The sequence below is a fragment of the Talpa occidentalis genome, unplaced genomic scaffold, assembly GCF_014898055.3.
Source record: "Talpa occidentalis isolate TD23 unplaced genomic scaffold, MPIMG_talOcc4v2.1, whole genome shotgun sequence".
NCBI lineage: Eukaryota > Metazoa > Chordata > Mammalia > Eulipotyphla > Talpidae > Talpa > Talpa occidentalis.
The window spans coordinates 17,534,618-17,606,706 of record NW_026555331.1 but is presented as its reverse complement, the minus strand read 5'-3'; the positions used below and the strand labels follow the sequence as shown (position 1 = coordinate 17,606,706).

Here is a 72,089-nt window from a genome sequence, read left to right as displayed (position 1 = left end):
AAGGATGACACAATTGATTTAAATGGAGGATTTAGGAGCTGCTTGTAAATTTAGAGAAAGGGCATGTCATCAAGGGAGCCAACATGCTCCTGTTAAACTTTCTTATCTATGGGATATGGAAACAATCTTAATACTATTCTAACTAAAGAAACATCTGAATCAAATGCCAGAGGAGATAACATACAACCCACTTTTTCTATATAAACTGATATTTGAGCTTATTTTAGGAATGTATTTGAATCAATGGATGCTGGTGTCTAAATGGTGATATGAAACCCATGTGTCTCACTCATTTGGGAAACCTTGCCTTTTAGATCAATAATCTATGTTTTGTTCTTGAACCATTCTATCCATATAATCTACTAAGCATCCCTGGATGGGTAAAACAATCCCCCAGTCTTATCAGACCCTGCCTTGGCTGGTCCTGCTATCTCACCAGCCACACCAATGCCCCTCTCTCCCTCTCACACTCAACTTTAGTCAAATGAGTTCAGTCTTCTTGCAGTTTTTAACAACTTTACATGACCACCCCAATACTGTACGCATAAAATCACTCAGGGGCCACAGTTTGTGGTATGCGTAGCAGAGTCCCTCTGCTTCTGCTCATATCACAGTCTCATCTCCTCTCTCTCAAGCCTTCCCTCCAGCCATTCTGACCCTTCTTCTGGGTACAGTAAAACTTTCATTTTTTTGTTCTGAAACATGTTCTTGGCAGCCCAGAGACCAGGGTTTAAATGCTAGAACTGCTACTTGCTAGCCTTGCAGCCCTAAATCATCCTCTCTGAGCCTACTTCCTCATCTATAAAACGAATCTAGTCTATATCCTTTTACCTGCCTTCACAGAACAGCATGTGGACCAAATGTGCTAAATGGAAGTGTTGGTGTTTTTCAAAATGTGAGACTTAGTACAAACATTAAGAAGACAGTTGTTACCCACAGCATGCCCATGATAATAAGCTACCATTACTGTGGATCCAGGTTTGAATCTCAGATACCCTTGACTTGAACCCTAGCTCTGCTGCTTTTGATCATTTTGAGGATGTTAGTTGAGACTGTGTACATGAAATGCATTGCACATTATCAAGCTCATAAATCAATAAGTGCTTTGTATAAACTATTCTTTCTGTTACACCTTGCATAGAAGCATACACAAAAATATAAAAAATTTAAAAACACTACCTCTCAAATTTACAGCAAAGAACCATAACAGAAAAGAAAACACATGAATGAATACTTGCCTTTCTGGTCCCGCAAGATGAATTGAGGAAGGTTTGAATTATTAGCATTCAGCCAAGTAATATGGACAGATGAAACATCACCCAAATTGTGCCTGCAATATATGCAGAAAGTAGATAAGCCTTAGTGCATCTAATTTTAAAACGGGGGCTTATTAAACTAGATAAGGATCTAGAATCTATGATAAATTCTGTTTCTGTTTCTTATTCTACCACTTTTATGTTTTTATTAATTCACACCTCTAAAGTTACATGGACCATGAAATGTTCTTTTATCACCCAGTCTCTCCCTTCAGAGGACATGTATATAATTGCAAAGACTTGCTGACACCCAGAAACAATGTGGAGAGTCAGAGAATTTGCCTAAAAACTGAAGGTGAGTCAAATAGGAAAAGTCTCCGTAACCAAGAGCAACCAGACAGCATCTAATGTGACTTTGCCACATGAAAGACTGTGTTATACAAAAAACCCACCAGAGCTTAGGAGCTCTAGCATTTTGCCAAAAACACACATGAAAAATATTTCCTGTCTGTCACTGCACTACCAAGTTGCTGTAACATTATGTCACTGAGGGTGACTTTCACTGTAGATAACATTACAAACATTATACTTCATTGAAAATCTTTCTTAATAGTTGTTGAAACTTCATATTCTTTTCATAACTGACCTCTATGTGTATGGAAGTGTGTTGTGTACACACACACACACATACAGACACATGATAAATAGGCATTTGGAGGGCATAACAACCCTAGATCATTAGCGTTAAGAGAAAACTCATCGGAGGCAAATACTGAATCTATAGAAAGGCATGATTTGCTCTCATACTTGAAAGTAGGACTTGGACCACCAGATCTTTTTCTGTTTCCCTTTCATAATAAAATACTCCCTTTCATAACTAAAAAAAAAAAAATAAAACATAGAAAACCACTTGCTTTTTTTTTTAATAAAAAAAATAGAAACCAATATTTGGCTGAGCAAGATACCTTCTATCATGGGTATTGGAAACACTAAAGTTAAAATGATCACAAATTCCTAGCTTGCCAAGAATAGCTCAGATTTGCAACTGTTGCCCTGTTGTAAAAATTAATAGTGCTCACATTCACTCTTGATTATGTATGATTAAGAAAATAATGTATATGGTCACCTTAATTAAAGCATCCATTTCATGTTGAATATAAAGATACACATTTAAGGGCCTCCCCTGGAGGCACAGACGGTTGAGTGCCACGCTGTGAAGCTGTCTGCAGCCTCTGCAGCGCCCATTCAATCCGACCAGTGAGGGTCCCAAATGGCACAGCAGATCTCTCCTGTCGTCGCCCACTGCTCCCCTCAGCAGTGTATTTCGTCAGTCTGCCTGTTCTGTTCCCCACTCTATCTCTGGCGAATCCTCTCACCCTACTGCGCATCTGACCTGAACCCAGGTTCTTGTATAATAAATAAATAAATAAATCTTTTAAAAATAAATAAATAAAGATAAACATTTTAGGGCCTCCCCTGGTGGTGCAGGTGGTTGAGTGCAGCGCTGTGAAGCTGTCTGCAGCCTTTGCAGTGCCAGTTCAATCCCCACCGGCCTCAGAGCAACCCACATGGCGCGGCAGACCTCTCCTGGCGCGGCAGACCTCTCCTGTCATGCCCACTGCTCCCCTCAGCAGTGTGCTTCAGTTAATCTGCCTGTTCTGCTCCCTGCTCTGTCTCAGGTGAATCCTCTCACCCTCCTGCGCATCTGGCCTGTACCCAGCTCTTGTATTAAAAAAATCTTAAAAATAAAAAATACACATTTTACTATCCAAAGAATCTGAATGAGGTAGGAGAATTGGGCACTACAAGGAATTTCTCTTTCTGGAATTTGCCTTAGATGTAAGTACAATCTAACAACGTAAGATTGGAAAAATGAGCTTCCATCTCTCATCTCAGTGTTCTGGCTGGAAAAGATGTCCTAGGCTGTCTCACATTTTTATTTCATTAGGTCAGCGGTAAACTAAGACTGCCTAGATGTGTGGAAGGGATAAAATGTGGCATGACCAATCAGCTCGGCTCTGCTTTCTCCCCGGTTGGTTCTGACCGCGACCCAGCAACTCATGTTGACAATGGAGAAAGCTGGAACTATGGGATTAGATATGCTATAACCCTATTTGATGCCATGACTAGATCCAGTTTAATTTTTCCAGCCTCCATTGCGAGTTTTAATGAGAAGCCCAAAGGTCAATTACTTTTTGACCGACTGTATGAAGAGAAAACTGATAGCTAGGAAAAGTTGATTGTATTTTTCACTCCGCACACACAGCAAATTGGTTTTCTATTTATGGAGAATGCTTTTAATTAGTGCTTGAATTGTGCATTAAAACTGGGCATCTATAATTAGTTAACAGATGTGATATTTTATACCTTAAAATTCAAAACTATTTTTCTCATTTGATGAATTCTAACCCATAGCTCTCTGTTTACATGTTTGCTATTTTGGTTCTGTGTAATTCTAGAAATAACTAGTTTCAGACAGTTATGGTTTAGTGAATGCAGGGGAATTGCTTTAGCTAAAATTATTGTTGCTTGTTTCTAAAACTCCTACAGAATAAATCTACGGTCTTTGAAAAAGCACAAGTTATTTCCAATGACACATACTATTTGCTGAAAATTTACGGTAGGTTGACTCATACATCTTTGCATTGTACTTAGATTAAAATACTATAGCTTTGGTTGAGGGGTAGATGTGTGAGTGGCCTCGCTGCGGCTTACCAGTTTGTTTTGATAGGACAGAGAAAGTTTACCTAATTATAGGAGGCTCATTATTGGTTCTGAAGCAGGAAAAAAGTCATCTCAACATTGATTTCTTCTGGAAATGAATCATACAGTTGTATAACTTTTAACACCACTGTCTGCCTCCATTTATGACTTTTTTTTTCTCTTTTAGTTAATGTGAAGTTTGTCATTTCAAATAATGTCTGATGTCTGGCCCCAGGCTATTTGTAGCTTTATCCTACCCAATATGTGTCACTCATCTTTGTTTAGAATCTACAGCCTCCGTCCTACCAACTGCTTTTTATTTTATCCTTGCCTTTGCTCCACTGGTGAGTCTGTACAGATTATAACGGGTTCTCTCAGTAAGAGGATGATTAATGGTGAATATCCTAAGTCCATAGATGTACAGTAAATTGGAATTCTTGACATGAATTTATCATCCAGATAAATATTGGCTGCATCTTATTTTAACAGTTGCTTTGTCCATATTTTATAGTGGCTAACCCATCCTTTTAGTGTTGCCTCTTTTTTTTTTAAAGATTTATTTATTTTTATACAAGAACTGGGGTACAGGCCAGAAGCATGGGAGGGTGAGAGGATTCACCAGAGACAGAGTGGGGAGCAGAACAGGCAAATGACCAAAACACACTGCTCAGGGGAGTAGCGGGCATGACAGGAGAGGTCTGCTGTGCCATGTGGGAATCTCACTGGCTGGCCGGGAATTGAACACGTGCTGCAGAGGCTGCGGACAGCTTCAAGCGCTGCACTCAACCCACTGCACCACCGGGGAGGCCCTAGTGGTGCCTCTTAAAGAAACAATAGAAAGTTCAGATGATTCACTCCACATATCTAATCTCTACATTGAAGTTGGAGATGTTAGATTTTTTCCATATATGAAAAATAATGTTTTGATTCCAAACAATTTGCATTTTTTCTTAATTTTTAAAAGATTTATTTATTTATATACACAAGAAATAGGGTATAGGCCAGAGGTGCAGTGGGTGAGAGGATTCACCAGAGACAGAGTGGAGAACAAAACAGGCAGACTGACTGAAATACACTGCTGAGGGGAGCAGCTGGCACGTCAGGAGAGGTCTGCTGCACCATGTGAGTATCTCCCTGGCCGGAGATGGAACTTGTGTGGCGAGCTTCCTAGGTTGCGTCTTAACCCCTTGTGCTACCAGGGAGGCCCCTTTTTCTTAATTTTTCATGATTTTTATGTGATTTTGCTTTGTTTACCTTCTTGCAAACAAATAAAAAATGGATTCTAACATGTTGACAATTTAGGAAACGAATTTCTTTTCATTTAAACTGGATTTCTAGAGACATAGCTTATCTTCCTGTGGCATATGAGCTAGTCTGTGGCCCCAAGACATAGTGACCTGCAGTCTTTTTCTACCTCATCTTTAGTGTGAAGAAACCAATTTGAATGTCAAGAAGTCAACTAGAATGTGATGCATCTTTAGGATCAGCATTCCAAAATGATGATTTAACCCTCCCGATAATTAAGCATGTCTACCTTTTACTCTATTCAAAAGTATGTATTTTTTGGAATATATACCAGCAGATGCTGTTGGGTGCCCTCTCAAAAGCAATAATAGATCATATCACAAAGAAACAGCCACCTTAAAAGAAAAGAGTGTATCTATCTATGAGCAAGGTAAACATGTGGGGTACATCTGAGTTTGGTGGAACTGGTTTACCACTTTGGCTCTCTTGCCACATGGGCAATGGAGGAAGCAGCCAGAAAATCATGGACTCATTTCAACTGTGGAAGTTCAGGGCGTGACGCCAAGCCAGACGCGTGGCCATGGCCGGCTCCCTCAAGCCTCCCTGTGTGCTCAGTAACCAACAGTATGCTTCAGCCTAGGCTCTGTCCAATCCAGCCACTAGTCTTGTAGATCAAGTCAGGACAGTCTTTCTGGCATTTGATGCACCAATAAAGAACAGAATTATAGGAATCAGGGAGTAGAAAACTGGAGAGAGGCTAAAGATCAAAATACAAATTGAACTTTTCACTTTCAAGCTCTTAATAGTAGCCCATCCTTTTATGTCTTCTTATAGAACTAATTTATATTTGAAAAAGGTAGTTGCGGCTCTTTCAACTCTATCCTCTATCAGTTAGAATGGCAAAGAGTTTCCTTTCTGAAAAATGTTTATGTGCAAAAACAGAATATATTCACCCTTTTAAGCTCCAGCCCAAAGAGATATTGGTTCATTTCTGTACTAAAGCTCTCCAGTTTTCTACATTTTTTTCCTGTAGGAATATAATTGCCTACTAAGGCAAAACTAAAAATGAATAAGCTAAAACAAATGGTTTTGAATGTCCAATGTCAAGGGTTTTGTACCAATTACAGTAAAAAAAACCAATTAGTAAAAACACATCTCTCAGCAATAATGTAAATAAATTAAAAGTCTGAGTTGCTGTTTTATTGAAAAAGAGGAATGTCAGGAAAATGACCTTACCTCATATTATTAGAAAAATATATTTTTCAAAATAAATTTTAGTTTGAACAAATTTTACCACTATATATATATTAGTGATATATATATATATATATATATATATCCAACTACTGTAGGATAAGAGCCTTCACTCAGCATGATAAATACCAGTCCTCAGTACACATTCATCAAAGAAATTATCATTTAACATACTTATTTACAAAAAGAGAAGAATAGTATAATTCTATTTTTAAAAGTTTGGTTTTGGTTTCTTTTTAGTTGGCTTCTAACTGAGGCTCAGTTACCATATTTATATAAAGGCAGGTTGTTTTGATGATAATGGAGAGCTTACAGGTAATGACAATGGGATTAGTGTTAACCAAGCAGGAAGCCAAGGTCAAGTCTGGGTCTTGATCACCAAAAGGAGTACCTGGCATATAGACGGAGCCAATAAATGTTTCTTGAATGTTCTTTAATGCATAAAAGGAATAAATAAATGTACAGTAGATAAAAGATAAAGATCATGAAATTTATGCCCAGCACAAGGTCATAAAAAAGAAAATTTTGTCACTTTAAAAGAGGCAAAAGCATCAACCTCAATTTAGATGGTGATTACATTGTTTAAGTTGTTAGTTTCTCAAAGGTATAACATTCACCTTGCTTAATATGTTAATGTGACATGGCAAAGCACAAAAGTAAAGCTTCTAAATTTAGTCCCAGAGCGTGGAGTGGCTCATGCTCAGCCTAGCTCTAAGCGTGGGGACTTGAATACAGTTCTGTATCTCAGTTGCTGTGTGATGTTCCACAAGTCACTTAAATACTCTGAGCCTCTGTTATCTCACACATAAATGGGGACTATCCTTCACAGCAAAAGAGATAGTTGAAGTACTTAGTGCTCAACAAAGTAAATAACCTTTCTGGGTTAACTTCTCAGCCCCTGAAACACTGAGAGAAAATACCCCAAGATGGCAAACTTACTGTTTAGTATTCCCATCTATGAGTTTATCAAAATTATCGAAGTCTTTCTTTCTCAGGCAAAGTACATTTGGTTTGGTGGCCACAAAGTATTTTAGCCAATATGGTCCTAGCAATATCCCATAGTTTTAGCTAGAGTTTGTGAAACACGTCAATTTTTTCTAGAAGGCCAGATGCTAGCAAATACTGATCTGTTCTCCCACAAAAAAAGCACATCAAGCTGGGGGCAATCACTCTGAAAGCGGTACTTACAAGTCTTGTCTGCCAGCGGAGTATTTTAAGATTAGAAACAACTTAAATGATCTAAGTCAGCAACTCATTTAATTTTTAAAGCTTCCACAACTATCATCATTGACCTTCATTTCTAAGGTCTAAACACAAATTCTGGTTGTGGAACTTTTATAAGCAATTTATGCAGATTTCTTGTGTCCATTAGTATCCCTGAGTCTCTGTTTCCTCACAAAATCACTGAGATCCTCAGGTTAAAATTATGTCTGGGAATCAAATTATAAACAATAACACACATTATTGGTCTCTCCCAAGGCTAGTTGATTAGCTGAAGATGTTGTTTTCATGCCTATTCCATTTTTAGGGGATAGAAAAATAAATATACGTAATATATTATAATATGATAAATATAATAGAGTATTACATGTCATGTGTACAGCATATAATATGCATATATTATATATGACATATTATAATATATTAATATATACAAACTTGTTTTACATATACATTTTTTTTTAAAGATTTATTTATTTATACAAGCACTGGGTACAGTCAGAAGCGCGGGAGGGTGAGAGAATTCACCAGAGCCAGAGCAGGGAACAGAACAGGCAGACTGACGAAATACACTGCTGAGGGGAGCAGTGGGTGTGGCAGGAGAGGTCTGTCACGCCATGTGGGACCCTCGCCGGTGGCAGGGGATCGAACCGGCACTGCAGAGGCTGCAGGCAGCTTCACAGCCCAGCGCTCAACCACTGCGCCACCATGGGAGGCCCTACATATACATACTTTTTAGATTTTAATTTAATAGCAAGAAATGTTGTTGGTGGCAAAACGTATCTTTAGAAAAAAGAAGGTATTTTATTCTGGAAGTTATTGGGCAAATTTGGTGGGAGGCACAGAAATAAGAAAGCAAAAAATAATAAAAAAAAAAAATTTTGGAGCTCCTTTGGCAGTCCAAGAAAGTACAAGATTGAGAAGAAAGAGATTGAGAAGAACAAAAGGAGAGGCAAAATTCTAGAGAAACAAGTTGAGGAGAGGTTTGAGAGAAGGCAAAGAGGAATTTCCTTTTATGTTACTGGCTAGAGACCTGAGAAGCAGAGGGATGCATAATACACGAAATTGACTTACTGGGTGTGCTCTTGAGGCCCTGCTGTTACCCCTAGCACTTCAATGGGAAGAGGATCCATGTCACTGCGTTGTGTTGGTGACACTGATGGACATGTGGGTGAAACAGGACAGAGAGCCAAGTCGAGCTGCGGGAGACAAAGGCAAGAGACGTGGAGACACAGCAGCCAGGGGAATTGGAGCAAACAAAACAGGACTCTCTGAGGAACTGCCAGCCCTGTTGGTGAGGGCACCCGGCTGTTGAAATATGCATGATGGAGGCTCAAGACGATTTTATTTAGTATTAAACAGCACTGTGTCCCACAGAGCAGAATAACTTGAGGACCCCCGAGGTGGCCAACTTGTGGGTTACGTATTAAACCCACAGGAGGAAGATTTATGCTTGAGGCAGTGGGCACTTGTTCTCTGCAGGGGCATCGAGGTCACAGGTCAGGATTTGAGCCCTGACTGCCACTTGCCCTGAAGCCCCTTAGTGGTAACTCACTAAAGTTACCTAAACTCACTAAAGATAGTTCCCCACTTGCCATTTGTAGAGTGCAGGTATTATCTACCTCAAAATTGCAAACAATAAACAAAAAAACTAAAACAGAAATAAATGTCTCTTGTAGGATGACAGCTACATACTTCATCTTCCAAAAGGGACCTGTTCTTCCTTCCATCTGAAGTTAGTCAATTGACTTGAAAATAACTCATTTAAATAGGTAACTTGTGAATATGAAATTTCCTCAGAGAAAGTCTTCCATATCAACAAATTGCATGTTGAGAAACTTCATAGCAGGAGTCACCTAGCAGAGACCCTGGAGCTAGAATTGAAGAATGGAGCAGAAAATAAAAACTGAGTTGAACTCACTGGTATGACCCCGATAACCTAAAACATTAACCAAATGTCCTCATGGCACTAGAAACACACGCAGCATTTTTAATGCAGTCTTTAAATTCTGGCTCCCATTTTCTGCGATGTATTCTTGCCTCTGAAATTAACTTGTTTAAAAAATGATGTTAGCAAAAAAAAAAATGCTCATTTTTTAAACAAAATGTTCCTCGTGTTATAAACAATTTGACACATCCTTGTAAGCTTTGAGATTCTTTGAAAGAAAGAGTAATTATATGAATAAAAGACTTCAGGATCTATGCATGTTATAAAGTAGAAATTTTAGAGGCATTTATTGTAACTTTGAAATAAAAAATATTTGTTTGATTATTAAGTTTAAATCTTCCCAAAAATATTTCATGAAAATATGTTTTGAGAATTATATATGATGTAAGCAACCAGAATGTTATGTGGACTCTAAAACATAAACAGACCTTAGAAAAAAAAAAGAGCCTATCATTTATTAAGCACATGTTTCCCAGCAGAGCTGGAATAAATATTTATTTCCATAATACAAGAAATATTTTCCCAGGAATGTTTTTTTTTTTCTGCATTTCATCAGTTCAACAAATGCCTGATAGTCCCACTTAACTCTTCTGTTCAAGCAGAACAGGTCCAACATGTATCTGCTGTCTGTGTGAACACCCTGCTGGTCAGCTTTCTCAGCAGTAAGGGGTAAAGGAAGAGTGGGTGGTAGCAATTACCCCAAGAACACTCATTTCTTTTAAAAAAAATTTTTTAAGATTTATTTATTTATGCATACAAGAACTGGGGTACAGGCCAGAGGTGTGGGGAGGTGAGAGGATTCACCAGAGACAGAGTGGGGAGCAGAATAAGCAGATCTACTGAAATACACTGCTGAGGGGGGCAGCGGGTGAGTCAGGAGAGGTCTGCTGCACCATGTGGATAACTCCCTGGCCAGGGATCAAACTCACGTTGCAGTGGCAGAGGATAGGTTGCATCTTAACCCCTTGTGCCACCAGGGAGGACCCAAGAACATTCATTTCTGACCCATGTGTAGAAGAGGGAGAGACAGATGCCCATTAGCAATTCACCCTGTGTGTGTTTGGTGCCTATCTCCCCGAGTTCTCGTGCCAAGGGCATTTGCTTGACCCATCTTCACAAGCAGAACCTGGATCTTGGGCTCCATAATTGCAAAACCTAGTGTGAGGATGTAGAACAAATAAATAATGTTCCCAGAGGCAAAATCTGTGATGGAATTGAAAGTTGGGGCTCTTAAATGCCGAGTCACAACTACTCTTTAACATAGTTTCTATTAAACATATTCAATTTAATCATCTATTTGTCCTGGAGAGTGTAAAGCAATTTAAGGGAGATGGTATATTTGAGCTGACTACAAAGAATAAAAATGCTTTGTCAAAAAGAAAAAAAAAAGTGTGCTATAAAGTATTAATTTCCTTTTTGTGCTGCCAAAGGCATCAAAGAATCTCCCAGTTATATAATCTGAATTTTCTTTCTTTACACAGATGTGACAACTTACCAAACCCTATTGATTTTCCCTATAAAATATGTTGACTTTCCTCACTCTCTGTCCTTTCAGGATCTCATCTGTTCTGCGATGGTTTATGTTGTAATTTATATGAGGATGATCTTCTAATCTGTACCTCTGGTTCAGCTTTCTCGTAGACCATCAGCTATCTACCCTGGAATATTCTAGAAGGGTGTTAAACTAACATATCCCAAAATTAATTCATCTTGTTTTCCCAAAAATAAGTATTCCTCATCCCAATAAATGGCAGCACATTCAATTATTTAAGTCAAGAACCTGGGAGTCACCTTCTCCCTTAACCTCCATTTCTAGTCAACATCCTATTATTAGTTTCACCTTTAAAAAATTCATTTCCTTTTTTATATTCCCATTACCAATATTAAAGTTCAGGGCACTCATAGAGTCAGCCACTACTGGGTTTCTTTTTTTTTAAGATTTATTATTTATACAAGAACCGGGGTACAGGCCAGAGGTGTGGGAGGGTGAGAGGATTCACCAGAGACAGAGTGGGGAGCAGAACGGGCAGATTTACCGAAGTACACTGATGAGGGGAGCAGCAGGCGAGACAGGAGAGGTCTGCCGTGCCATGTGGGTATCTCCCTGACAGCCGGGAATTGAACTGGTGCTGCAGAGGCTGCAGACAGCTACACAGCGCTGCACTCAACCCACTGTGACACTGGGGAGGCCCACTAGGTTCCTATTTAATATCCATCATGCTTCCAAAACCCTGATTGAAAGACAAGAGAAACAAAAGCAAAAATAAACAAATGGGACTACATCAAATTAAGAAACTTCTGCAGAACAAAAGAAAGATACTATCATTAAAACAAAAAGATACCTTACCCAACAGGAGAAAATATTTGCACATCATACCTCCAACAAGAAACAAATATGCAAGATATACAGAGAATCACATAGCTCAAACAAAAAACAGCACAATTTAAAAATAGGCAGAAGAGCTAAGAGGCACTTCTCCAAAGAGGACATACAGATGGCCAACAGACACATGAAAAATGCTGACCATCACTTGTTATCAGGGAAACACAAACTAAAACCACAATGAGATACCACCTCACACCTATGAGAATGACCCATATCAGAAAGACCAGAATCAAGTGCTGCCAAGGGTATGGAGAAAAAGGAATCATCTTACACTGTGAGTAAGAATGTAGACTGGTCCAGTCCCTAGGAAAATAATTTGTAAAATTGTTTCCATGAAAAATATGGAGGTTTTTCAAAACATTAAAAGTAGACCCATCATATGAGTCAGTAATCCCACACTTACGAGTCTAACCAGTGAATACTAAAACACTAATGTCAAGGCATATATCATTCCTGTGTTCATGCAGCACTGTTTACAATAGTCAAGCTATAGAAACAACCTAAGTACTAGCAATAGATGTATGAATGAACAGATAAATAAAATATGGCATGTAAACAATGGACTACTACTGAGCTATAAAAAAAAAGATAAAACTTTGCCATTTACAACAACATGGATGGAACTGATGGGGATTATACTAAGTGAAGTAAGTCAGAAGGAGAAAGACAAATAGATGATTTCATTCATATGTGGAATATAAAGGAACAAAGCACAGGAACAGACAAACCAAAACAACCCTTGAAGTCTCATTGCAGACCTGAGGCTACCCAGAGAGAAGGTGGGATGCAGGTGCAAAGTGGTCAGGGAGCCAAAATGAACAATGGTGGAGGATTCTTGTGCTTTGGTGGCAGGAATGTGTGAAGAGGTGTGGAGCTATACCCCTAAATAACATACAGTGTTATAAAGTAATGTTACTACTAGAGAAATAAGTTAATTTTTTTCTCAAAAGAAAGCCCTCTTTTACCTAACTAAAATATTTGATTTCTCAGTCTCCATACCTGCTAGCATAGGACATAATCCTGGTCCATGAGATGTAAATGGGTTTCACTCCACACAATTAAAGGAGCTGTCTTACTTTCTTTGCCCCCCACTTTTCCCCAACCACCCCTTCATCCCACCTAGAATGTAGATGCAGTGTTTAAAACTGTAGCAGTCTTTTCATGATAATGAGGATAAAAATCACATGTAAAATATGGTGAAGCCAGAAGGTAGAATTCTTGGTCTGTGCTGGGACACTTACCATAATGTGAGGATTCTGTGTCTTCTGATTCCTTATTGTCTGAAACATAAAACAAAACAATACAAATATTATTTCATTAAGCCAGTAAGACACTGTTGCTGGGTTTCTATTATTGCAAGTTAATGAAGCTCTATCTTGTTACATCTTTCATATTTTGATTTTCAGTTCTAATAGTCACATCTCCTTTCTTAAAATCCTTCATACACTCCCATTGCCCTTAGGATACTTCTCAGTGTTCAAACTTATAAGCAACAAATAAAATCAGAATCTGGTCCTCGCCTTCAGCTTAAATTTCATCTACCCCACATTTCAAACTTTAACCTCAACTATTTTCAGTCCCTCCCCTTCCCCCATCATTCTGTCTCTCCACTAGGACTTTGCGTGTGCAATATCTTCCTTTTATTCATTTTCCAATTTATTTAACAAATTCTCCAAATAGGTTTTCCAAAATCCTACTTAGGAAAAGCCCCCTAAAGAAGTCCTTTCCTGAGCCATTAAGCCTAAATCAGTCCCTTCTCCTCTAAGTCCCCATCACAACTGGATATTTGGTATTTATCTCTATCAGAATGGGAGGAAAATAATTGGCAACTTTTTAAAATTCTGCCTTCTCAAAAAAAAAACAAAACAAAACAACACAATTCCTTAAGGAAAAAATGTCCTAAGGACTATTGTAACTCCAGATATTGTATCACAATATCTAATAAATAGTATATAGTTGTTGAATAAGTACGTGAATGCATTTTCATCACATTTTCTATTATTCAAACTCAAACTTTCATCTTTGTGTTTCTGTATAATTAGAATTATCCATTCTAATTCATCTAATATTATTCAAGAGATAACTATGTATAATTAATCACAGAATGAAAACCAAGAACTTGCCTCTAGCTCCATTAGGAACAGAAGAAGGTATTGATCTTTTAATAGGTAAAAATGGTTAGGGATACCTGCACTCTTTCATGTAATTAATTTTGTAATTAATTTATACTTAGATTTGTTTAAATGAATAAACTTATATATCTATTTTATTTTTTTCTTCATTCTCGTATTGATTCTTTTATATTGATTGACTTGAATGAAAAAGTCTCACATAAAGACACTCTGAGTGTACTAAGTCAGTACATACCCAACTGGAAGCAATCTTAAGATTGATGACTTGCTGAATATACCAGGACTGCTTTGCAAAGCAGAGGCAAGACCAAGTTTGTCTAATTGATGATTACCAGGCTTATAAACACAACTTGAGAATTATAAACATTCCAAGGCTCTTGGAATGCAATTTTAATGATAGACCTTTTTTTTTGTAGTTTTAAGGAGGAATAAATTATACACCATACAATTAGCCAATGGTAAGTTAAAAGTTGGATTTTTTAGCAATTCATGTAATTGTTCAACCATCACTGTAATTCAGTTTAATAACACAGCCATCACCTCCCCAAAGTTCTATTGTGCCCTTAGACAATCAATTCTAGCTTCTACTTCTAGTCCCAGGCAATTACTCATCTGCTTTCTATCTTGAGAGTATCATCTTTTCTAGAAATTACAAGTAAGAAGAATCACATCATATGTAGCTGTTTGTATCTGATTTCTTTCACTTCTCATAATTTGGAGAGGCAGCAGCATCTGTGTTGCCGCCGGTATCAGTAGATTGTTAGCTTGATTACTGAATCGTATTCCATTGCATGGGCACAAAACTGGATGGACAAAATCCATTCACTGATGTTGGACATTCCATTGTTTCCAATTTTTACTATCATGGATATACTGTTATAAACATTCATGTATAAGTATTCATGTGGACATATTTTTCATTTCTCTTGGGTAGATATCTAAAAGTTGAATTGCTGGATTGTACTTTAAGTTTATATTTCAGTTTTTAAGAAATTGCCCAAATGTTTCTAGGTGACTATACCATCTTACAGTCCTATCAACAATGGATGAGTATTGCAGTTGCCAAATTCTAGCCAACGTTTAGTAATGTATTATTTTTATTATTATGAAAAGTCTCATCTGTGTGCAGTGGTATCTCATTATACATATATTAGCTATATGTCTTCTTTGTTTAAGTATCTGTTCAAGTATTCAGCTTGTTTTTTTATTTAGTCACTTATATTTGTATTTATTCATATATCTAGGCATTTATTCATTTGGATACAAGTCCTCTATTGGACATGTGATTTGCAAATATTTTCTTTAAGTCTATAATTTGATTACTTTCTTAATAGTGTGGGATTTTTTGAAACACAAACCGTTTAGATTTTGAAGTAGGAAAATTCATCCTGTTTTGATAACAGTGACTTTGGTATAATATCTAAGAAATTTTTGCAAAAACAAGTCACTAAGACATTTCTTTTGTTTTCTTCTATAAGCTATATGTGTATGTGTGTGTGTGTACATATATATGTTTCTTATATGCATGCTGTATCTTTATCGCTGCTGTATCTACATGTTTGTGCTCTTCTCCCTCCAGAATTTATTGTCACTAAAGCAATAGTAATGGAAAAAAATAACAATTTACAATGACAGAGAAAACAGGAAATATGATGTAGCAGAAAAGTAACTATGGATAACTCAGTGTAATTAATTTAGAAAGGCCCATATTAAGGATATAGTACTGAAATTTCAAATCACAAGGTATAGAGAAATGCTATTAATAACTGCCAGAGAAAGGAAAAATATTCTAAACAAAGTGTAGAATACTTGAGTGGCATCAAATGTCTCAACAGTTAACGCCAATAGCTAGATGAAAATAGAACATTTTTATACCTTAGGGTGAAAATTACTTTTATCCTGGCATTCCATACCCAGCTAAAATAACAATTAATTTGGAGGGATAATTTCTATATTTTCAGACATGTGATGTCTCAAAAATGTGTCTGTAGCTTCACTCTCCCTCAGGAAACTATTGGAGGAGATGCTACAACAAATTGAGGGATGAAACCAAGAAAAAAATGTGTGGCTGCAGGAAAAAGAATTATACAGATTCCTAGGCAATGGTGAAACAAGTCTCAAGATAATAACTATAAGTCTAAAGAAAATCCAATCTAGATGGAGCAAGAAACTTTAAGTGTTCTAGAAGAAGCATTTCTAAGCAAAGCAATGAAAACTAATTGAACATCTTACATTTGCCACAGAACTGACAAATCTCTAAGAATTAGTAGCTATTATCAGATCGGTACATAGAAAGCTATGCATACAAAAACAATGCAATTATTATTCAGTCTTGTGTAAACAAAATTAGAACAAGAAACAAAATGTTATAATGTGCTGTGTGACTCAGTGATGAATAATTGCTACAGTCATTTTAATATAAACAATGACTATTGTGCTAAAATATTATTAAATTACAAAGATGAAAGGAAATGTATGTGAAGAGGCATGTAGGGCTGGAGGTGGAGAAAGTACTCCTCCTCTTCCTCACCGAGAAGTCAATGAGTGTCTAAATTGAAAAAAATAGAAATCAAGAACATAAGTATTAATCTGTTATTTAAAAATAAGGAGGGGATAAAGAAGAACCCCTAAAACTATTAAAATAGTTTCTTGATGGGTGTATAAATTATCAGTGGGGTAGGAACAGCAGCAGTTATCTACTTCATGTCATACATCTGTTAAAATCACTTGCTTGTTTTTAAGTATGCTTTTCTAAATAAGAAATTTAAAATGCCAAAAATAAGATAATTTTATGAACATATTTTTTAACATGTTGCTTTCTCAATTGTCATTTTAAAAGCCATTCTAACTTCCATTTTTTATGAGCTACATTAAGTTAACTCACAAGAGAGAAACTGACTCCAATAAGGTATTTGCATGATGGACAAAGAAAAAACCAAGTGCAAAAGTGTGTTACATCAATTTGTTGGGAAAATTCCATCAGGAAATGAAGTTGTCATTTTGTTACTACCCTGTTTTAACTAGCAAAACACTTCTGCTATAGGATATGCTACTTTCATTTCCTGTGTTTTATTTCCCTCCAGATATCATCTAAGCTGGATGCACAATAATTAAAATTCATAAGAACAGATGTTGCTCCGTCTCTGTCAGGCACTGTGTAAATGTTTTGATGTATCATTCCTTTCAGTTCCAGGAGTGACTGTACAACAGTAGTGCATAAGTTCTTAGGACTGCTGTAAAAAAAAAAAAAAATGCCATAAATTTAGTCAATAGCTTAAAACAACAGGTATTTATTACCTCACAGCACTGAAGATCAGAAGTACAAAATCAAGGTGTTAGCAGAACTGAGCTCCTTCTGAAGTCTCTATGGGAAAGTCCTTTCTTGCCTATTCTAGCTTCACTGACTCTGGGTGTTCCTTAGTTTGTGGTTGCAAAAAATTCCATCTCTGCCTCTATCTTCACATAATCTCTCCCTTTGTCCCTGTGTGTCTCTCATTGCACCTAAGTAGAGACCAACCAGATAATCCAAGTTTACTTTATCTTGAAATCCTTAGCTTATTACATATGCCAAGTCCCCATTTGTCAAATAAAATCATATTTACAATTTCCAGGGACAAGGCCACCATTTCACCCATGAAAAATGGATTATAATGGAGAGGAAATATCACTTGGTGTTCACTTTAGTGAACTATCATATTTGAACACATGTAAAGCTAAGTCTGAAATCTCAATGCCTTGGGGAGTAGATGGTGAAAATGTTCAGAAAAAAATGTGAGATTACAGAGAAATTTCATAAACAAGCCACTGATTTTTCCCTGTTTATATTAACCCCTTCTGGGCCTCCCTGGTGGCACAGTGGTTGAGTGCTGGGCTGCGAAGCTGCCCGCAGGCTCTGCAGTGCAGGTTCGATCCCCAGCAGCTGGCGAGGATCCCACATGGCGCGCAGACCTCTCCTGCAGTGCCCTCTGCTCCCCTCAGTAGTGTACTTTGTCAGTCTGCCTGTTCTGTTCCCTGTTCTGGCTCTGGTGAATTTGCTCACCCTCCCGCACTTCTGACTGTACCCAGTGCTTGTATAAATAAATAAATAAATCTTAAGAAAGAAAGAAAGAGAGAGAGAGAAAGAGAAAACAGAATGGATGAGCAATTCCTAGATAACTGGGAGTAACTCTTTTAAGTATCAGTACCAGTCTTCCTGGTGGGCATTAGATATTGTTCACACTGTACATAGAACACATTTAACATAATTTAGCCATTCGTTTCATTTATTCAATCATCTGAATTATTTGCTAACACATCCTTTTCCTTCTAACCACTGAATATAGGCTTTCAATACTTACACTCTCGAACTTCTTTTCACTCAACATTCTACTTTCATCTATAATTTCCATATCTATGCTTCTCAAATTGAAATCTCAAATACTAGATTGTCCCCTTAAATCAAGACGTGCATTCCAAACTGCCTGCCTGCCTGTTGTTTCTCTAACCCTTAAACTCAACTAGTGTGGGTCTACTACTCCTAGGCAGCCTATTCGGCCGCCATTTGTCACTTTTTTTTTTTTTTTCCCAAAGCTTATTCTCTCCTTTGCCAGGTCTTCTCAGCAGCAGCAGCATTTCCCTAGTCATTCAAATTGAAGCTACCGAGAGATTTTTAAGATTACATTTCTTCTTAAATCCTAGATCAAATAGAGCCATCATCTCTGATCTAGGAAAGTTCTCTTCTTTAAATTTCTACCTATTCATAATCTCCCCAGATATCCAATCCAGTTGAAAATAAAAGCAAAGATGGATGGAGAAGGTAAGACATTTAGCTCTAGGTAAGACATGTAGTTCTAGTTTTTCAGTATCTTACTAAGCCTAGACTATTCGTTCATCATAGGTCAATGGAACAGAAAGGTAGACAGGCAGATGGATGGATGGGTGGCTGGCTGGCTGGCTGGCTGGATAAATGTAGAGAGATCTCTACTTCCTTTTATTTATATAATATATGTGTATATATCCTAGATTTTAAAATACATAACACCATGATTCTCCCCCTCCCCGCATTTTACCAAAAACTTGCTACAAATATATTCTAACAATATTGCCATGACAGACTCTCCCATGGTTTGTGTTTGCTATGATCGGCAAACCATTAACATCCTGTTTAGGCAATCAATGCCCTTTATCCCCACATCTTTGCAAACAGAGTTTTGCTTACATTTCAGAATATTTTCTTAGGATCCTGTACCAGAAAATCAATTATTAGGCTAAAGGCTATGCACTTTTAATATTCTCAATACTTATTAATATTTTTAATATTCTTGATACTTATTGACATAGTTATACTTTTCTTTGCAGAAAAGTTGGTGTTCTTTCCTTTTGGGTTAAATCCCAAGATAATATTTTGTAGCAACAGAAAAAAAATGGAGAGCAGTGGGGGCATCAGTCTTCAACTGTCACAAGGGTCATGAAAATTTACTCAATAAAAGTCCTAACCCAAGCATAGTGCATGGAGGTTATTCAAGAAATCTCTGCTCAGTCTTTCTGGAGCCCAATATGTAAGTGCAACATGGGGTATTAAATTGTCAATTCATGTACTGAGCAGAAGGCATCTCTAGCCTCTGAGTTCCTTGAGATATTTCTACTGGCCTGCACACTTGAGTGTTTAGTTCAGAGATAATTTTCAATAAACTGTTGTCACTTGAAAATAAACAGTCTGGACAATGTATGGTCCATTTGGAATACTGAGAAAATAAACAATGAGGATGTGCTTCCTTCTTGTCTTTCAAGGCCTTTTTGGAATGTATTGCACCCGATATTTCACTTTCTTCCTGAAAGCAGAAGGTTTTGTTTAAAATAAAGCTGTTGTGTGGCACTCTGGGTGACTCTTTTTGAAGAACCACAGCAATGGGCAACTTTGGAACCCCACTTAGAAGAAACCAGTTCATCCTCTTGGTGCTCTTTCTTTTGCAAATTCAGAGTCTTGGTCTGGACATCGATAGTCGTCCTGCCACTGAAGTCTGTGCCACACACACAATTTCACCAGGACCCAAAGGTGAGGAAAGAAAACGAGATTTCCATATATAATAAGTAAGCTCTCTTCCTCTGTCTCTCAACTCCATGCTAGCTCTCAATTATTTTCTTCTCTCCTCCCTAGCACCTGCCCGCCTTCCTTCTACTTTGGAAAATCAATACCTTATCACTCATTTTGAAACTCCCCTGCATTCTAGGTAGGAGAGCACTGGCGGGGAAAGAGCCTGGGGCAGGGATGTGTTAAGACTCTTCCAGATCAGGGGAAAGTCCCTCTGTCATGCTATTCCAAGGAAAGATAACCCAAGCAAAGCATCAGACTTAGGGAATCCTCTTCTTAAGAGCATTACTAATTTGGGGAAGTTTTTTCCAATGCGTCTCGTGCTGATTCTGGTAAAGCAATTAGACAAAAGTTCAGTAAAGGAAAAATTAAATCTTCTGTATATTTCATAAGTTAATGGGCTCTTGAGTTCCAACAAAGAGGAAAAATTTTGTCAAGGATTAGCAGTAGTATATAAAAGAATGTTTCTGTATTTGAGAGTGGAGTCTTCGGGGCCAAGTGCCTTCAGCTGAAGGATGATAGAATTTTGCAAAATTTTTCAAGTAGAGCCAAGGTCCAAATGTGCTTCAAGCAACGGGTTGATTAAAAATGCTGCTGTTTTCCTGGTTTCTGCTCTGACCCTTTTGTTCTAAAAGTGGTCACTGCAGTGCAAATTGGTGCTCCCTCATTAGTAATTCATGTGATGTTTCTCCAGGCTAGAGGGTGGAAGAATTGCAGCTGTTTAAAATTTTAAGTAGAAAAAAGGATCTTTCAAAGAAAAGCAGAAATACATCGCCCTATGCTTGTCAGTTATTTAAATGTGTATTGCTTAAAGTGCATGTTTCTTAATCAGTGAATTAATTTCCTCCTAAGATTGCAATCCAAGTTCTAACCTTTGATACCATAAAATAAATGCAGGGAGGGACAATGAGACCTTGGGGCTTTCAAATAATTTCTTGGGTGAATAAATGAATAATGTGAGGGCAAATGTTCAGAAAAGAAAGTTTCGATTAGAAATAATGTGTTTACTTAAAACCATTTCTGGATTTTCCATGGAATATATGAAACTTTGCATTACTCTTGGAGTGTCATGGAGAATGCTGAAAATTCAAGTTTTCCTTGTGCCTGCAGATAAGCGAATCCATTTGAGAATAGAGCCATTAAAGAACTTACTTGCAGGGAAATTGCAACTTTCAAACTGGCAGAATGGAACAAAGTGTTGTTATAATAATGCCCAAAATAAAATGCATTCCAATTCAACAATTCTATTCTAACTTACCCAACATATATTGAATACCTACTAAACGCCAAGACCTGTATAAGGCACAAGAGATGCATAACTGATAAATATTAGTGTCACGAGCATGGAGAGAAGAATTCAGGAAGGAGAGCATAAGACAATTCACATTTGTAGGATGTACCCACTGTGAGTTTCCCTATCATTTCTTTACCTAACAGTTTCTTCTTTCCCGTTAGAAACCCTATGGAGATTTCAAACAATGGAAGCCCCTTTAACCTTGTGCTGAGCCTGTGTACAAAGTATGAAATGATTAGACATCAGAAGTGTGACAAGAAGTCAGTGTCCCTGGGAGGCAGAGACTTGAAGAGGCCTCTAGAACCCTAAGTCTATAATGGTCCTGACATGATTTCTTTGTCTTCCCCTAGAGCCTGGGGGTTTTGCATCAAATGGGTATCAAGTTCCTTCCTTTTTTAAAGAGATTCCATGATTCTGGAATGTCTACTAAGTCCCAGGTATTATGTGAGATGCCAAATCTTTCCAGCCCAGGAAGAACTTGAGTGGGATACATATATATATTTCGAGCTGAGCAGTACCACAGGCTTGTAGGGTCAGGGCCCAGTCAACTCACGTTTGTCTCTGGATCGCCTACACAGGCACATGCAGAGCAGAGCAGCCTCTTCATCACTGCCTGTCACTTTTCCAGGCACAGGGCTCCATGTTGAGCAATACAAAAACAAGGCATGGTTTATATCTTCTCTCTCTCAAGATAAGAACTGCCATCTACCACACCTCTCCCCTTCATTAACACAGTGCCCCGGCCCCGCCCTGCCCGCCAAAAGGCAACTTTTATCTATTTAGCTCTCAATAAAATGAAAAAAAAAAAAAGAGATAAAAAATTGATGACTCAGTAAACACATTAAAGGACTGGCTTATTGCTTCTGTTTGATGGATAATTTTCCTAACATCAAGTTGGTCTATATATTTCTCCATTGCTCATCATCTCAATACTATATTTACTAAGCACTGTGCTCAGAAACTTCAAGATATTCTGAGAAACTAAAAATAAAAAGAAATTTTCACTAAATTTACTTGAAAAATCAGGACTAAATAAATTATTTAGAGTTCCAGGTGAAAAACCAGTAATACTAACCTTCATTTAATATGCTGTCCATATTATTTTCCAGTCACAACTTAGTGCAAAGAAAGTCACTGTGTTCAATCTGTTTGGCCTTCAGAGTGTGATTCCATCTATTTATGCTTCGGTTTCTTCATTTGCAAAATGGACCTTCATTATATAGATTCTGCTTTAAGAATAATATAAGGTAATTAACATAAACTCTGTGTTGTATAGACATAATACATAGATATTTGACACATACTATTCAAATTTCCTTCCTTTCCCTGTCTACTGAGTAACAATTCTGAGAATAAGCATTGTTCCAGTTGTTAAAACTACTTTGTTCAACATTATTTTTCTTTCTATGCCTTAAGTTTATTATTTTAGGCTGTGGGAAAATGGTTTTTTCTCCTATCCTAGCAGCTTCTTTAACAACTTATGTGAAATTCTGACCTCTAGTGACTTTACTGGAGAACAACAATGACAAGAAATTTTAAGATACGATAAAAAGAATTTTAAAACTGTAAGAAATATTTGGGTGATGCTTTATCATTTTCAAGGACATTTCAAATACACTATCTTTCCTAATCTTCATATTTCTCCCTCTGTGGCAGCGATTATTATAAACTTAAAAATAAGGAAACAGTCTTAATGAAGTCTAATGCCCAAGTTCTTTGAAATAGAAATACCAGTCAGGCAACTTGAATTTCAACCCTGGCCCTCTGGCTCTGTAGATTCCATGAATCCACTGGTTTCTATATCAATTTGAAAATGCAGTCCACGGACACCTTTTAATTAGAAAGGGATAGGACAATGCCTAAGAATGTGGAGTTCATTCAACCACAAATTCCAACATTGTATTGAAAGCTAAAATATGCGGAAAGGAATGAGATGCCTCCTCTTTGACAACGAAGTCTACTATTTCATTAGTTTATTTGCAAATTAGTAATATTTCGCCCCATTGCTTATTCTGGCTTCTGCTAGCTCCTGGCTTCTCCCTGATTCTCCCACATCATTTCAAACTGCTTTTCCACTTGTAGTTTGCTCTGAGCATCTTTACTTTTTCATTCCTGATGCAGAATCTTTGCACTAGATCTCTGTATCAGCTCCTCTGTCTGACTCAACCTTACTACCCCACATCATCCCCAAAACTGCTTACTCTCCTCATTCAGACTTTAGCCCAAATGTCATTTGCACAGCAAGTCTTCACCTTCACTCTCAATGATTGTTTCCAACACATTATATTACTTTCGTAAACTTCCTACTAAACGAAAATTTTTCTTGGTATCTGCATATGTACCACCAGTCTGAGAATACAAGCTTCAGGAGTGCAAGGAATCTGTCTTGCTGAGTGTGGTTTCCATCTGCCTACAAGAGTTCGTGACACAGTATAGGTGTCAAGATAAACATATTTGATTGACTTAACCATTGAAATGTTCTATGATTTACTAGCATTTTAACTTGTGGCCTTGACCTATGAATACAGGAAATGCTTGGAAATGCTCTTCAAGTATTTCCTACAGTTCCCCGCCCCCCAAAACAAAACAAAACAAAACAAAACACTGCTCCGGGAGAGAAGTGTTTCCATCACTTCTTCAATGGCCAAAATCTTCCACCAGTGGCCACCAATTTTCTGTGAGGACATCATTCTCAGTCTCCTGTGCCCACTCACTTGATGCTACTTCACTCGGTAAAGGAATTCCACTCCTTCTGAGAGCGCCGCAGCTCCCACATGTAGCCATCATGAAGCCACAGGCGTGGCTTGTGATGCCTCCAGGGACCTCTTCCTGAGAACCCTGATGACAGCTGCAATCATGGCATCGGGAGCAGAAATGCTAACACACCCGGGCAGTTGTCATGTGCTGGTGCAAGTGCTGTACAGTCACTTTGAAATGTAATAATCTCTGGGGACTTTGAGAAAGAAAACATTCTCTTCATTGGGCAGATTAAGAAACTGAGGTTCAGCACTATTAAGTCCCTAGACTTAATAGCTAGAAGGAGCTGGTGGAAACTTGATCTGTTTTAGCTGCAGGCTCTGATCAGAAGACCTTTTCTTGCACAGTGTCGACTTCCTCCACACTTTCGTGGAACTGGAGGAAATAGCTGTTCCAGTCTTGGCTTAAAGCGCCCTAGTCCCTGTGGGGCTGCGCACAGTAGATGCGGGACTACTCATGACTCTGGGGGGTAGGTGGCAGAGACCAGAGGACCCTTTGTCTGGAGTGATCTCTCTTTGCTGACTCCTTGGCTTCTAGGAAATGCACTCCTATCTGGCTCTCTGCTTTGCTGAACACAGCCTTGGATTCCAGCAACTGGCACCACTTGTGATTTCTCTCGTGTCTTCTTGGACTCCGAAGCAATGTGACTTCCCCAGAAAGGATGGCCAAATAGGCCCAGGAATATCTGGAATGCTTTCTCATCCAAATTGGGAGCTTCAGTCAGAGACAATTTAGTTTACCCCCAGTTATTTGTGAAAACAGAGTTCCAGGGTAAAATAACTTGTTCTCGGTCACACAGCCAGTTGACCAGGTTCCCCAGCCAGTCTCTGTTCCATTGCTCCGTGTTATATCATTGTCCTCACGTTTTATCATTCTCATTAAGCATGAAATGATCCTTCTTTCAATTTTATCAATTAACATTAGAAAAGAGTCCTGTGAGGTCGGTGTATAAATATGGTACAGAATCGCTTAAACTCAGTCACCTTGATATAAATTAAGCTGCTCATTTCTTTCTGGTAATTTTATCAGAGAGGTTGAGCAAGTAGACATTTTCCCCAAGCCTTTCTTTTAATTGTATTAATTTACTGGATACTTTCCTTATGAATTTTAATATGTATTTAATGCATAAGTACAGATCAAAATTTCCGGTCGCTTGGCTTTTCTAACTATCTACTCTGGTATGTGGGTGTTCTGAAACATTTTGTTCTCCTTTTCCTGTTGGGTAGATACCAAAAAATATCTTAAGATTAGATGAGGAAGGAAAGAGTAAAACTCTAATGAACCAAATTGTAAGGAAAAAAATTCAAAATGTAGTCAAAGGTACTGAATGGTAATAATGAAAGAGTTTGCTTCATTTTAATAAGGTTGCTTCTTGGGCCTCCCTGGTGGCCTAGGGGTTAAGTCTCAGTGCTACCACTGGGGCAGCCCTCTGTGATGGCCTGAGTTCGATCCCCAACCAGGGAGCTGACCCACAAGGTGCATCAGACCTCTCCTGTCTCACCCACTGCTCCCCTCAGCGGTGTACTTCAGTAGATTTGCCCGCTCTGCTCCCCACTCTGTCTCTGGTGAATCTTCTCACCCCTGTACCTCTGGCCTACACCCCAGTTCTTCTACACAAAAATAAAAATCTTAAAAAGTGAATGGTGCTCTTTACCCATACTATCATTCCCCCCAACTCTCTTATATCACAATTTGGCTACATGTCAATCACTACCTATTACTACAGTAACAGGCGCTTGCCTGTTAGTAGAGTTTCTGAGCTTTGGAGACAAAATATAAATGATTTTGAATTTGAGGTCCTGCACCTATTATTTATGTGATCTTAAGCCTCAGTGTCCTCACTTTTTAAGTGGAGATGATACTGCCCACAACAAGCACTTATTTTAAAAACTAAAAACATATGTAGCATATAGCTTAGCTGTCATTGTTTCTTCTATTAGTTTCCATTGCAATTATTTGTCACCATAAGCTTTTCTCTCTCTCCACATCCCTAAAATAAGGCTCACTGCTTGTAAAGTAAGGCTCACTGCTTGCCTATAAATAGAAATCTGCCAGGAAATGCTACCACCTTTTGCTCCTTGCTGCAATTTTCAACCTATTTTTAGTCCCATTGCAAAGTCCATTTTTTATTTATCAGTAGCTCACAACTTGAGACCAGCCATTTTCTTGACTGATGTTGCCTTCTTTCTGTAGTTCTCTGACTGAGCCCAGTGTTCCTTATCAGTGAAATGGAAATGATAATGGTGTAAATGCCTCCAAGGGATATAGTGGGGATTAAATGAGTTAAGACAAACAAAACCAAAATGTGCTTCCTCATCAGTGCAAAAGGATGGTTAACAGTGTGACTTCTTCCCCTGCCTATGTTGAGAAATGAGTTAAAGCCACAAAAGCTTTAACATCCTCCTTGACTCATTGTCAAGGGCTCTGCAAATAACAGCAAGTCACGAGAAAACAAGACCCCAGGGAAAATGAGAATGTTTTATCCTTTTTTCCTTCCTTGAAGGAATATTTACTTTAGCTACTCTCTGTGCCCCAGGCAGGCAATTCTATTGGCCTTGGGTCATGATGATAGGAGATGGCCAGATCCAAATATCTGTCTCTCATGCTATTAAGGGAAGAGGATGTACTGAAGGGACTCCACAAAGACAGGTTTTATGGATCCCACCCCCACCCCATGCCAGAGAGATTCAAGGCACCAAGGACTACAAATCCCATAATGTTCTCACCACCCAAGGGAGAATTGCTGGGAACTGAGGGTGGAGTTAAGCAGCCAGCTTTGGTATGTAACAAGACATGTGAGCATTGGAGGGGGTGGTTCTTGTAACCCCCCCCACCCATCAGCATGTTATTGGGGTTCCAGCTCAGCAGAACTGGTGACGCATTCTCCAACTTATCTGTCTCTCTTTCTCTCTGGGTTACTCCTTACTTCATTTCCCCTTTTTTGTAAATAAACCCTTTATTAACCTTTTTGTGTGTTCCTGCAGCCAAGTCTAATTATAACTCCCTTTAAGCACGGGTGAGGACCCACACTCAGGCCAGCCCATTTCACATTGGGGTTGCCCTGTGACAGTTCTTCTTGAGTTGATGAAAATTTACTTTTGGAAACTTTCTAATTCATGTTAAAAATGGCGATATTTGGTCTCTCCATATCTTTAGACGCTCATAACTAGTCTTTCCGGTTTTAACACCACAATTTGATCTGTATTCTATAATATTATAAAATTCTTTAAATTATATTTTATAGTCTTTCTACTCTTTTGGAAAGGAATTATAAATATATATGGTAAATATCTGATAGTTGGAGATTAGAAGGGAAGTAACATCTAAATAATCTACTTGTTTTCAAATTATTTATCTTGGTTGGTCTTGATTTGAAGAGTCTGGAAACCTCATTTTAGGTCTTTGTGGCTACTTGACAACATTTGTACCTGTTGAATAAATTACCTGAATGAGATTCTGTATAATTTACAAAGGCTTTGTTCATTGTTTTGCTTTAGCTCCACTGATGTACTGTAGGAATTATTATCTCAATTTAAAGAGAAAGAAACTTAAAAAACAGAATTCATCTGACTAAATGTGGAGATCTAATTGTCTTTATTAAAGGACCCATGGGTTGAACAGATCCCCTCTAGCAAATAGAAAGACTGAAAATGTTGTACCTACTGGGAGGCTTTTATAGCCAAAAGGGGGCAGCAAAAAAAAAAAAAAAAAGAAAGAAAGAAAAGGATTTCCTCAGGCAAAGCCATCTTCCCTTAAGGGAAGTTGGGATGCTGACCTGCAAGCTACAAATTGATTGGTTTAAAATTCTGATTTGGGGAGAGGCTGAAACAGAAAATAAGTTAGGAGCTAAGTCTTAGGATGCAGCATCCCAGTATGAAGGATTTCCTATTCGGCCTGTTGTTTCTTTCTTTCTTTCTTTCTTTCTTTCTTTTTTTTTACCAAACTAAAGTGCTCTTGATATTCCAGGCACCCTTCAGCTCTTTGTAGGAAATGTTACTTTATTATTCTGATGTATGAGGAATCTGAGGCTCAAAGAATTTAAGTGTTACTAAAGTCTCACAGTCAGAGTGATGGAGGCAGGATTTGAACCAGGCATTCTGCCCTAAAACCCCCATGCCTCACCTTGCACTGCATAAGCCCCCCACTGAGTCCTGGTTGAGTGTGATTCCTCCTGGATTATGTTTCTACAGACTAGGCTGGGAATGCATTTTAATAATGAATGATATGTGGAGGTGGAAGAAAACTTTCATGTTGTATTTTTTATTAAATACAATGTTAGTTTTTTTTTTTTTCTTTCTTGTTACTCAGACATGCAGTGACTGCAAAAATCTTGCATGCTCAAGTAGTAATCTTTTAAAACCAAATAAGCCTGAAAACAAAGACTAGCTGCTTTGGAATTCAAGCAGGAAAGATGGCAGTATCCTTGAAATCCTCACTTTTCTCTACTAGGTTACATAGGAAACAGTTGAAGGGGATGGCGTTCATGGGTCCCTCGAATTGATAGGGCACAGTTGGAGGAAATGGCTGACTTCATGACTGTGTATCTCAACAACCTGATTTGGGCATATTAGGCACCCAATAAATATTAGCTGTCATCATCACTGACATTGATATTATTAAGTTAATCCCACTATACTACTGCCTTGCATATATGCCCTTGCATTTTTTTAAAGCTAATATTGGGAAAGCAGATTTATTTTATTTCCTTATTTGATTTGTTACCTTGTCATTTCAGGAGAGAGAAATGCAGTTAAGTAAAAGCCTGTCCTTACATTATTGAGCTTTCCAAAGACTCAGCTTGTTAGATACTAACAAAACAATTGGCAATACTTTTTTAAACGATTCATGACATTTAAAGACCTTGTTTGATACCTCCTTCCAACTCAAATTTTAGACTAAGACTTTGTTTTGTCTGAGATAGTACTCTTATAGGGCAGCCCCGATACAAAACGGGGTGCCTGACTGTGGGTCCTCACCCGTGCGCTTAAAAGGACTTATTAATACTCTACCGCAGGCACACGCGAAAGGTTAATAAAAGGTTTATTTACAAGGGAAGGGGAAATGAGGAAATGTACAGCTCAGGGAGAAAAGTGGGAGACAAAGTTTGAAATGCGTCCTACCCGATCCACTGATCAGGAATCCCAAATGGCACTCAGAGCTGGCTGCGAGTCAGGAGCCGTGAAGCCAGGAGGCAAGCGAGAGAGCGAGAGACCCCAAGGCCCACGTGTCTGGTTTTTATACCAACCCTCACTGCTTATCTCCACCCTCAGGTCCCAGCCACCTTCCCTTTGGTGGTAACGGGATTTGTCTTTCCCAATGTCCTGATGGCTTTGGTCTGGAGTGGGGGTGGAGTCCACAACGCCTGTATGGGATTAGTGCAGTACATCCTTTCCCCCTAAAAGTACTGTATCCCAATAACTCAGCAAAGGTCTTGGAAGTTAGTAGAAACTCAAAACTATTTTTTAAGGAAAAAAATGGATAAGCAAACTTAAGTTTTAAATAATTCTCAAGAGCAAAGCGTAGAGTATCTGAACTTATCAGAAAGGAACTTATGCTCTAATTAAGTAGTTGGCATTAATACAATAGACTGGTGAAGGAATGGGGTGCCTTTGTGACAGATGTGGGTGGTCACACACATCTGAATCATATATAGTGTTGTAAACCAACATCATTTCAATAAAAATATAATAAAAAAAGGTAACAATGCATTTTTAAATATTTCAAGACCGTAATTAGAAAGCAGTAACAAGGAACTGGATAGTGAATTACCAAGGAAATAATTCTATCCATAAATTCAGAGAATCTAGAATTTAACGAGACAAGACTCAAGTGTTCTCGATATTTATCCTATTGGTTTATCTTTCCTTCTAAATAGGATCAGTTACATAGGACTCTCCAAGAGACATTCTTTATAGAACATAACATTAAGTGCATTGTTTATACAGAGATCTTTCTCAAATTCATTATTTTTAATACCCGTACAATATTCCTCCTTGTATTTTCCTTAGTCACAAATCCCAGATGGTAAACTTTCACATTGTTTATTCATTTCTTTTGGTCACCATAAACATTCTCATTTGCACAATTGTGCTAAGAGCTATTCTGGTAAAAACAGTTTCCCTACAGTAAATCAGAGTGTGATTTTTTTTTTATTTTGGTTATCATTGACAGATTGTTGACATTAATTACAGAAATGTAGCATTTTACATTACCAAAACGATGACTTAATGCTTGCTGCATCTGTAATATCTTAAGATATGATTAATCTTTTAAAATTATTACTAAATTTAATGGTTAAATGTAATATAGACTCTTATACATGTATATATTTTTTCTGATTCAGAGTGAATATGGACATTTTCTTCATGTCATTTATTGTTTATATTTTACATCATTATTTTATTTCACTTATTGTCTTCTTTTGCAAATCAATTTGCAAAAGCTCTTTGCATATTAAGAATATTGATCATTTTTGTATCTTAGCATTTGTTTTTTTTCTCTTGTCTAATACATTAGCTTTTAAACTTCAAATGTTTATGTGGAAACTATTAATATACAAACACTTAATTTCTTATACGGCTACATATGTCTATCTTTTCATTTATAACTTCTGATTTTCTCCAATTGTTAGGGGAAAAAGGCTGTCCCAAAGCTAATTCCATACAGGCTTTGTGGACTCCACCCCCACCCCAGTGTTAGGGGGAAAAGGCTGCCCCAAAGCAAATTCCATACAGGCTTTGTGGACTCCACCCCCACCCCAGGTCAAAGCCAAAGACACTGGGAACTCCAAATCCCATCACCACTAAAGGGAAGGTGGCTGGGACCTGAGGGTGGGGTTAAGCAGCCAGGTGGATACAAAAGGCAGACATGTGGGCTTTGGGGTGCTCTCCATTTTGGGGCCCTCGGCCAGCTCGCGGCGTCCGTCTAGCTCTGAGAGTGACTTTGGGTTTCCAGGTCGTCGGATCGGGTAGGATGCATTAAAGACTTTATTTCCCTATTTTCTCCCTGAGTTGTACATTTTCCTTATTTCTTTTTCTCTTGTAAATAAACCTTTTATTAACCCTTTTGCGTGTGTCTGTAGTAGAGTATTCATAAGTCCCTTTAAAGCGCGCGGGTGAGGACCCACAGCCAGGAACCCGTTTAATATCGGGGTTGCTCTATAACACTTTGAGAAGATAAATTCCAAATGGAGAGAAAAGTGAGAACAGTAGCTACCTCTCATTGGAAGCAGGAACTGAGCACTATTCTGATGAACAATGGATAAGCAAGTTGGACAGGAATAGAAGGTCATCCAGGTCAATATCAAAATAATGCCAAAATTTCCACTGATGCCAGTGGAACTGATGCCAGTCTGTGGAAGTCCAAATACTAGATTAATTAGATTGGACATGATCTATGAACACAGAGGAACTGTTGATATATTCGGAATGGGGCAGTTTTATAATGAAAAGGTGATTTTATAAAGATTATTTTGCAAAATGGTTTGGAACAGTGAAGTTCAGTTCAAGGAAACCAATATTTCAACAACTATTTATTGAACAGACATTACTTTAGTCACTTGGGATATATCAGCACATAAAACACCATAAAGACGTGCAAGGATCAAGAGAATAGGAAGAAGTAAAGTAATGGCAGTAGGGGTGAGAGGATAATGAAAGGATGGATGTAAGTAAAACTAGGAATTAAGGTGGGCGTGAGGAATGAGGAACAGTAGAAGACAATTTGGATATTTATCCTGGGAGATTAGAACAAGGCAATGATATGGGGAGAAATAGACAAATTAGAAGAAGAAACCAAAATATGGGGTGAAGGGAGCAGAAGAAGCAGCGTTTAGTGCTGTCCCTGGGCAGCTTTACTAGATGATAAACCATCACCACAGACTTCCCAGCAGACTGAGGTCAATTCATCAGCCTGTCATTATAGAGAATGGCATTTCAATGACTGATTTATCTGACTGTATTATCATTAATCTCGCATTTATCCATCTTGTCTTTAAGGATATTGTTCCTTCTATTTTGAAAATCTTTGGGTTTTTTTTTTTTTTCAAAGTTTTAAAGTTTTTGAGTTATTTATGCATACAAGAACCGGGGTGTAGGCCAGAGGTGAAGAAGGGTGAGAGGATTCATCAGAGGCAGAGTGGGGAGCAGAACAGGTAAATTGACAGAAATACAGTGCTGAGGGGAGCAGCGGGCGAGGCAGAAGAGGTCTGCCACACCATGTGTGTAGATCCCTAGGTGGGGATTGAACTCAGGCCATCCGGGTGGTAGCGTTGAGACTTCCCACCAGGGAAACCCCCTTGAAAACTTTGTTGAGCAAGAAGCTATTACAGTTGAGTCTCTGTGCCAAGTGCTAGGAGCACAAAGAACATGTCATCCCTAACTCGTTTCATCATCTATGACTAAATATGGCAGATGCTATGAAATGAAAGGAGTTCCCTTCAAAGAATGAGATTAATCCTATCTAAAGAGAAAGATGAAGCCAGAAAAATCTGTACTGAAAGATTCCTGGGTAGACGAGGTGACACATGAACTGGACCCATAAGGTACCTGCAGTTGGATAAAGATAAAAATCCACATAAACTTTCATTAATGAGAACATGTTAGTATATGAACCTGTCCTAACAGAATCACAAATTTGTATTTTAACTTAATTTCTTTTATATTTATGTTGAGATAAACTCTAATTCTGGTGAACTCCATTGCAAGAGATCTCATTTACTTCTTTTTGACGAAGAAGAATGGAGAGTTTCCAATGTGGGCAGGTAGAGTGAGGTGTTTCCTTCTTTGTGTTCCCATAATAGCTATTTTTTTCAGTATTTTCCATGGTCATTTTATGCTTACCTGCCCATCCTGTCCTGAGGTTTTTGTTTTTTGTATTTTTAAAAGATTTATTTATTTATACAAAGCTGGGGTACAGGTCAGAAGCGAGGGAGGGTGAAGGATTCACCAGAGACAGAGGGGGAGGGGAGCAGAACAGGCAGACAGACCACTGCTGAGGGAAGCAGTGGGTGAGACAGGAGAGGCCTGCTGTGCCATGTGGGTATCTCCCTGGCCGGCTGGGAATCAAACCCATGCTGCAGAGGCTGCAGACAGCTTCACAGTGCTGCACTCAACCCGCTGCGCCACAGGGGAGGCCCCTGTCCTGAGGTTTTGATCTCATAGGAAGGCCCTTTTTTATTCTCCTAAGCAGTGTCTAGTAGTTAATTGAATAACTTGCAAGTGAGAGAAACAAAGTGCAAACCAAATTTAAACTGCTAATCAAACACAGAAGAGAGAAGGAGAACTTAGACTCATATAACAGGGAGGGATTGAAGCTGAGCTTGCACCAGGCTCAAGGGCTGTGTTCTGCTTTCTGTTGTAAAGCATGTTTTCCTTTGGTGGTAAAATGGATTCAGATACTTCAAGAACAGTCTACCCTCTGCAACCCCTACAGAAGGAATCCATCTCCTTTTCTGAAAGCCAGCACTAGTAGAGTTAGTGAAGAAACTTAGTCACAAATTGACCTACTTATTGTCTCACATGTCCATTGCTGAACCAATGACGGTGGATAAGGTTCAAACCACATAGACTGAAAATGAGTAAGTGTGTGGTTTCCTATGGAGCCTTACCAGAAGCACCAAAAGGATATCAGCAGATGAAAGCAAAGATGCCACAAAAACTCAGTATTTATTGGCTCAGTGAGGGTGCACGTGATGAACTTTATTGTGCACAATAACATTTATCCTTCAAGGAACTATGAGAAAAATGTGATTATCCAAATTTTCTAAGCTAGGAGCCAAGAGGTTATTTAATAACAGATTAAACCACTGCTTGGTAGAGATTTAGCATTTGAGCCTAGGACTGTGTGGCTCTGAGTGAGTTTGCAAAGGATGCCATAATAAACATAACTAACTAGGTGGCTTCAATATAGAAATTAATTGTTTGCATTTCCGGAGGCTGGACATGTAAACTCAAGGGTTTGGCAGCTTTGCTCTCTTAGCTAAGAGCTCCCTTCTGGACTTGTAGATGACTGTCTTCTCCTTGTGCCCTCACATAGCCCTTCCTGTGTGCATGCATTCCTTGCACCCCTGTTTGGTGTCCAAGTTTCCTTTTCTTATAAGGACACTGGTCGGAATATAGAATGTCCACCCTAAGGACAAAATTTTAGCTTAACCACCTCTTCAAAGGCCATATCTCTAAATACAGTTATATTCTGAAATAGGGTAAGGGCTTCAACATAGGTATTTGGAGAATATGCAATTCAGTCCATAACAGAGTAGGGAATCCCAGTGCTGTCCATCTCACCCAATTTCCTCCTGAATGAGTGCCCTCTGTGCCCTTGGCAAATTGCTATCTTGCACCTAGGAGTCTCCCTGGGGTTGCTTAAAGGCATACAGTTTTCCTGTGGACTAAGACAGACTTGGTTCTTGTTTAACCATATCCCTACTGCAGATCCAGAATAAATAAAATTTTATGAATGCTTTAAATGCTTAGGAAAAGTATTCATTGTTTTATTAGAATGATCATATTTCAGGCACATTCATCATAGCTGGGAGAGGTAACTTTAGGGAAGAATCTAAGCAAAATTTCCTAGAAGACCCCTGCCTTACTGTCATGTAAACATGTTTTCTATTCATCACATGCATATTGTTGTTTATTGTTCTTCAGCACATTGGCCAAGGTCTGGGTCTCTTTGGCCACAGAAGAACATCTTCATGGCAATGAAGATGACAAACATACTGTCGCCAAATCATCCTTCATTCAGAAATCACACATGGACCTCCCTGGTGGCCTCGGGATTAAGTTTCAGCACTATTACCACTACTGCCTGAGTTCTATCCCCCACCAGGGAGGTGACCCACATATGGCACAGCAGACTTCTCTTATCTCGCCTGTTCTGCTCCCCACTCTGTCTCTGGTGAATCCTCTTATCCTCTGCAAGTATTGCCTATACCCCAGTTCTTCTATGCCCAAAAAAAAAAAAAAAAAAAAAGAAATTTTACTTGCTCACTTTTTATACATTTATTAAAAGAAATAGGAATAAAGCTGTTCCACACTATCACAAGTGAGAAATGAGAAATGAGAGCTGGGATCAAATGTCACAATGAGTAATTTGTCTACAATGTGTATGCCCAATGCTATTTCTGAGCATCAGTAAGCCCTGCTCACAGTGGCCTGGACTTTAATTGCAGACCACATTCTCCAGTTCTCTTCTATTAAGCAAGAGATAGGTGCCATTTTAGGATATAGGACCATTTAGACTTTGAAGAATCCCACTTTTAGAGCAATTGTAACATTAGACGTTGCTGGACGGTAACAGGGAACAAAGAAAGTGGAAATCCTTCCTATTGATTTCTTCTGCTACCTGCAATTTCTAGCACAACTATTAAAATGAATCAAAGCACCATGGGTCCCAGACCAGGGAAATAGTTTTTAACTTAGGAGACTCTAGAATACATAGCTACTCTAGTTATTCTGAATCACAGATGAAACAGGGTCTCTAAGAGGTTAAATATCACACCTGAATTCACAAAGGTTGAAAACAATATAATTAAGATTTGAGTTCAGGATGTAGAAGAGGAAAGCTTGTCAGTTTCATCAATATTTCACCCCAGCTTCCCAGGAACTACTGTCTGCAGTGAATAACCAAGAGACATTTGTTTTCCAAGCACTCTGTTCCTAGCAGAATTTGCTCTATTAGTATCCTTTCAAAAGAGAAAATGGAACTTTTTGTCATAATTTGTTATCAAAGAACCTAGTTTTACTAAACTGAATTTCTGGTTCTCTAAGTGCTGACCTCTTTTCATTAGATTATATAAGCACAGCAATATAGAGTCAAGATAAATGAGATCACAAAAGCTGATGAAGGTGACATTAGCAAATGCCTCTAGTCCATTAAAAGTAAGATTGATAGCATGGTGTGTGTATATGTATATATTTTTTTCTTTTTTTTTACATAGGATGTTGTTCTTCCCTTTTAAACCTGCTTGCCAAAGTATTTAAAGATATGTCACAATATCTCTGATTTACTTTCTTTTAAAAATTCAGTAAAAATAGATGAGTCAACAACATATTAATTATTAAATGTTATCAATGGATATGTATTTACTTCTATCTATCTTTAATTGTGTGAAAATTTCCATAGTGAAAAGAAAAAAAAATCATATAGTGAAGTAAACAAGTAAATAATAATTAGAAAATAGGAATTGAGATGGTAAATACAAAGGGATGTCATTTCTGGTGCTGCTGCTGCTGTCTGATAATCATGATATTATTTTTATCCTTCCCTCCTGTTCTCATTAAAATACTGTGCTGCACATATTTCGCACATTGTCTCCTTTAACCCATAACAATCCATGTATTAAGGATTGTTTCCTCTATTTTATGGATAAAACTAAGACTCAGAGAAATGAAATATCAGCTCCAGAGCTCCAGAACCACTGCCACGAACACCACGTGCCTTAGGGAGATCTGGGATATCTGTGTGGAAGGGATTGAGTTGAAGGGATTCAGGATGGGTGGGGAGGTAAGTAAAGGCACAGAGGGACTGAAAAGCTGGCTGAAGGGGGAGAAAACTGACAGTGCAGGTCCAAAGGAGGCTGGAATATTTCAATGGAATGATAAGGCTGAGGCTGGGGAAGAAGTTCTGAAAGGTGACCCCACTGTGTCCACACTAATGTGTTGGGTATGTATGAGAAGTATAGGAAATAATTCATTTGACTATTGAAATTTCCAGGAATGAGTGCACAAGGATATAATTAACATAGATTAAAGCAGTGTAAGTAGGGTTGGAGAGGATATAATTCAAGCAAACATCCCACCCTCATTTATACATTACACCTTACCACCTAATCAGATGCATTCCTAACCACTTCCGCACCCACCCACCCACCCCCACCCAGCCTGTACAGCAGCATTCAGTGAATTTTATTTAGCATTTCCAAAGTCAAATCACTAATTAATAATTGCTTCCTTTGAGCAGGAGATACTGACCTGGGCTCAGCTACTTCAGTGCAATCCAGAATTCAATTTTAAAGACTTTTTGGTTGTTGGGGAGAAAAATTCTGCCTAAGAAAAATTGATCAACTGTGTGCTCTGCTGGAAACCTGCTGGAGAGATTATCACAGCCAGCTAGTGGCCTGGGGGACATAGGGGCTGCGGCAAATCATTTTTGTAAAATTGAAATTAGTTCACTTCAGCTGATAGCTTTTCGTTTAATTTTAAAATGTATGTGGGTCTTTTTAAAAGGAAGAAAAGAAGTCTAAATTGCCATACTAATCCAATGAAATATTGCCTAGAGAATAATAGCAGACAACTGTGAGCCATGTGGGGGATCCTTACCAAAGCTGGCTTTTATACCTCTCTTCTATTCTCATTAAAGCAAGTCCCAAACATCAAATGAACCTGGCTCTCAAGCTGAAGCAAGGGCACACACTGTTTACTGCATTTCTGCCAGCAGCCTGCTCACCACCAAGCTGGGATGCAGGCACACAGGTCAGAAGAAAAATAATTCTCTTTTCATCCTCCCAGGTCCCTATCAGGAGCCACCAGAGAGCAGCAGATGACTTAGTCATTCATCTGGCTGCCTCTAGTCAGACACTTGCTTGACAATGAATAGGAAACCTCATAGGAAGAGGAGACAGATGAGAAATTATTATGGCACCAATAATTCACATCCGTGTGGTTTTATGAGTCACAAAAAGCTTCGCACACAGCCTTGCTTTTGATCTTGCCTTCGGCTGAGCAGGAAATGCATATTTAGCCCCATTGTACAGAATAATGATCTGAGAAGCGGGAATTTGTTCCTAATCATACAGCCTGTTCAAAATATTTTTTGATGTTGCAGGCAAATGCCCTGGTTTGAATCCTGACTTTATTCCTTATGAGCTATTTAACTCTGGGAAGTTACTTGACCTCTTTTTGACCTCATTTCCACATCTGTAAAATGGAGCTAAGGAAAGTATCCATCTCCTAGGTTGCTATGGAGATCAAATGATAGGATGGCTTTGACACATAGTACTCAATAAATATGGTTACTGAATTTGTAAAGAATTTTATGGCCCATTCTGTATATACAATTCAACTCTATTAGGCACCTAAGTGAGGCATTGTGCTCAATTTGGGGTATGTTGGAATAAATCATGAGTGACTCCAGCCATCCCACAGGTCACAGATAAATATAAGGGAGAGCATAAATAAACTGACTCAGTATAAAGTGATATTTTGAACAATGAAGACAATTAGGAAAATTTGGAGAAGGCTTCCAGGAGGAAAATACTGTCCCCCTGAAAAAAAAAATAAAAGGGTAGTATGTTATCCAATCTACAAATACACAAAACAAAACTCATCAAAGCTCCAGAACATTCCAAGATCCCTCAGGTAGTGAGTTGGCTATGCCAGTCTCAGTTGTACTAAACTATTTCAAAAATATATTCCCTGTGAATTAAGTTATTGAGATAATAAGCTCCCTGTTTTTTTCTTTCCCACTGTCTTTCTTATCTAAAAAGAAACAAAATGTGTCATTCTTTCTGCATCTCCGTTTTCATCCCTGCAAATTTTAGCACAGTGTCAAATTCTTTAAAATCAATAATCTGCTAAGAGTCACAGAAGTTTAGGCTGGAGGGAACAGTTACTTGCTATCAGGGAACCGGAAGAACAGTGATGTGTGTTGTGGATGTGTGTGGTGCTGGCTGAGTTCTACCACTCACAAGCTCTATGACAAAAGGCAAATAACCATCCTTCTTGCTGTGTCTCGGTTTTTCCATTCATAAAATGACACAATCATGGTCCCCTCATCCTACCATTGCTATGATGCCTACAGTGGCACAGTGCAGGCACACACTGCAATTTCTAATAAACAGTCACTATTAACTTTAAGTAAAGAAATGCCACCTGGTCCACCTATATCACCCATCTAATCTGGTCACACAAATCATCTGTGCATCCTGTTTTGAATTCGTTTCCCAAAAGGAGATTCTAGAACTTCACGTGTTATGTATTTCAATGTTTGGTCAATACCACAACCTGGAAAAGCAATTCTTGCATAGTTTGCTAATGTTATCATTAAAGATAATAAGATTCTATTCTCAAAAGAGCGAGAGAGCGAGAGCGAGAGAGAGAGAGAGAGAGAGAGAGAGAGAGAGAGAGAGAGAGAGAATAGTTGGTCATGCTTTTATTCTGGAGAAATAAATGAAAATCTCAACTTTCTCTCCCAAACTGTCTAATCCCAGGAAGTTCATTTTTATCTTCTGAAGTTTTTCATCTTTCTTCTGTTGATTGGTAGGATTCCTTCACATACTGAGATTAATGTGGTGATTATGTAGGTAGTTGGTCATAATGTTGTGTATACGTTTGCTCTTTATTTTGAAAGCACATTCAGATGCTCATCTTGTTGATCCAAAAACACTGAGAGAGGACAGGAGGGCAGTTATTATCCCCAGGTAATGGATGAGGAAACTGAAGTGTAGAGGAAGGAATGTTAGCCACCAGTGCTAAGCACAAATCATGGTCTAGGTCTTTCATATATATCATCTTTAATTTAAACTTCCTGAGAGCCCTCTCTATTCCAAAGTTGATAAAACCAATCACTGACATCCGAGACTTTGCTCAGCCCAGTTTGTGGCCATCATGATATCAAATCCAGACCTCTTGATTTCCAGTCCAAGGACTCTTTTTATTAGTCATTCATTCAGTCCTTCTTGACTGGACACAGTGCTAAGGCTAGAGCTGCCCTTGACTGAGATAGTTGGGGCACACACAGAAGTGTCTTGCAACTCTTCCCTTAGTTCTAGCTAATTTTCTGTCCTTAACTTCCCAGTCCATGCCTAAGGTGTTGGGTCCCCATACATGCAGTCAGTCATTAATTTATATATAGTACTTCCTCCCTTACCTACAATAGTCCAAAAATAACACATCCAACAATATTACATAACAAGAGATATTTTAAAAATAAAGATATGTTGAGAGAGAACAACATATATTGTCCTAATTGATATCAGTTATTATTATGAATCTCTTATGTGCCTAATTTACATGGCAAACTTCATTATAATCATGTATATATAGGAAAAACACATATCTATAGAATTCACCACTGTATGCAGTCTGGCATCCATGGAGAGTCTTGGAACATACCCTCCACAGATAAGGGGGATTACAATATATAAACACTGGTATATAAATATATATTTACATGAATATCATATATATTTACATGAATATATTTATCTAATTTATATATTTGAATAATAATTTATGAACAGATACATGAAATATTATGTCTCATATGTAGTATATAGACCTGTGTGTTGAAATATATATATATATATATACATATATACATACATACAGAACTTGCCTGATTCTCCAGCAAGAATAAAGATTTGTCAGGCCAAATGAAATACTTTGGGATGCCCCTGCAGCATTTCTATGAACATAGAATTGGGTGTGGAGAAAATATATTGGGAGTTTCTTCTCCTTGCCAAGTATCCAACCCACATGGCCTTCACACAAAGTCATGGCAGACTCACAGTGCTGCTGGAGGGATGGATTGCAATCTTGCCCCCTAACCTGCAGAGCACGTGCATATGTTACCATTTGAGCTGCTTAACTCTCATTTTTCATTTCAAAAGGAGATGATGGTGAAAAAGGAGATCCAGGAGAGGAGGGAAAGCATGGCAAAGTGGGGCGCATGGGACCAAAAGGTAGGTAAAAATTGACACTATAACATTAGAATTGCTCGTCTCTCTCTACTGGTTTCCCTGACACTTAGTGGCTCTCCTGATACCCTCAGCTTCAAAGATGCATGAAATCCATTGCAGAAAGGAATTTACTTGCCACCACTGAGTTCCTATGAGATCACCTATCAATAAGACAAGAGCACCTTTCTCAAGTGGCAACTTTAATTGGCAGGGATGGGTACTAGGATCCCTGGGAATAGCAGGGTCTGGGGAGATGTCCAAGCAGCTATGAGTTTCAGAAACACAGTTATATTCAGAGCTGTCTTCCATCTGAAGCGGCTGCTAAGTAGCTCTTTTTGTGTTACCTTGAGTGTGATGAGGACACTCGGAAGGAGTATGAAAAGTTGTCAGATCCATTGATATGCTTACCCTCTTCTAAAACTCTTGGCAAAGGGGGTGTTTAAGAGAGTAGAAAGAAAGAAGATGAGAAAAATATAAAGGCAAGGCTAGTAGACAATATTTTTACTCTCAAAACTAAGAGTAATTCTTGCCAAAATACAGCTCCTGGACTGTGGTGCATAAGCACATGTCTTCCAAGCTCTAGAATTGCCTGCCAAGCCCTACAAGTTGGTCATCATAAACCAAAGTATTTTTATTCATTTTTATTCTTCAATAATTTAGAAGAATAGCCTCATAGGTCTTTGGGCTCTCAATTCAAGAAATGCTGATTTAAATTCTTCTTAGTCGATAAATATAATCAATTGTAAAAGTATTATAAAAATATTGCTTTATAATGGGCTAATATTATTTAGACCATCATAGAAAAAAACAAACTTAATAACAATTTTGCAGGGACTTGGTGATCTGAGATTTTTTTTATTAATAAAGTCTCAGTGGGACAATCTCTGATGTCCTTTGATCACTAGGTTATGATTTGTGTGTTCTTTCTCCTCTTTTAAAGTGTCAGAGACAGTCAAATCTTGTTTTAAAATAGAGAGGAGATAGAATCCCAAAATGAAAGCAAAATGAACTAAAGAGAAAGAGAATTAGAATAGAATGCAATAATTCTTTCATTCAGCTGCTTATCTGACCTTGGGATAAATCATCTGCTATAATCCTTTTAGAAATACTCCATCAGAAAGGGATTTAATATCATCAGGTCCTGGATTGTCATACTCACTCAAATTTTAATTTGAATAGATACTTTGTAATACTCTCAAAAATAGATAACTAGCATAGGGTACATATTAAATATCATAGATAGAAAATAAACATTTGGATAGTGATTTTAGGTGAATATCTTATATGACCACATCTTTCATGGAAAGATAAAATCCTAGGATATAAAGACGACATGGTTTGCTTTGCAGGAATTAAGGGAGATCTGGGTGATATAGGAGATCAAGGCAACCTTGGGAAGACTGGGCCCATTGGCAAGAAGGGTAAGTGGGATTGTACTCTGCTATTTTACTATTCTCCGGTAGAATTTTTTCTCAGGGCTTTTGGGTTTTTTGAGTTCCATTGGTTTATAATATTTTATATTACTTAGAGGTATGAGTTATATGTCGCCATTTAATATCATCGTGACCCAAGAAGACACTTGACATGCTTTCAATCTTCTTGAATATACTGATGCTGTTTTGTGACCTAATATAGTGTCCATCCCTTTCTCTTGTTACCTTATTTAGCTGGAAATCTATTTTATATAATATAAGTGTGGGTATCCCTGCCTGTGTTTGGGTCCCATTTGCTTGGATTTTTTTCCAACCGTTTACTCTGCACCTCCATCTTTGGAGCTCAGGTGCATTTCCTGGAGACAGCAGATAGTTGAGTTTTGTTTCTGATCCAACAAGCCACTCTGTGCCTTTTGATTGGTGAGTTCAGTCCATTGAGCTTTAGGGTGATTACTGAGATATGAGAGTCTGCTACTGCCATTTTGCCCAGAGTTTTCTGGTTCTATCTATTTACTCATTCAGTTCTTTGTGACTGTTCTTCCCTTTGATTTAGATAATTGGGGGTGGCTTGCATTTATGGTGCTGCTGATAGCTCTCCTCACTGGGTTTCCAGACTAGTGTCTTTGCAGTCTGTAGACTGGGTTTTCAGCACAGCTTCACAAGACACGTAGTCAGGGGTAACGGAATTTCTGCAACATTAATTACCCTCTAGACTTTCACAAGTCCTGCTGTACTGTGTCTCTCGTGGTTTTACTCTAAAGCTAATGAAGTTTAGCTTCAGAGCACCACATGTCTGAGTTCTTCCCCTGGCCCCGAGAAGAGTCTTAACAATGAGTTCATATAACCATGTCTTGGCAAAATTTGTAAATAAGGTATTTTAACATCAACTGCTGCTCAATAGTGCCCAGAGACGGATGAGATGAGTGTGTTAAGAATACCTGGTATACGGATGATCTCACTCATAGCAGGAATTTAGAAAACCTAAATAAGGGACCAGGAAAAAAGACTAATTATAATAAAGTGAAAATCAAAATCAACAAGCAACTATAAACTAGAACAAACTACTGGTGGGGGGGGAGGAGGAAGGATTAGGGTCAAAATAAGGGGGGTGGGAATTGTATGGAGAATATAACCAAGATGAAAATGCGTACATTGTGCAAAAATGAAAAATGATGTAAAAAATATATAAATTTTAAAAAGTAATATAATAATGGTCAAAACAAAAAAATAAATAAAATAAAAGCTTTATAAATTATAAAAAAAGAATATCTGGTATATATACACAATGGACTGCTACTCATCTATAAAAAAGAAGGTGGAAGATTGCAATTTGCAACAACTTAAGTGGAATTAGAGATATTAGAGATGATGCTCTGTGAAATAAGTCAGAAGGGAAAAGACAAATACCATATGCTTTCACTTATATGTGGACTATAGAGAAACGGAACAAAGAAACAGACAAAAATAAAACAAAATATGTCCTAGAAATCTGGCTGCAGAATTGAGATGGGGGTCAGGAGTACAGAGAGGATCCAGTGGACCGTGGTAGAGGACTATGGGTGCGTTGGTGGTGGGTGTGGTGACATACATCTGAGGAGGTGTGAACCTTATACCCCTAAATCATATACAGTGCTATAGATCAATATCATTACCTCTTCAAAATGATGTATTTCAGAAAATTATTGCCGCTCTAACAAGCCTTTACAGTTCTGTATTTTCTAATTGTCACCCACAAAAATTTAATACCCTGTGGACTATTTATCTGTTGTGCATTATGTGCATGCTTATGGTCTTTATATGTGTATAAAAGATATATGTATTAAAAGAACAGATTTTTTTTTTCACCCCTCATGAACCAACTATTACATCCTTGAGATGTTATTGTCCCCACTGAGAATGTGTGGGTTAGGACTGATGTCTACTTCTGCTTCCACTTCCATCCATCACATTTTTCCTCGTATCAAATGCTTTTTGGATTGGACACAAGTATTTTGGGAGTTAGTTAAGAACTTCAGTGGGGAAATATTTCATTTGGACTTAGCAGGGTATATTTATGTAGTTTGTAGTTACTTCCATGTACAGTTAAGTTTTTACTAACAATTCCAATGCAGGAGTGGCTTCCAAGAATGCGCCTACCACTGGCTGTGCAGATCTATCTAGACTCATGATGAAAATGTGCAAGGTCATAGGTCAGAGCATCACATGAGTACGTCAGGGACACACATGAATGTGTCAGGGAAGCCTGTTTTCTGGTGGAAAAGAAACAGGCTTCAAAGGAACAGAGCCAGGGCTATGCTGTGGAAATTTTTTTCCAAATCTAACAGCTCATAGATGAAAAAGACATTACAGAGGTATTCTTAAATTGGACAATATTCTTAATGTGAAAACATAATTTGTGAAAAAGAAAATTTTGTGAAGGTTAAAGGAAGTTGATGAAAAAGTTCAGATTTCTGCTACAAGCTACGAAAGAGTCACCTACCTTAACCCTTCTGCTAAAAAATGATTAACTGAGTCAAAAAAAATTTAAAGGCAAAAAAGGGTTACCAAATTGAATATGATATTAGGGGCCATGTTCTGGAAGAGAAGGGAGTCATGTATAGAAACTCTAACCTCTAGAATCTGTTCTACTTTTCCTCTCAAGTCATTTACCAACCCATAAGAGAGGCAAGACTAAGAGGCTTGAGCAGAAAGTTGTTGAAACAATTTGTTTTCAAGACCTGCCAAAGAGAAGTGGTCTTGGAAAACACTACTCTTTTTTCATTTCAGGAATGGAAATTTCCAGTTATAACTGCAAAAATTCTGAAATTTTTAAATTATGCACACAAATTCATGTTTAAAAAAATCTTAGCAAACTAGAAAAAGAAGGAAGCATACTCAATATGAAAACGAATACCACCAACAAAATCCTGCTTAAAATCGTACTTAATGAAATATGAGTCACCTCTCTCTTGAAATTAAGAACGGAATGAGCTAATCCTCTATCACCAGTTCTAATCAATATTATTATGAGGTTCCAATCTAAGTAAAAATGCAAGAATGAGAGATCAGGGTCATAATAATAGGAAATGAAAAATTACAAGGGACATTATTTGTAGATGACATTATTGCATTAACATAAAATACAAAAAAATCTACAGATTAGCTATTTGTATTGTTTCTTGACAATTTCTATATAAAAATCAGTTTTGCATTGAAATTATTAAAGATCTAAGAACATGTGTAAAAAAAAAGACATAAACCTTCCAAACAAACACTACAAAATGATAATGAAAAATTAAAGACTATCTGAGGAAATGGAGGTAAAACTATACCCACAGATTAAGAAACTCAATAGTGTTAAGATGATTGGTATTCTTATGATAATCCTCAAGTTGACCTACATAGTGATGCTAATTCAATCAGCATCCCAGAAATAGGGCCGGAGTGGCTTCCACTTTTTCCCCTTTTGTTGGTAAAGAATGGGGTTAGAGGGCCTCCCTGGTGGTGCAGGTGGTTAAGTGCCATGCTGTGAAGCTGTCCACAGCCTCTGCAGTGCTGGTTCGATCCCGCCAGCAGGCGAGAATCCCACATGGTGCAGCAGACCTCTCCTATCTCGCCCGCTGCTCCCCTCAGCAGTGTATTTCGTCAGTCTGCCTGTTCTGTCCCCTGCTCTGTCTCCGGTGGATCCTCTCACCCTCCCGTGCATCTCTGGCCTGTACCCCAATTCTTGTATAAAAATAAATAAATCTTTAAAAAAAAAAAAAAGAATGGGGTTAGGCAGAAGCTCCTTGTGTCCTCATTTCCCTCACTTGTCTCCATCTAGTTAATATACCCGCAATTCTCTGGTCACACCAGCTGCAATGTGGGTTAAGTCCCATACTCTTTTTCTAGCTTGAATGATCATCTTTATTCATTCTTCTTGAGAGCTTTATTTTCTCTTCCCAGATCAACAGTCAAACATAAACTCTATTTTACTTCTATCAGAGTCTTCTCTTTTGATCTCAAGAATAGCAGCCACACATTTCCTCTTGTAAATCAAAGGCTTTGCTTTCAATTATAGCGTCTGATCTGTGTTTCAAACACTGATTTTAAAGTTGAAAAAAGTCACCATTTTTCTCTTTTGTTTTAATGATCCTGATTTTCCAAGTATTATTTTGTGGCTGCCTCTCAGTGATAAGAAAAAGATCATACACAAGAAGAAGAAAAGGGAAAACTGTCAAGGTTGATATTTTGATGTAGTGTATTTGACACAACTTTGTATTATAGATATTTGCATACATCACATCTCTTCTGAAACAATCAAATTCCTTGAAGTCAGATGTTGAAATCATGTCATTCTTCATAAATCCTTTTTTTTAAAAAAAAAAAAGAAAGATTTATTTATTTATTTATACAAGCACTGGGCACAGGCAGAAGCGCGGGAGGATGAGAGAATTCACCAGAGCCAGAGCGGGGAGCAGAACAGGCAGACCGACGAAACACACTTCTGAGGGGAGCAGTGGACGAGGCAGGAGAGGTCTGCACGCCATGTGGGACCCTTGCCCTGTGGACGGGGATTTAACCACCACCGCAGAGGCCGCGGGCAGCCTTGCAACCCAGCGCTCAATCACTGAGCCACTAGGGAGGCCCCATAAATCCTTTTTATAAAGTATCAAGTATTTTGTATGGCAGAGAGAAAGAAAATAGTAAATATTTGCTGAATTAAATTTAAAAACATACTACATGTGTTTGAAAATCTAAGGGCAAAGCCAGCTGGAAGAACATGGAGACGTAACAAATACATAGACACTGAGATATGATCAGATATTGATCATATATTGAGATATTGATTCAGATATACAAAACAATGATATTAAAACTAAAAACATGCAGAGGATTGCATGAGCCTTGCTCAGAAGGCTACATCATAAAAACATTTTTAAGACAAATGACACAAATTGAAATGTTTCTTACACAAAGTTGCTCTAAGTTCAATTGAAATAAATTACACTTGTTTGATTAGTTGTATCTGGGCAACAAACTCAAAATCAAATTATTTATATAAAATCAAGGAATGTTAGTTGGAGATTATTGCAAATAAAATTTAAAACCTGTTTCCTCTGAATTTAAGCGAATAAGCTATTATCTACCTAAAATAATTCATCGTTAATTGTTTTTTGCATGGCTGTTGTTTTTATTCAGGTGACAAAGGGGAAAAGGGTTTGCCTGGAATGCCTGGAGGGAAAGGCAAAGCAGGTATGATATGCAAATTTTTCTACTTAACTTCTAGCATTATTCTAAATGTTTTCATGTCACAAAAAATAAAAACCTATGGAAAAATTAGAGTTTTGTTTAGGGTGCTTAATTTTTAGGGAAAGGAAGAAGGGAAATTTCTGTTATGCCCCCTGGCGACTTTCCAACCTCTGAGGTGAGGTGATGGCTTACTTGAGGCTTACTTGCTTATTTGAGGAGACAAAGAACAAATCAGGCAGCAGCCCTCACTCCTATACACCAAGAGGAAATTCCCCAAGGGCCTCAGCAACAGAACCAAGTCAACATGCTTGACATTCCACCAGCATCTCAACCCAATACTGGCCAGCAATTTGCCAGACACAAACTGGGCAGATTCAGAAAGTCCCCATGGTGACAGAACATGCCTCCAGGAGCCAGTGCTTCTCCCTGAGTGATGAGAGATTTTTCACTGCTACATGCAGAGAAAGAAAGTAGATTGTTCTTGGACACCTTCAGTCATTTCTATCCACAAGGATGTAGTGAAGACCATTCTAAGAACTGTTTTGAATTCTCTATAATTAACTGTGAATGTGGACAAGTACAACCACAGATTCCCCCCGCCCCCACCTTTGGCTGATATTTCAGCCACCAAAGGAAAAAAAAGAAATGTTTACATGAGAAGCAGCCATCAAATAGAAAAAATAGAATCATTTGAATTTCACATAATTTTCCTTACTGCCTTCTCTGTCAAAATAGCAGTAGGTAAGATGGAAAAGGTAAAGAGTGAATGGGATGAGTGGCAGAAATTAAAATTGTTCTTAATCCACAAATGGACCAACTGGTTCTCAAAAGTGTAAGTTGGGCCTATTTGCAAGATTGAAACTCAGTTTTTAAAACATTTAAGTTATACTCCAAATGGAAAATCAGAATTAACTTTGAATTTCATGAAAAGACTTCTGTTTTGGGAGAGCTGTGTGAGTCCATAAACAATACAGAAACAAGAGAAGACTGGCTGGAAATGTTTTAAGGAAGCTGTAAAGATTTTATTCTGAGATTGGAGAGGCACATTCTGTGTTCAAAAAAAAACATGCCAAATGGTCCAGAATATGTGTACAGTGGTTTGTCATATTTACTCTTCTTAAAATTCTGGTTTACAACTGTGTTTTTTCATTTATTCAAAATATTTTAAAAGATGTTTTCAGAATCCCTTAAGACCATGTAAACTGGAAACCTTCTTTAAATGAAAGATTAAAAATATAGCCATTCACAGAGAGCTATAACTAGTTTAAAAATGATACTAAATACTGGGCAGAGAGTAATTGTTCTTTTTAACTGATCTGCCTGTGCTTTCACATGAATTCACAGCTGTTGTCTTTTCAAAGGCACTGTCTGTGATTGTGGAAGGTACCGGAAAGTAGTTGGACAACTGGATATTAGCGTTGCTCGCCTAAAGACATCTATGAAGTTCGTCAAGAATGGTAAATATATTCTCTTTTGCTTTGCATTATTTACCAATTGCTTGAATGTCTTTCAACATTACAATTCCCAGATTCCCAGGAGAAAATACCTAGGATTGGGCAAAAGTCTACTGAGATGGTGCCATTAGTCTCTTGAAATGCTAATTACCCACTCAGCGTCTAGGACACTTCAGTTCCACCACATGGATTTGTTATAGGACAGGGAGAGGGGCAGCCCAAACCCCGCAAACCTGCCTATTCTAAATGGGTTCTGCCATCCGCCGCATCAACACAAAACATGAGACTTTAATGGGAAGGAACTTTAATAAAACTAGGAAACAATACAGGAAAGGCAAAGAGTCTAGTTTCTAAATGAAGCACCCAAAGTTACCCATCCCCTCGTGGGTAAAACTCCATCCAGATGGGATTGGCCCAGAGCAAGGCCCCAAAGCCTGCCACAAGTCTAAAGCATCTTCCAGTGGGGACCCACAGAAAAGGATCAGAAACAACCAGACAAGTCTGGAAGGAAAAGAGCGAAATCAAAATCAAGACAAAAACCACCATGTCACCTTCCCACGGGTCTCTCACCCACATCTGTGTCACCCAGTCCACGACCAAAAGACAAGCGCAGTTTCTTCACGTGTCTCTAGGCTCCATGCGCCTCCTCCAGGTCTCCTGGCTCCATCCTGCTTCCTTCCTCAGTCCCTTCTGCAGCTTCTCCTCTTCCTGCTCAGCTCCACCCTCCCTTGGGTGGGGCAGGGAACCTCCCCCTTTCCTGGGGACCACCCTGTTACAATCCCCCCTTTTAATTTTTATTCCACCATATCTATGGTGGCACAGATCTCATGGTGTAATCTTAGGAGACAGTCTTTTTTTCAGGGTTACAATGTGTGTAAGAGAAGCAACAATTAGTCAGCAGCATTGTCCATGAATGTCCAGTATGACAGTTTTATTACTTAAAAATAGTCCATTATCCAAGCCAAAAGAAAAAAAATTTGGAGCATTGGCTAAAACAAGATAGCAAATATATCAAAATCAAAGGGAAATAAATGTTAAAATGGTTCAACTTATGCAAAAACGAATTCTCTCAACCTTGATCCCAAACTTTAACAGGATAGCAAAAGTTTATAAATTAAATATACTTTTAAACCATTTTTCCTATTTTTGCATAAAATCACAGGGCAGAAATAACTAACAGCAATTTTTAGCTGGCTTTGTTGAAATACTCCATACAGGATCAGAGCGAACCGGTGGCATCCAGTCGATGTAGGCTTCAGGTATAAAGTTGGTCTCATCAGACTCCACCTGGGCTTTCCTCTTCTCGAGGGTACCAGGGCATTTTCGTTGGCTGGGTTGTCCAGTCCTGCCAATGGAGGCAAGCTTCCTCACCTTCTTTGGAGGTCTCTGGAACCCTACAGACAAGGCAAACAGGTTCTCCTCTTCTTGGTTCAGCTCTTTTGCTCTATAACAGATTCAGACATACATGAACTCCCTGGGGGTAAGAAAGAAGTGCTTTCCTGAAAGAAAGAGGAATGGAAAAAAAAGGCAGAGTTAGGCAAGCTGTGGTACTTTAAGAATAAAAAGGGACAGCAAGAACTAAACTGAGCAAGCATTGCAAAAGATGGATGTAATATTAAAAACAAGCATTTGGAATAATAATAATTATTATTGTTATAACTAATTCAACTGAAGCTTAGAGAGATGACCTTGTCCAGAGATAAACAACGAATGAACAGGGATTTCAGTACAGGTTTTACTGATTCCTCCACCCTCAGTACAAACTGCAACATGATGTTTTTCTCCAAATTTTGCAGCTACCCATATTACTCATTTTTGTTATCTCTTGTCCATTTCCCATGATAGTCAGCGGTGAAGTCCTTAAAGTTGGGCTTATATGTTCCCTTTTGAGACAGTTCAAATGGGGGAACTTGTGGGGTTATTCTCACAACTGGATTCATTTATCGTAATCCAGCTATATTTGTTGTACATTATTGGAAGCACACAGATGCCACCTTGTGTTCATCTTCACCTTTTAATTCTAGAAACAAAGAAAAAAATTGACATTAGCTAAACTTTAATTATAGTTCCGGTTATAACTTCTACCAAAGATGCTGTTTTCAACTTGGACTCTTGTGAGTAAACCAGATCCCAGAGGTTCAACACAGAGCAATTGTTCTTAACATCTGAGTGCTCAAAGATTTCTTTGTGAATAATTTGTGCACCTTCAAATGTACATGCACGCCCCCCAAATATATATTCCATTTTATAAGCTCAGGATGATTCTGAGTGTTAATTCTGTCTTGAAACTTACTCTGCAGTTCAGTCTGCAGAGTGAAGTATAGGCAATCTCAATCATTAGACATTTACAGCCCAGGAATTTGGCCCAAAGTAGAAAAAATTCTGTATTCTTTTCATGTCAGGATAGTATATTTTTTACCATCCCCTGCAGTTTTGTGGGCACCGAGGCTACAGAGTAGCAACAACATGGCCATGCCCTTTGAAGACATTCACAGTTGAGTGGAATCAAAATGGTGGAATCAGTACAAAATAAGCTGACTTCTATAAAGATGAAGTCCAGGGCCTTCCTGGTGGTGCAGTGGTTGAGCGCTGGGTTGCGAAGCTGCCCGCGGCCTCTGCGGCACCAGTTCGATCCCCGGCTGCTCCCCGGCCACCAGAGGAGGGTCCCACATGGCGCGCAGACCTCTCCTGCCGCCCGCTGCTCCCCTCAGCAGTGTACTCCGGTCCTTCTACCTGCTCTGCCCTCCGCTCTGGCTCTGGTGAATTCTCTCACCCTCCTGTGCTTCTGACTGTACTCAGTGCATGTATAAACAAACAAAACAAACAAACAAATAAAATATGCCTCTATTAAAAAAAAAAAAAGATGACGTCCATGGGGCAGGGGAAAAATATGGAGAAAGTGCACAGGGTCCCCCAAGTCTGTCCAGGGGCATTAGAAAACATGTTTAAGGAGTTGTGTAGGAAGAGGAAGTTTTCCAAAGAACCAATGAGAAGTCATCCCAGATATGGACAGTATGAAGTGGAGGAGAGAAGAAAGGGTGTGTTTGTGTGAATGGAATTGTGGCAGAAGTATAAAGAAAGGGTGAGGGAAATCATGTGAGGTGAGTTGGGTAGTAGTTCATATAACGAGTCTATTAAAATAACCCTGCTTCACAGTTGCATGGGAAGTGATGATGAAAGCAGAGAGAACACATGATGAGTTTATTCTGATAACTAAAAAGGCAGTAAAAATATTAAACCAGTGCCTACCTCCTCGTAGGGCCTTGCCAATAATTGCTGAGTGCTGAAGAAATGAACTGAAATCTAGCAATATCACATACTAGCTTTTTCTCTTTTAGAGATACATAATCATCTCTTTTCCTCTCTGCAAAGTCATAGCAGGCATTAGGGAAACGGAGGAGAAATTCTACTACATCGTGCAGGAGGAAAAGAACTACCGAGAGTCCCTGACCCACTGCCGGATCCGCGGTGGAAGGCTCGCCATGCCCAAGGACCAGGCTTCCAACGCCCTCATAGCTGATTACGTGGCCCAGAGTGGCTTCTTCCGCGTGTTCATCGGGGTGAACGACCTTGAGAAGGAGGGGCAGTATGTGTTCACAGACAACAGCCCGCTGCAGAACTACAGCAACTGGAGGGAGGGGGAACCCAGCGACCCCTATGGCCACGAGGACTGTGTGGAGATGCTGAGCTCGGGCCGGTGGAACGACACCGAATGCCACCTGACCATGTATTTTGTCTGTGAGTTTGTCAAGAAGAAAAAGTAGCCTCCCACGTGGGTCACTTCCCTGTGACTACCATGGCAGTTATTTTTATCCATGCTTTTCTTCCTAAGATGCTAAAATAAGACTCAAGTAAGAAAGGCTAAAGGCAGGTTCAGAATCTCCATTGCCATGCTCTTCTTTGAAGAGTTGGACATTTTTGTGCATGATGTTACTGAGTCAATAGCTCACCAGGTTACAAGGTCTGGAGAGTTTGAATAACTAGCCTTGCAGGAGGGGATTGTGTGTGTCTCAAATGCTACCTTTCTCTAGAGCTCTAAACCACTCTCTATATAACCCCAGGGACAACTGAATAGTTGGTTGGAGAGGATAAGGCTACCCTAGACTTGCCCAAAGCTGCCAGGTCTATGGAAGGTTTCTGTAAGGAACATAGAGATACAATCTGCCTTTGAAGTCAAAATCCCCAAGTTTTGACCTGTCACCAACCCGGCCACAGCCACCGTTGCAAAGTTCTCTTGTTTGCACAGACAGAAATACTTCAGCCCCAAACCTCCATGTGAACAGTGAGTGGTCTACTCCAGACCACATGGAATCACACTCTTTCTGCTTCTGATCTACTGTCTTCACGGAAGTCATCTAAGAATACCAGACAATTGTCCATAACTTAATCCCAGATCCTGAAGTATTAACTCCCTGATTTGGAGAAATAGGAGCTTCAGAAATGGAAAAAAAGAGTCTATTCCCAAAAAATATAATTTATAATACTCCAGCTAAATCGTCTCCCTGCTATTCCTATAACTACATTTTTCTTTGTCTTTGATGTGTCAGCTTCCCTCTCGTTAAGCCTGGGGAATGAAGGAAGGGCTTTGGGGAGCCTTCAGACAACTCTAGTAGCTTTCACGTGTTGCCAACCCCAAATCTCTGTCTCTTTTTCCTTCATTCTAATGTATCACTCATGGTGACATTCTGTGGAAAACCCTTTACTGCCCATAACTGTATGTTCTAAGTCCCTCACACCAGAAGTCCCTAACTGGTATTCTCTCATCACAGAAGTATGTCAAGCAGGGGCTAGGAACATGCCTAGAATTCACATTTACTGAACTGGTGAAATTCTTCTTTGAACTACAGATCGAACTTCAAGGCAGCTTTCATTTGGAACTTAAAAGTAAAGAGTTCAACAAAACTCGTGATGATCCCCTTATAAACTGTTGTTCTAGTTTTGTTGTGTGACATGTGATCAGACTGTTTAAAATGCTAGCAAAATAGCTAATGAAATAAGGGAAACATCAGGAACATACGTTCACACGTTCACCTTAAGCCATCTGTCCATGATTTCACCCATGACTAACTGGTTATGAGATAGGATTTAATTAGGTTATTTCTGTGGGCTTAACAAGGATCACAAACCCAGTTCCTACCAGGGCTATAGAGATTACATAAATAAATGAGGTGGAACAGGTGGAGATCACAGCACATGGACACGCCCTGCCCTCCTGAAGGAACCAGCTGCCCTTCAGTGCAGCTATTCTCACCATGGAGAACGCAGTGTTGGTATATGTTCTGCTATTTCAAGAGAAGTCAAAAAGTTAAAACTTCATACCTTTATATTTTTAAACATTGGCATCTAGTCAATTTTTAACCCATTATTTAAATCATATAATGCAGCCTACAAGCCCAAATCATGGCCATTCCATTTCCTTTCTGTAGGAAAATGCTCTGAAGGTTCTCGCCATAGCAAACCTCATTAGGATGCAGTAACATCAATGTCAAGCCTCCCATGAATCCCTCTTTCAATTAAGCTACTAATAGGAACTTGTTCAATGCTTGCCATTCATAAGGTTAATTCCCTAGTTTCTTATTCACACTTGTGAGCAAGTGGCATACTGTATTTTGAAGGTGGGGACGTTGACTAAAAAGTACAAAGCAGGATGCCACATCAAAGCCAGCATCCTTGAGTTCAATTCCAGCCTAGAGTAAGAGGAACAGGAATCCAGAAACACTTGAAGAAAATAAAGAACTGAGAAGATGAGAAAAAGGAATGCACAACAAACGTTCCTGGGGTAGCTCGCCTTGGGATCTATATTTCACTTGGTTCTAAACCTCCAAACTATAAATAGTGATTGTGTGTAACCATTTCTATTATGATTACTATAATAATATTACTCTCAGTGATTTCTCTTTGTTGCCAATGCTTCCAAGATAAGACGACAGAATGTCAAAGAATAGAATTCATCTTGCAACCTTGCTAGAAAATATTTTGAAGGCTCCAAACTTAATTGAATTTACTGTGAAACTTAGATTTTGTGAGGCACTTTGTGCTTTATAAAATAAATATTTTCACATATCATTTTTCATTTGATCCCAATAAACTCTGAAATATGAAGGGCAGACATTTTTACTGTAAGTGTCCAGTGAGAAAATGAGGGTCAAGGGAGCTAAGCAATTTACCAAAATCAAAACACTTGAGAGAAAAGCAGAACTCCAGCCTGCTGATCACATCTGCCAAGTCACTGTTCCCACCAGCCTCTGTTTACTGCTCTAATGTTGAATGGAAATTCATCCACAATTGCTTCATGATAGCAGAGACTCAAATAAGCTATCTTGATCATTTTCCAAAGTTAAAGATTCAGGTTAGAGAGATGCTGAGGATTCTGAAACTTGCCTTCCAATTTGGTGTTCACTGGTTTATTTCAGTCTTGAATGTCTATATATGACTTTCGTGATGAAGAGGTTACTTGATGCAGCCTCCCCAGCATATGGCAGATAACTTCAAATATGGGAAAAGTAAATCAAATAGATGATAATCAAGATTGAACCAAAATGAAAATGAAAATTTGGGGGTAGGGGTAGGAAAATAAATAAATGAAAATGAGTAATTATTTGCCCCAGAAAAATAATTCATTAGGGAGCCCTTTTAAGTGATTAGCATTTAGCATCATTTCATTCTCAAAGAGTTGAATTTACACTAAACTTTTCAGGCATACATCTGGATACCTCCAAGGATAGTATCAAGACTCCAAGGAAAGAAAATTTAAAAAGTAATTCAGAATCTCACAGTACTGCCTTCTCAAAGCAGCACCCTTCTACGCAAATAAAAATATTTTATGTCCAGAGTTATTGCCCAAACACTGTAAAAACGTGTCCACTCTGTGTTATCACAAATATAATAAACTCTGATAACAGTAAAATGGCTAGTATTTTAATGCATTTCATCCTGCTTTGATCTGTTTTATCCAAATATGTATACTGCCTTTTTTATTAACCAATTTTTAGTGCTCTGGATTGCATATTTTGAGACAATAAGACATATTTGTGAAGCATTTAATGTTAAGTGCCACTTGATAATTGCATATTTTGAGGCAATAAAACATCTGTGGGATAGGAAAGATTAGCTGACAGTGATACCTGCCGCACCACCAACAGATTGAATGATTGTAGTATTACCGCTGATAAGGAAATGATCGTGGGGTTCCATGCAGGATAACCTATGTTTGATGGTATCACTTTGAAAATAAGAATCTAGATTGGGTGATTTGACTTCCTTGAATACCAGTGCCAGTATACTACAGACTAGCCACATTAAGGCAGTATTTTCAGTGCTTTATTTTTTTTTTATCCCCCCATTCTGACCTCAATCCCTCCCCTCCCACCCCCCACCCCCCAAAAAGTGTCTCTGGTTCATAGTTTTTGTTGATTTTGATTTTCACTTTCTTATAGTTATTCATTTTCCTGGTCCCTTATTTAAGTTTTCTAGATTCCTGCTATGAGTGAGACCATCCGGTATTTTTTTTTTTCTTTCTGACTTATTTCGCTGAGCATGATCCCTTCCAGCGTCATCCATGTTGCTGCAAATTGCATGTGTTTATCTTTTTTGAATGCTGAGTAATATTCCATGGTATATATGTACCACATCTTCTTGATCCAGTCATCTATTTTTGGGCATTTGGGCTGTTTCCAAAGCTTAGCTATTGTAAATAGTGCTGTTATAAACATAGGGGTGCAGGTGTTCTTTGGAATTGATGTTTCTGTGTTCTTTGGGTAAATACCTAGGAGTGGAATTGCTGGATCCTGTGGAAGCTCTGTGTTTAGTAGGTCCAGAAATCTCCACACAGCTCTCCATAGTGGTTGGACCAGTTTGCACTCCCACCAACCCTTCCCCTGATCTGTATATTTCTTCCTCACAGTTTTTTGACAATTAAAGAAGGCTGTAGACAAGGTGAAAAGCCAAGTGCTGGGGGCCTCCCTGGTGACGCAGGCGATTGAGCGCATTGCTGTGAAGCTGTCCACAGTCTCTGCAGCACGGGTTCGATCACGGCCAGCAGGAGAGATACCCACATGGTGTGGCCAACCTCTCCTGCCTCGCCCTTTGCTCCCCTGGGTAGTGTATTTCAGTCAGTTTGCCTGTTCTGCTCCCTTCTCTGTCTCTGGTGAATCCTCTCACCCTCCTGTACATCTGGCCTGTGCCCTGGTTCTTGTATGTATGAATAAATAAATCTTTAAAAAAAAAAAAGACAGAAAAGCCAAGTGCCAATCAGAAACACTCTATGTGTCCAGTTGACCTTAGTCATTACTATTTGTTACATGTTAAAAAAAAATTTTAAGATATGTTTATAGATTACTTTTTAGTGGAAATAACATATTATAGCATATATTAGATATACCTATATATATATGTTATACATATAAGAGTATATTTATATGCTTTGTGTATGTGCAGTCCCAAAAATGTTATATATTAACATTTTTGTCTTCAGGACAATAAATAAATCTGTTCAGGTTGCAGAATAGAATCAGAGCCAATGTTTATAACTTTTTCCTAAATATTGTTGATCATAAAACCATCTATACTTTTTCTTGCATCCAGTTCCTCTGAACCTACTTTTATCATGTAAAATGTTAGCTGTTATTTTTTAACTTAAAAATTAAAACAACAGTTTGTATTACCTTGAGATTGCAAAATCTTCATAAGCTAGAGACTCAATGGCATCCTCTACCTCCAGTGGCAAACTCAATGGTATCCTCTACCTCCAGTGAGTGCACACACTGGAGGCCTTAGAGACAGATGTAGAGTCAGGAGTGATAGGCAATATCATGAGGACCCCTCCTTCATAAATAATCTGGTGACTACAAGAGGGCACAGGTGGGCAGGATTTAACAACCAGTCAAAATGGTTTAAGGACCAATGGAAGTGGCGATTAAGGAGTATATGATTTGGTAGAGCTCAGCTTGGAGGTTCAGTGCAGGTGACTGGTATTGATGGGAGAGTCTAGGTCCATGAAGCCTCCATGGTGACCAAGTGGAAAGGTGATGGCTTAAGTAAAAGGTAGACTCATTAACTCATGAATTCAGCAAATACATTTATGGAGCATTTAATGTTAAGTGCCGCATGACGAGGACTGGAGACACAATGGAAAAGAAGACAGGTTTCTAATCTCATAGACAGAACTCCCCTTGGGTTCATTAAACATCAAGCCTATCACATTAAAGACCAAGATTTAATTCATTTTCAGGGATCAAACATTTAAATCTATCCAGTTTTTGCACTTTCTTCCTCTGCCACATAACACCTCTTCAAAGACATACTAAAATAAGTTGGACAAGAGAATTTTTTTGTAGAAGTGCGATGTTATACTTTCTTGAAGTGTAATAGTGACACATCTCTTCAAACACATTTAATTTCCTTTTTGGCTGACTCATTTTTGATATGAAAAATAGTTCTCCTATCATTATATGTATTTACCATCACCATTTCCTCACAAGATAGAAAATATCCTTGGGATTGTGTATGAATGAATGTTGACATCTAACAAATGTTCCTTGGCCTTATTTTTTACTGGTGACCTACAGCTGACATTCAATAAAACCCTGATTTCATAAATTGTCACCTTTATAATAAAATAAAATAATGAAGAAAGAAAGAAATAGAGAAGTGAGTCAGATATTTTATAATTTATTAAAATGTGTGTACAGCAACCCTGAATTAATCACCATGCTGCTGGGAGATAATGCAGATTAATGTGCTTCCATACAATTTTAAAACTATATAACCTTTTGGCATATGTATTTTCACCATAGAACCTTGAAACACACTAATTTATCAAGAGTTAAGACTTAATCTTTGTGTTAACCTGGTTGGTGGGTTTTTGGAAGAGGGGGTAAAAGGGAAGATGCTGGCCATCGACCCCTCGATATATTTGATAGAATGTGAGTCCCAGGGAAGAGTACTCATGAGCTCTCTCCTGATATGTAAAAACCCCAGGAAGACACAGAATCATTATCCAAGTTCTGAGAAGACGAAGTAAGGGGAGAAATCATTGCAAAGCACATTCAACTGAAGGCCATCCATCCTGGAGGTCGAGTCCCTGAAAAGTGCCAAACAACATCAAAGATAAGGTCAACAAAATAAAAGATAAGATTATAGAAAACAGGGAAATTGGGAGAACGTGTTTCCAGAATGTTCCCATTTCTAAAACACATTCCCCTTTCCTGATAAGCTTTCACCAGAAGCACCTTCTTCAAGTTGATTCAGGAGCTTTCCATGGAAAATGGTGACCCTCTAGGGAGACTCTCCCACAGTTCTAGACTATGCTATCTATACTTATTACAGCATTCACCTTGAGCTCATACACTTAGTGTATTTCTGACCTCATGGGGAGTAGCTGAGATTTTTCAGTTTTGAGTGAATGCTAGTATGAAATAGAACAGAAACACTCAAATCTATAGTTTGGTAGATATCACTCTTGGCAATTAATAAAGCAATAGTTAGCTTTATTATTTTAGTTTTAAATTCACCCCCTGATTCTTTGATTTGGGTCCTAGATATTTATAATCATGAACTGTGTGGTAAGAATGAACTAATAATTTATGTGGAAAGATGAGAATCAAGGATAACACAGCACTGCCCCCCTGTCAGAGAGGACTACTGCTAAGCCTGGTACATGGTGGTAAAAAAGTCAAATTCTTACTGGGGATACGTTGATTAATGGGGAAGAAGGGAAGAATTTATCCTGATAGATCTAAAGGAGGAAAATTAGGAACTAACTCCCCTTTACTGTTCTGGGGTAATTGGAAAGAGCACGTTTAACAGAGAGGTAAGATATGGAGAAAGTGAATGCAGAAGCAGAAGCAGACATCCTCATCTGCCGGGAGCCCATCAGTCAATAAATGGAGCAGGATCTAGAATTGCCAGTTGCACAGGCAAGAGGCCCTGGGCAAAAACTCCAGTGCCACCAGGTGAGGGAGGTGAGCCTGATACTCACACCGGGGTGTGAAGCTGTACTTCTGAAAATTGTGGAAGTACGGTACATCCATAAAATTTTATTTAAAGAAATAAATAATGAAACTTAGGAACATTTTGTCCATTCCTTTAAAAGAGCAATAGATATGTCAAGAATTCTGAAGAGCGCTCTTTCTTCCTGCCCCACAGAACGGTAGGAAAACGCAGCCTCACATGAAGGAAATGATTCTGATAGAGACGGAGCGTTCCAGGGGGATCTGGTTGAAAACACTTAAAGTCAAACATGATGAAGTTCCTTAAAAAACACCCTTGAGAAACAACTGGTCTGACCAAGAGAGGGTGGGGAATGACATGATTGTGCTCCCCAGGCAGGAGTGTGATGGACGAGGTGGAGCAGGGGCCCCCACAGAGATGCGCTGCTGGAGGGAAGCTCAGCCTCGGGGTCCGCCCATGAGGTCAAGTCTTTTGTTTGGGATTCTGAATGCATCCAAGTCTTTCTGCTATAAAAATAGTCTTCTAGACCAGAAAAGCTGATCCTTGGCAGTTTTTTTTTTTAATATTTATTTTCTTATTGTTGATTTTTGGACAGTATTTGGTTTCTCCCCTCGGGTGTAGTCCCCACAGTACTCCCATCACCATAGCACCCGTGATCCATCACCACAGTCCCTGGTGCTCTTCCCTTCCCTGTTTTGACATCTGTCCCTCTCCCTCCCCTGCTGTGTGACTCAGATTTATGGTCAGCTTGCAAGTTTTGTATTTTTCTTGATCCTTTTTTTTAGTTTCTCTATATTCTGCATATAAGTGAAACCATCTGATATTTATCTTTCTCCTTCTGACATTTCTCTTAGCATAATCCCTTCCAGCTCCACCATAGGGAAAGATGTGTGAAGGTTCCTCAGAACACGAAATATGGATCTACCATATGAGCCAGCGATTCCATGCCTAGGAGTCTACCCCCAGGACGCAAAAACACTAATCTGAAAGGCAGCTTGCTCTCCCCAGCAGTTTTAAATGGTTCCTCTCTTCCTCTCTTATTATGCATGTAACAGAAAACCCTGCTTTTATTTAATTTTAAGAATGAAACATCTTATTTCATGATGACAGTGGGTTTTTTGGGGGGGGGGGATTTTTTACAATGGTACAAGCAAAGTTAAGGGAAATCATCAAGGAGTAGTGTAATAGGTAACAGCAGAGCAGGTTGGGCCAATGTGAGGGATGGGCACTGGACCTGGGATGCATGTGAGAGCCACCTGCCAGGAGCTGTGGCCTTAGAGGTGAGAAACAACCCCCAGCCAGGTAGGGAGGGAAGTAGATATCCTTAGCTGATGTCTGCTACTGCTCGCTGTTCTATAACTGCTTCTTGCTGACTGATCCCAGCCAGAACCAGAGGCTAAAGGGCCCACTTGTTTGCTGTAAAATTTAGCAACTTAAGACCCTGAACAAGGTAGAGTCAGATAGAGATGGAATTAAGGGCTAATAAAAATATGCAAAAGAGTGAAGAAGTTCAAATTATCTTCAATAAGTAGAGGCTGGTGCTGGACTATTGGGGTTCTAGGAACCAAGAGGCTAGAAGGAAGTTGGAAGAACTTCAAGATTAGAAAGGCAGCAAGTGGTGGGCAGTTGGAATTAATACAGACAGTTCTATTAAGTCATGAGAAAAAAGAACCGGGCAGAATGGTGGAAACCAGATATGAATGAGACATGAACCAGGATTGGCAGGAGAGTTTTAATGAGAAATTGATGGTTGGGTGAAGAGAAATCCTCTAAAATAATAGAGTTGGTTGCAAGGACATTTTACAAAATAGCTGCAGATTTATTCACAGGTGAAGAAGGAACTGCCAAATCTGCAGAGCTAGTTTCAATAGAAACAAAGGGGATTACAATTCTTCTACCCAAAATAAAAAAAATTAAAAACAAAAAAAAAAAAAAAGAAAAGAAACAAAGGGGATTAAGATGTAATTCCTGACTTTAGGGGCTTTCTAAATTGTTAAAGCAAAAAGGGCCAGGTATAATTCGAGAATGCAGTCCACCCCTTGGCATGCCCTGGCATCTCAAGTCCCTGAGGACTCCCTTGTGAATCCATCGCCCCAGAGAACCATTTTTGAAACATTTCCACTGCATGATCATGAAATTCTTTGACTACAGGCATCATGCTAATAAAGTAGAGAGATAAATATACTATATATGCTATATAGTCACATATATATCACGTGTAATATATTATATAATATGCATATTAAAATAATATAAAATGTAATTCATTTTTATATTCTTCAAAAAAATTACCAGTCAGTTGGTTATCAGAGTTTAATTAAATTCAAATCAATTATCAACTCATAGGGCATGACAAGATTTTTATTTTTAATCATAATCAGTTCAATCAAGAAAAAAAGGTGATTCACACAAATCAAGTTTATTCTGGAAATGCATCTCCCCATTCCTTTTGCACTACCACTTCTGAGTCTACATCTCTCCTAAAAAACTGTTTCAGCCCAGAATCTTCTCATGGTAAGAAACAGAAACTCATCTCAGACTAATTGAAGCCAGGAAGGAAATTGGGAAATTAAGGGTTGCTGCATCGTGATCCAGGGTCTGAGAGATCTCTGCTGTCTCTGGGTTTCCTTTGCATTGCTACAGACTCTCACCCTATGATAGGAAAGATTGTTAGGCAACAATCTCTGGGCAACAATCTCTGCAAGCCCAGAGCCCCACTCCCTCCTTCCCCCAGCCCCACCACGCCCCCCAGAGAAAATACAGTGATATTACTGACTGTGACACAATGTTCTGCTATTTCCTCAAGTAGCTCGGTCTTGGTCTTGTGCCTACCACTGCAGCAGAACAAAAGGTGAGATGGAGGGGTGGCAATTCCAAATTCTCCTGGAATTTTTCTCTTCTGTTTTTCCTTCTCTGCCTCTCTCTTTTTCTATCTATCTATCTATCTATCTATCTATCTATCTATCTATCTATCTATCTATCTATCTATCCATCCATCCATCCATCCATCCATCCATCCATCCATCCATCTAGAAATAGTACGGAATAATCTTAGTATGGAGTAATCCAATTTTAAATTATGTGAATTTGAATTGAACAGAAGGCTGAATGGGATAATGGGGAAAACTAAGAAATGATAAAGGGCATAGAGTATGCCATTACTCCACCTACACTCTACCCAGGAGACAACATATATCACAATTACTTGGAACATTAATCCTTAGAAGTCATAGGTCTGAATTTTGTTCATCTAACCAATGGCCTAAGACCAGTGGGATATGAGCTATAAATATCAGGAGACACCAATACCCATCTTGTTAAATCATAAAATGCCTCCTACATCCCTTCTTCCCTTCTGTTCCCTATCACCTCCCAGTTTCTCAGTTAGCTTAGGCATGCAAATGTGGTGTCCTTGCCAAGTTGATTCAGCTCATGGAAGTGGAATTATGTTAATGCTGCAAAAATAAATTTGTTTGCAGTTCCATACTTATCTCAAAGATTCATCTAAATATTACAAGCTTATCTACAATATAATTTTATTTTAAGGTAAAGCAATGTGTTTATCAGGCGTGTAAGTAAAAGCAATAGTAGAGGAATGCAGGCTGTATTTCTTTGCGCAGCATCTCCTGGGAACACAGTTCTAAATACCTCAGTTCAATGACTGCCTGACATAGAAACCAGACATGAACACGACCATCAGACTCTGACTGTCAGCTAGAAATCCTATTGTGCTGGGATCACTTTCATATTCACTGAAATTTCAGTTTCCCTCAGTGTTTTGACAATTATTGAAAATTTCCCAAATAAGGAACCAACAATTACAATTTTCCAGAAAGAAAGTGCCAGAAGGTATTTCAAATAGTTATGTTAATGCTTTTCCTATTGTCTATTTTTTCTATCAAGTTGACATTTTTAAGATGCAATGACCTTTTTTTTAATGATTTAAAGCAGAATATTGCTGCCAAGTGGATATTATACCTGACAATTTGACCAGCAGCCAATTCAAGGACATAGAGTGTTCCGGTTGCAAGAATAAGGGCAGGTGGGTTCTTTCATTCTGCTGACCCACCATTCTCCATGTGCTCCTAGGGGAAGGCACTATTCTCCTCTGTATGCAGGAAAGCTCTGCCTCATTCCTTGTCCTTCTTGGCCACATCTGATGTCAGTATTAGACACCATGCTATCTTTCAAGGTTATACAAACTTTGAAGCCTGACTCTTTAACACAAAACCTTAGGTCCTAAGGATTGTTTTAATGCTCATGCAGTCAAAGGACTTTTTTAAAACCAGAGCTGTGGTTTCTTTAGCCATGAAATTCCCTCAAAAATCGGTTGGTTTCTGATCTTGCCTTTGATTCCCTGTGCCACCCACCATCCACAAAGTTCTTTTACAGGAGAATCTGTTTCCCGGCCCTGTGCCCTGCCCTCTCTCAAGTCAATAGTGAGTTCTTTGAGGCTTCCTAAAACTGTAGGTGGAAAGTCTACTTCTTCATCTGATGGTTGCCCCAGATTTCGTTATTTGATTGAGAAGTTTTATTAGAACTTTTTCTTCAATTAAGGATGAATCTCATCTTTAATTATTTGACATTTTGTATTTCTGATTTCTCTTCTCTTTCAATTCTACTTTTATACTGGCCAAGTCTTTTTTGACATTTTCTTTGTCATAACCTTGTCAAAGGTTAGTAAGAGCTAAAATACACTAATGCTCTTAAAACACTTTAAAAAGACCTAATCAGTCTCCCTACTTACTAGATGCAACAGCTTATTTCCAGCTGCTCTTCTGTAATGTAAAATGAATAGCTTGTGTGCCATATATGCTAGTCTCTAATATTGACCTTCTTGTTGCCTAACCATGAAGCCAATGTCACATATTATTTTATTTTATTGTAGTCTGATGCAAAATACCAATGTATTTATTAGTGAGTCTACACTAAGCTATACATAAATAAATGTACCCTCACATCATAATGATTTGATGCAATAAAAGTTTATTTTTCATTCACATCATGATTGGAACAGACAGCCTAGGCCTTCCCCATCTCCTTACAGTCCCTTGTGGAAACCCTGGCTTCCTAGGTTTCCACAGAAGAAAGAGAGCTGGAGGTATGGGGTGATTTTTTTTTTTGTGGGACCCTCGTTGGTGGCTGGGGAATGAACCGATGCTGCAGAGGCTGCGCCACCAGGGGAGGCCCGGTATGGGGTGATTTTAAAAGCCAAATAAGTAGGGGTGATACATCATTATTGCCTAAATTCCTCTCGTCAAAACTAAGTCACTGGCCCTATCTAGTCACAAGGTGACCTAGGAAACATGGCATTTCTGGGTGAACATTTTTTTCTGCTACAGGCAACATTTTTTTCTGCCAGACAACTGCAAGTTAGTAGTTAAGTCCTCAGATTTTGATTTCACTGTGCATTAAATACGGAACTTTAAGCAAGTTACTTAATCTCTGTGAGCTTCAGCTTCCTTCTCTGTAAAATAGGAATAATAAAAAGATACTACATCAGGATATAGCCATAGATCTAGAGACAGAGATAGTGACAGAGACAGAGAAAGAGATATAGTAATTATAACAGTCGGGCACAAGGTAAGTTCTATGTAAGAGTTTATACATGTTACATAGCCAATTATTGAAATGCTAGTATAAAACACACCAAGATAAATAGCAAATGTGCCATTTTATAGCAAGTTTTTCTGAATAGGAAATCAAATATTTATATAATTTTTAAACTCTCACCCATGTGACTCTAAGAGCAATAATATACTCTAGTAGCTTTACATTTTATTTCAGGTCCTTTTACTTAACTCACTTAAATTTTGCATGATTTATGTTAGAGTGTGCTCAGAAAGGTCTTCATGTTGGGAGGAAGGAAGGCAGTTAATCTAGTTCTTACTTCCCAAAGGCTGTAGAAGAATTACCTGACTAATTACTGCCAATTTTACCAGGAGGTATATATGTATGAGACAGTATTGTCTTTCATTTATAAAACAAATAATTCATTTGCCAAAAGTTAATAAGCATTTAGTATGTGGCAGACACTGAGTTAATCTAGAAAAGTTATGAGCAATTAATTCTCCCCATGGCAGTAAAAGCAGATTGTTTTTTTGTTTTGTTTTTGATTTTGTGGGACCCTCACCGGTGGCCAGGGATTGAACTGGCACTGCAGAGGCTGGGGGCAGCCTCGCAACCTAGCACTCAACCACTGTGCCACTAGGGGAGGCCCCAGTAAAAGCAGATTGGATGCCCATTGAGTAGAATTCAGTATAATCTACCTTTTGAGAAATAAGATATAGAAATTGAAAAGGAACATTGAAAGCCCTATTTTCTCCGCTTTGCATAACAAATGATGGGATTAATGTTTCTCTCCAGAACTGTCTCAAGTCAACAGCCACATTCTTCTAACTCCTCTAGCTTATTAGTCAGGATACAGAATACTGCTAGTAAACCCAAATGGCTAAGTCAAGGCAAGTTTTGAAAAGGGACTATGAACAAAAAAAAAAAAAAAAAAAAATGAAGTGGCATAGTATACTAAGGTTGGTCACTGCTGAGCACCATTAATAACTATACTCCTGGCAAGAAAAGAGAGGGTGAGGTTACTGGAGTCAGAAAAAGAAGGCTCATTGTCAGAAAATGAAAATTTGGTCCAGTCCAGGGCTGTGACCATCCAGGGATGGAACCAGGGTAATAAATACTCAACACGTTCCTCCTTTGATCTCTTGCCAGTGCTTCCTACTGACCAAAATTAAAGCATGGAAAAAAAGGAAAAAAAAAAAAAACAAACTCCAATCTTATAAAGACCTCAAACACTCCTAAAAAAAAAAAAAGTGGAACCCTGAGAGCAAGAGATTGCCCACTGATAACTATGTCCTTCTAGTTCAGCCTCCTGCAGAACATAAGCTACAAAAAAGAGAAATAAAAGTGTATTTGAAGGGAGCACATCAAAAAGTTATCCAAGGTGGAAAATGGGAGATCATGAGTCTGAGGGTACAGACAAGAATGTCAACCAACCTCTTAAGTGAACGGTGGACCTCACTATGTGGAATCTTGTAGAAAATTGTATTAGTCCAGATTTTTACAATAGATTAACTTTTCATAGAAGCAACCCTCTTTTAATAGAAATATTACCACCACTAATTAATATTTAATCATTTATTTTTGTGTTAAGTGAGCTGGCAAAAACAGGCCTTGCAGTCAAACACATTTGACTCTCAGTAAGCACAGGTATCACGGGTGACAGCAGGAGCAGGCAAGCTCGCCCAAATGCCCACTGCAAAAAAGCCAGTGCTCAGTGGAGTGGGAAGTTGTGATTTACAAAGCGATGAAGCACATCTGTGAAACCAGCAAACCAGATTTACAGGGCAGAGAAGAGAACTTCTAGTGATATTCTAAGTTGAACAGCTAGTCATTTTGCTTGGTACCTTAAATGGGGAAAAAACAATTTACCCGACTAGAATATTCAGTCATTTTTCCTGATCTTTTGTTCTTTATAGTATGAACAAGCATCACTTTCTTGTCAAAGCTGTCATTGGTGTTTCTCCTCGGAGCAGTCTTTAAGCCTGAATTTTTCACGGGTCACCATCTCCCTACTGTGTGTTTGGTCCATTTTAACAGACCAGTTTTGCAGCCAACATAAATGATTAATGAATCTTGTGTGGAGAACAAGCAGCTTGTTGGATCTTTCTGACCTAGGTGCTTTAAAACTCATTACTGGTACCTATTGAAGCTTTTCTAATGGATTTAAAATCGATTTCACTACTGTTAACATGATTCTGTTCTTATGTGATCTTGATTTTCATGTCCCTTGTTTATGTGCTATAACCTGTCATTGTTGGGCTATCAACAGACTTAGGTTTTTAAAAAAGGCAATCTATATTCAGAGTGACCATTTACCATGTTCCATTTAGGAAAAAAGAAGATGTTTACTGCAAAGTTGCAGGGTTATATGATGAGTATTTGACCCAAGACCACACTTCTTTCATGTAGAATTTATGCTCTTAGCATTGCGAAAAAAACCAGGTAGGCACTGAATAGTGCCTGGATACTCCAGCTGATGGACATTGGTTATTTGTTCAATAGTACTTCTGTGTATTTATTTTGGGGTTGGTGGCAAAATGTTACTCTGCCTGTCTATCTCCATGAGTGGAGCCATAGTCTAGGCTGGCCAATCAAACTTCTTTCTCCTACATTGCTACTGGTTCAAGAAAGGGGACAAGGTCAGTGACTTGATTTCAAGGTTTAATAGTTGGAGGACAGTAATGATTAGGTATCTCCTTCCTCTGGGGTCACAAACACTGAAAGTAAGTGATAGAAACAGGAGCTGTCACAGACATCTTTTCTTCTCTCATGGGGGAAGCCATGTGTACTAGGAGAAAATGGAAATAATTCATAAAGATAATCACCTAAGATTAGCACATGAGAAAATTACTTTATTGCCAATCTTTTCTCTGAGGTATAGCATAACATCTAGAATCTGCCTGTATTCCCTTCTGTGATTCATTCATGATAATTTAGGCTTCATTTCTTTGAGGCTTTCAGTACCTATTAGCTAAAGAAGACCAGGGAACTTGGGTACACATGTCACCCTGGGGAGGCAAAATTGGGTTAACAGAAAACGGAGTGGCGAATATGAATTAATGGGAAGAAAATAAAGGGGGAGAATGAAAACTCATAAGCAATAAAACAACAGATATGTATTGCAAGTCAAATTATACTCAAACATGGTAGTGCTTAAAGAAATAAAATAGAAAAAACAGGCAGTAATTTTAAAAACAGGCAATAATTTTAAAGACTTAGAAAGTTTTCTGCTTTTATGTTTCAAGATTCCAAAAGACAGTGGAAGCAACAGCCAAGAAGTGTTATAAATCATTCAGATAAATTGGAAGCATTAACAAAATAGCCTCAAGTGAGTAAATGGAATTGCATTCTGCAAATGAAAGATTGTAAGATCAGCTCAAGTCTTCACTGTGGAGTAACTTTGAAAATTCAGTATATATGGTAAGAAATTCTAAGGACTTTGTCACTTAAGATGACAAAGTGTGGAAAACTTAAAGTGATACTCCAGTTACATAGTAGAGCAAATATCAATATTTCTTAATTTTTTTGGATCCTTAGATTACTGCATTTGTTGAAAGAAATCTCATCACCCGGAGAAGGCAATTAAATGGAGAAGATCCAGGAAGAAAGAGACATTTGAGTTTAGACCTTAGAAAAGTAAGTGACTGTGTCTTATTTACACAATTAGGGAATAAGTGATTTCACAGAAGGGTGTGTAGATCGATGGAAATTTCCTTATTCAGTAATCAGACTTTTAAACGATCAAACTTTCAACAATGTTAACTAATTTGGAGAAAAACTTTGGACACCAAATTATTATAATTGCCTTCCTTCTTCAAAAGGACATATAAAAGGTAAAAATATTTTTAAAAGTTGATGTAGTTATGAATAAGAGTATAAAAATATACTCTTTAAATATAGTTCTCAAATGCAAGCTACCTTGTCAGACATCTCTTCTAAATGCGGAGTTCTTAAAAAAAACAAAAATGGTCCAAAAAGATGTGTATTTGCACATATATTGGGAGGCAGGCACAGAAAGCTAGCAAGTGTATTTTTCTTTAACATGAGCACCTATTACTGATACAAATATTTCCAGTAAATTAAAAATGTCTGCTGTTATGAAACTTGCTCCATTTTGTAAAAATTAAGTTGTAATTGACATGGTGAGAAAATTGTCTTGTTATTCCACTGCTCTCCAGACAAGTGTAAGCAGCTCCAGCAGCTTCCCCTTCCACTGGCACCCAACACCACACCTGGCCCTTTGACACCCCGCGCCTAATGTTCTTGTGCCACTCCTTTAATCTTTTCCCACTCTTAAGTAACTGGAGGGGCAAACCACTACCTGGTCTGCATTGCTCCTTCCCCACTTACACTAAGACATTACCTGTGTTCATAAGTGAATTGTATCTCCTTCCTTAAATCAATTTCATTGTTGATAGAAACCATGTAGGATGGAAGGAGTTTTCTGATCTTTGCTCTCAAATAACAACATAAGGAGTAAAGTACGTGGCCTTGATCCAACAACCTTTATATATATATATATATATATAATGTATTTTTCACTTCCTTGTGTCAAGAAACAGGTAATACTTTACCAAGAATGTGGACTAACCAGTTTGATGAGTTTTAGGTATTTTTTTAAAAAATTAATGAAAAGGAACAAAAAGCAGATGTTTTCTTTCATTTTTGTTTTATTGAAGCCTACATATCTAAGGCTCAGTTAAAGATTGGAAAAAGCTGTGTTATTAAAGAGGAAAAAAGGAGGAAAAATGACTTTAAAGTGTGGCTGTGCTATAGTAAAACAACAAATTCTAGTTCTGATTGAAAGAAAAATACTTTTACTACCAAGCTATTACATTTTGGTTCATAAACCTTTCAGTGTTGAAACTAAAATTTCTTGTTCTTTTTTCTCTCCAAGATGAATTTTATAAAGCATAGATAATAGTAATTTTCCATTTTCATGTAAATTTGAATGTCAAGGTACTGGAAGAAAGACACGCATAGTCTTTATAATATGGCCATCGCTCTCCTTTTTAATTTTCTTACAAATCACCATCCTGTTAAACCAGTATACATACAATACCTCTGTAGGCATTATCTGCCAAACTTATAAAGAGGGTAAAGACACAGCCCCAGTTTGAAACATGCCTTATGAAATACTAATAAGATCTATTAGATATTTTTAAAGATCTTTTTAAACCTCAAAATCAATCAATAGATTCAATATTTAATGATTTTTGGGTGAGACTTACAAATTTAAAATATCCACATATGTAAAGACAACACTTCCATCCACTCACGGGCATAATTAACCAGGCTCATTAAAGGGTGAATAAATCTTGGAGGTTTGTCCAAAAGTGTCCAGTTGTGACACTGAAATTACATATGTCCAAAAAAAAAAAAACAACTTCAATCCAAAGCAAGCTGGGGCAGGCTGCCACATGACCAGATTTAAGTTAGTTTAATTTAAAAAGTAATGGTTTTCTCTTCTCTGCCTAGTGCTCTGCTCAGAATAGCAGGAAATAGTGTATGAACATTTTTTTTTAAATTAATTTATTTTTATACAAGAATTGGGGTACAGGCCAGAGATGCACGGGAGGGTGAGAAGGTTCACCAGAGACAGAGCGGGGAGCAGAACAGGCAGACTGACTGAATACACTGCTGAGGGGAGCAGCAGGCAAGACAGAAGAGGTCAGTCCCGCCATGTGGGTTTCTCCCTGGCCGTCCGGGAATCAAATTTGCACTGCAGTGGCTGAGTATTGCTTCATAGGTTGCGTCTTAACCCATGCGCCACCAGGGAGGCCCTTATGAACAAATTATTACGCAAACTGAGAGTTTGATCTTTTGACAAGGTTACACATATATAGGTAAACAGTAGTTTTAGTTCTATTTATATCTTTATTTGAAAAAGTAACAAGAAGACCCAATGCCTTATGCTATTGAAATACTAAAGGAATGCAAACCTTCAAATCATCCAGCTTTCAATTACAACCCCTCTGGCTCTCATTTCATTCTTGTTGCACCGCATTCAAGCCCAATCACACTGGAAATGTCAGCTGAACACAAGCAACTTATAATTGCTGTGGGAACAGTAACTTTGAATTATTCCACTTTGGGGACTTGTATCTATATTTTTAAGTGACAGTGTGCATGAATATCTATTTTTATACTGATTTAGATGAAATGCTTCAGGACACAAGGGAAGGGTATTTTACCATTTGCTTTTTTCAGAAATGCTACTATTAGAGTAAATTGGAATCTAAAACAAACACATTGACTCCATCCAAGTACGGTGTGTATTCCTTTCATGTAATTAAGATGAAAACTATCATTTGGCTTTGAAAATTGCACAATTTTTTATTGACCTATTTTATTCACTGAATGAAGTCTCTGTTTCAAGTTGGTCACTTTGGATTCATATTTATATTTTCTTCTGTTTGTATGATTTTTTAATTATGTTTTTCAAAAGTTAACAGATTATATTATTTAGCACATAAATTTCATCCTGATGCTATTTTGCCAAAACAGAACCCCTAATTCTTTGAAT

General features: G+C 38.3%; 1 protein-coding gene across 2 annotated transcripts; it reads left to right on the top strand.

Moving 5' to 3' along the window:
* Window positions 1-20,012: 20,012 nt before the first annotated feature.
* COLEC10 (collectin subfamily member 10) lies at window positions 20,013-54,301 on the top strand. Of its 2 annotated transcripts, none has more exons than XM_037502405.2 (6): window positions 20,013-20,179; window positions 40,876-40,947; window positions 42,294-42,365; window positions 47,538-47,591; window positions 48,950-49,045; window positions 52,415-54,301. In XM_037502405.2, exons 1-6 carry the CDS (start codon window positions 20,032-20,034, stop codon window positions 52,804-52,806), a joined length of 834 nt encoding a protein of 277 aa, XP_037358302.1. In that variant the 5' UTR covers window positions 20,013-20,031; the 3' UTR covers window positions 52,807-54,301. The 2 variants fall into 2 exon arrangements, with proteins under 2 accessions (XP_037358302.1, XP_037358294.1); XM_037502397.2 differs by lacking the exon at window positions 20,013-20,179 and adding an exon at window positions 31,158-31,233.
* The last annotated feature ends 17,788 nt before the right edge of the window (window positions 54,302-72,089 follow it).

Coding starts and splice junctions, on each gene's coding strand:
- COLEC10 (XM_037502405.2), top strand. CDS start 20,032: ATGGGCAACTTTGGAACCCCACTTAGAAGAAACCAGTTCATCCTCTTG. Junction 40,948..42,293: donor GGGGCGCATGGGACCAAAAG/GTAGGTAAAAAT, acceptor TTTGCTTTGCAG/GAATTAAGGGAGATCTGGGT. Junction 42,366..47,537: donor TGGGCCCATTGGCAAGAAGG/GTAAGTGGGATT, acceptor GTTTTTATTCAG/GTGACAAAGGGGAAAAGGGT.